At 40.0% G+C, this 72,089-nt stretch overlaps 3 protein-coding genes across 5 annotated transcripts in view; all 3 read left to right on the top strand.

Annotated features, from left to right (window-relative positions):
* The window catches only part of LOC147606037 (isocitrate dehydrogenase [NADP]), a 7,633-nt gene extending 7,532 nt beyond the window's left edge, over positions 1–101 (top strand). For all 3 annotated transcript variants that reach the window (XM_086792463.1, XM_086792464.1, XM_086792465.1), the window contains exon 17: positions 1–101. This exon is cut by the window's left edge and continues 282 nt beyond it. The gene's annotated coding sequence lies outside the window, so the exon portion shown is untranslated.
* A 19,860-nt stretch (positions 102–19,961) lies between these two features.
* LOC147606036 (isocitrate dehydrogenase [NADP]-like) lies at positions 19,962–26,796 on the top strand. The gene is made up of 16 exons (XM_086792462.1): positions 19,962–20,213; positions 21,265–21,308; positions 21,413–21,522; positions 23,151–23,188; positions 23,326–23,403; positions 23,503–23,556; positions 23,635–23,736; positions 23,868–23,959; positions 24,034–24,137; positions 24,603–24,671; positions 24,956–25,071; positions 25,157–25,191; positions 25,414–25,556; positions 25,932–26,054; positions 26,253–26,336; positions 26,537–26,796. Exons 1-16 carry the CDS (start codon positions 20,162–20,164, stop codon positions 26,538–26,540), a joined length of 1,248 nt encoding a protein of 415 aa, XP_086648588.1. The 5' UTR covers positions 19,962–20,161; the 3' UTR covers positions 26,541–26,796.
* Positions 26,797–53,467: 26,671 nt separating this feature from the next.
* LOC147606035 (ACT domain-containing protein ACR9-like) lies at positions 53,468–56,450 on the top strand. Its single transcript, XM_086792384.1, has 6 exons — positions 53,468–54,017; positions 54,122–54,343; positions 54,573–54,678; positions 54,966–55,317; positions 55,405–55,689; positions 55,789–56,450. The coding sequence occupies exons 1-6, from the start codon at positions 53,795–53,797 to the stop codon at positions 55,930–55,932; spliced, it is 1,332 nt and encodes a 443-aa protein (XP_086648510.1). The 5' UTR covers positions 53,468–53,794; the 3' UTR covers positions 55,933–56,450.
* The last annotated feature ends 15,639 nt before the right edge of the window (positions 56,451–72,089 follow it).

The raw sequence follows: 72,089 nt of genomic DNA, 5'->3' as shown, positions 1-72,089 counted from the left end.
ACCTTTGCATTACCGAAGCATTCTAAATTTGCATTTTAAAACTGTACTTATTTTCTTTATTTTATGGCCCATTGTTTTGTTAAAGCTTAATCTTCTTGACATGGATGAAGGAAATGTGTCCAAAGGCACACTGCCATTTTTGTGTTACGTAGTCTAGAAAGGGTGGTATTGTAGGAGATTGATAGGCAAAAGACTCAAAAACAGAGTTAAATTTTGATTAACAAGGTATCCTTAAATGCTTAATACAAAGCTGATAATTCCAAAATGACAAGAAATTCTATCATCATTCAGATGAGTTTGTGGTACCTTCTCCCTTGGAAGGGGCAGGGTAACCCTTTATAATTAAATAGGTTTCTAAGATTGTTCATGATTGGGGAGGAATCTCGTGGCCTTTTTCATGTTTGTATCCCTTGGTTGGAAGTGGTGTAGTAGCCCTTTTATGGAGGTCTTTAGCTCATGTTTCCATGCACGTTTGTGGCAAGAAGCAAAATGTACTCAAGACACGGTTATATATTTTTTGAGTCCATGCATTCTAATGGTGCTTAGAGCAATCAAACTCGAGAGAGAGAGAGATAGAGAGAGAGATAGAGAGAGGATCTTTTTCATCTTTCAATCTCCCAAATCCATCACTTGGAATTGTATGTATATATGTAAGTGTATGTGTGAGGTTAAGTAGTGTACATATTTGTATAGATGCACGTGCGCATTTGTTTTTTTTTGTGTGTTTCTTGTGTGCATGTGTGGTGCATTGTGTACATGCACATGCATGTGTTTATGTTGTCATACATATAGATCTATTTATATATACATATATACATATCTATAAATACATATATATATATATATGTGTGTTTTCTCTCTCTCTTTCTCTCTCTCTTGCACACATGTACATAATATAATATTATATATGTGTTTATATATATAAGAAACTCATTCAATGAGCAAATGACTTGATGGTAACAACTAGTTGTGAGCTTGAATGCATCTAGGCTTATGGAAAATAATCACTTTTTTTAAAAAGTTAAAAAATGTGAAACTCCCACACACACACATATATATATACTCATTCAATGAGCAAAGGACTTGATGACAACTAATTGTGAGCCTTAATGTATTTAGGCATGTGTGAAAAATATGTATAAAAATTTAAAAAAAAATTCTTTTTCTTTTATGTGAAAGATCTCTCTGACTCTTGCCAAGTGGGACTCTCCTTTTCTTGTCACATGGCAGGTTACAAGTGATATATATATATATATATATATATAGAAGAATGCTTTCTTCAAAATTTAGGCTTTTGAGTATATAAGTTTATTCCAAATTACTTGTATGAATTTAAGAGGAGTTTTATCTATCTCAAAACTTATATCCATTGTACGCCTAGTCCTCATCACCTCATCTCTAGTTTGTACTCTTTTTTTCTCATACTTATGGTTCTTACCATTACTTATGGGTGGGGTAGCCTCATAAATGCTTTTTTGTGTCCTTTTGTCATTGTCAATTTCCTTAAGTTTTAATTTGTAAGATGTTACCTAGCCCTATATGCAAAGTTTCTCATTTATCAAAAAGAAAGGATGAGAGATCTCAAGAAAATGAAAGTAACAACCATTAGATGGTTTAATTAACTTTTCTTTCAAATTGTCCATAAATGAATGGTACACGATTACTAGGATTTAGTCACTTGTTGGAGTAGTATGAATTCATGGTCTCTTGTAGGAAAAATTGCTTGATTTATTTAAAGTATTTGATAAACCATGTGCAAGGACATGCCACTATATCTTGTCTCTACTACTTATTACTTACCCATTCAAAGTACGTGTAAGGACATGTCACTTTGCCTTGTTCCTACTACCTATGACTTACTACACTAATGAATGCACATGTCACCATACCTACCTACTTGTTATTATATACTACTTGCTACTTCTCCCTTCTATTCTCTATTCACTACTCACTATTTCTTGCTACACTAATCATTACACCTTACTGCTCCACCCTTACTATTACTTGTGACCATATTTTGAGGTAATTTATTGAGCTTGAATTAGAGGTCTAGTAGAGTCCTCATGTGTATACATCTCTTAGGGGTCAATGTAAGAGTTCTATCTTCGCAATCAATCAACGCATGATTACCCACTAGCCAATCCATGCCAATGATTACGTCTCGCTCACCCATGTCTATAACATAAAAGTTTCCTTTGTGTTCAGTTTCAGCCAACGTAAAAGAAAGATTTTCAATGTACCCACTTGTATAATGTCTTCTCCCATTAGCCAACTCAACTGGGCATTTATATCTTGATGAACTTTGAGTTTCAATTTTTCAGACATTTGTCTGGTCATTCGCTTAAGGGAGGGGACATATGCTTTCATGGCATGTTATACATGAAAGTGGGTCTTTTTCCTTTAGCATAAGTGTGAGTGTGTGTGTGCATCTTCTTGGGGTTTTCATACTTATCTTAAAGCAAAGAGTAGAAGTCTTAGTATGGGTGAATTCTCAAAGGACCCTTATGCATAGGCCTTAGTGTAAATATTTGGTGTGGAAAATGATCAGTTCTTGAAAACATGATCTTTTGTGTGAGTGCCTATCCCTTATCACCTTAGGAGCATGCCGTGGGGTGGGGGATTAATTACATTAGTGTTAATTATAGGCATGTCTTTAACAAAGGTGTGGATGTAAGGCTGGAACCGTAGGAAGTAGCCTAAGTAGAGTCTAGAGGTCTCAATGTTTAGGATAAAAACGTGAAGATGTCATTATAAGTGGAGGAGCCTTGAGCATTTTCGGAATATATGAAAGGTGGCAATCTACATTCCACGGAAGAGCTTATATTTGTATGTAAATGGACATGCATGTGAATCTACATGTGAAAGGTGGCAATCTACATTCTACGGAAGAGCTTATATTTGTATGTAAATGGATATGCATGTGTAATTTGAGTGTCATGCTTAACAAAAGTGCTTGAAATCAAAGGTCAAAGCCATGATTGCCTTGGAACCTAAGCATAAGTATTTGCTCGGGGTTTTTTTTTGCGAGCACTTGGCAAGCCGTTTTCAAAAGTGGAGCGGTTTTCTAAAATCTCTGTCTTATAGTCTATTTCCAAGTTCCCTCTTACTTTCTCTCTTGGCTCTATCTCTCTCCACTCTCTACCTCTGTCTACTTGTCTCGACACATACATAAATACATGCATAGATATTATATACATACACATGCATGCATGCATGCATACAAACCCCTCTCCCTCTAAATCAAACAAGTATGCGTACATGCACACATATATAATGCATATATATCGCTCTCTCTAAATCCGTCTCCTCTCTTGGTTTCCCTCTCGTTTATACATGCTTGCATGCATAGATATTATATACATACACATACATACGTGTACAAACATACATACATGCCCCTCTCCCTCTAAATTATACATGCATGTGTGTATACATGTCCCTCTTTCTCTAAATCTACACACACACACACACACACACACACACACACACACACACACTCCCTTTGTGTGTGTGTGTGTGTGTGTGTGTGTGTGAGAGAGAGAGAGAGAGAGAGAGAGATGTTTTTTCTCTCTCTATCCGCTTGTTAATCACCTCATCCGCTAACATGGTTTAACCCTTGTAAGGCACTTTGCCATATTACCCACTTGTAGCGGAAGCCCATCTCCTGTAAGCTTGTACGATGATGATGGCGGCCTTACTTTGAGCTTAATGACAAATAGGCAGAAGCCACAAATAGGCAGAAGCCACAAACTTCATGTATAAACTTGATGTACTATTTTAACTTATGGCTTACATGTTCACACTGGCCATTTGTATATAAGTCAATTTTGAGATTCCCTTGCATTAGAATACTTGTGAGCTCTCCCTCTTCTCTACTCTCTTGCTTACTTGTATTGCCATTTTGGTAGCCCTGGTGGTAGGCAGCTTGTTAAGGTGGCATGAAAGGTATAGGTGATGAGAAGTTCTTTATATGTGAGGCCTCCTTCTGTTATGGAAATGGAAGGGATCCTTTAAAATGAGGTAGTTGGTAGAAGTGGTATGTGTCCTATGTGGTTTTGGTGGAATAAGCACTAGGACCACCGTGGAATGATTTGCATGGGTAGATGGTGGTCCGGATCTTCTTGGCACGACATAATATTATACCTTGAGCTCATAACGCGATGCTTAGAAATTGGGCTTCTTTGTGGCACCCATGAATATGTTGGCCAAGGCGAGGTTGTGTTGGTTTTGAATTGGATATGATGCAAAGGTACATTGAAGATCTTGCAAGGTCAAGGGTACTCTAGGTGATGGGTCATACCATGGGCCAGCCCACCATGGTCCCCCCATCCAAAGACGTACGTGGAGGGTTGGCATTGACTAGGTTAGTTGTAGGTGCATGTGTGTGTACATATCATGAGGTGTGAGAAATTGTGATGCCCACATAGTGATATATGTAAGTGACGTCGTACATGGGCAAAGGGCAATGGGTGTCTAATGCCCACATAGTGAAATATGTAGGCGATGTGCATGGGAAATGGGCGTGTATTGTGTGTGTACTCCCTCAAGATTTCTCCAACTACTTTCTTTGACTCTCTTTCATGCTTTTCATTGACACTTATTGAGGAGTCAAGATTCTTAGATTGTTGAGGAGCATGGCAGACTTTGTCTATAGTTTCTTGGCGACCTCTTATGTGGGTCAAGGGATTTGGCATGTCAAGTACACTGGGGATAGAGATAGTGTGGATCAATGGGTGGTGGGGTTGAAGAAGAGGCTACAAAATGTTCACGCTGATTTGAGGAAGGTCCAAGAAACGATGGGTCACACCATGGGCTAGGCTTGCACAGGACATGGTCCCCCCATCCATAAACGTACTTGTGTATGATTGCAACGATGAGGCTTTTGGGAGATTGGTTCATCAAGGGGCTTCATCCAGGGTCTAAGTAGCAAGCTCAGGTAGTCACATTTCTTTGAGGAGCATGTTGATGCAGCTAAAATAGCAAAAAAGAAAATAGATGGTAGAAGGTGCTTTTTTAGATAGTGAGGTAGAGGACATAGATGTAGGCAATTTCAGTGATTATTTTGATGATGATTTCGATTATGATAGTAAGGTAAGGAAGAGCAAGAAAAGGGGGCATATTGTGAGCGCAAGAAGAAGCAAGGCTTTGCTGAAGGAAATGAAGGACCTTATGATCACAAAGTCTAGTACATCAAGAAGAATGCCAAGGGATGACATGGATCAGTATAACATAGGAATGTGTTATGCGAAAGGTGCGAATAGGAAGGTCACCTCAGATCAAACATGGAATCACACCACCCAAAATTTTAGGTACAAATGGAAAAAACAAGTCCTAGAAGCTTGAAAGACAATGACTCCTATGAATTAGGATAGATGCAGTGACTAAGAAAAAGAAAAACAAAAGGAGTGTGAATTAGGTCTATAGTAGTAGACATACAAACATGAGGATGGGGCAGAGATCCTAGAAAATGAATCAGTATGAGACAATGAGGCACAACATAGTCTTGGACACAGAAGGAAGGGAAGGAGGAGTATGATGTATGGGATGATTTAAAAAACATGGAATTGAATATCACATTGGATAAGCTATTGACCTTGGTATCAAATTATAGGAAGAAGCTAGTGCTAAGTTATTAGAAAAGTTAAAGGATAACTTGGAGGTTGTAGAGCCGAAGAGCCAGCATAGTGGATTGCCATAATACAGCAATAGTAGAAAGGATACCAAAAGTGGACAATATAGTTCCACAATTGAACTGTCAACATGCCCTGAGGTTGATCCAATGTTGATAAAAACTAGGGTCAATGCCTTCCATGTTAGTATAGCCCCATGCAAAGACATCTTTGAATTTTGACAAAATTCAAAGACATCTTTGAATTTTATCAACAGACTTACTAGTTCTTCTCTAAATTTTTGATCCAGCTTTGCATTGATCCTAACATTCTTAGGGCCTTCTTGCGGACCTAGATTGACATTTATTAAATCATCTTCTTGCACTATGGCTGACTTTATGTTGAGCTTTTCTTTCAGCTTTTGATTTTCCATCCAATTCTTTATCTCTTCTACGGATTGTTGTCCTTATAAAGCTTCCATATTTTTTGATCATACCTTTATCTGTGTTAGCATATGTGGGCAGCTTACTTATGTGGCCACTTTAACTCTGTTATGCAGGTTAATTATCATCTATTGTATAGTTCGCATATTCACCATGAACAAAGACACAAGTTTTGGATTCTCTCTAAGGATCCTCTCCTTTTCCTCAACATTCATTAGATTTAGCCCTTCCACCTGAAGTGGTTGGATTGTGCTTTCGATTGTCTTGTCTTTCTTGACTGATAGTTTCAGGTTCTTCTTGCCTCTTCTAATGGTTACCTATTTTTCTCCTATTTATCATGTCTTTCTCCTAGTTCTTCTTGATCTTGCCATGTTGCAACGATGGCCTTCTGAGTAGGATCAAATATGATCCATCATGTACAGATTTGATCCACACCACGAGGAATGTTGCAGGGAAATTCCATCCTACAATCATCATTTGTCCGTTTCTCACTATGCATAATGGCTTATTTGTTCTTTGATCCGCCATGTGGATATTAACTGGTGTTGTCATCCATGTACTCCCAAGTGCTTATTAGTCGTGTTTTCAAACAGTATGTTCACTCCATAACCTCCTTCCAAAAGTACTTCGTGTATTACATTACCCCTAGACCTACCATGCTTAGTACAACTGGAGCCACCCCTTGTCCATCACACTGACTGTGTCAGAAGCATAGTGATGTCTGATTGTGTTAGAAGCATAGTGATGTCCGATCAAGATGGATCAAGGTCTTGGGTGACCATCTTTATGACGAGATTCACCACAGGTGATATATGCACAGTAATCCATGCACATGTGTGGTATCTTCATAGGTGTCACAAGAAATAATTCTCAATGAATAAAATGGCAAACAAGTAAAACATGATCAAGCAACCATGTGTCATTCATGCATCCAGTCTGGTAAAGCCATCCTAATTTGGCAAGACTTCCATAGTCCTCGAGTTGTGAGATCATCCAAATCCATTGAGAATTCTTTATTCTTCTTCGTGTATGAATAGCCTATACTAATCTCACTAAAGCCGAGACTAAGGTCAAGACTAAGAATAATGTGTTTTAACATAATCTTGGGTCTTTTATTATCTCGATTGGAGTAAAGCCATTTTCTTTTGCTACTTCTTTAATGGACCATAAAGGGGGTCTAATTCTTCAATCTAATGTGTGTAACCTCATCCATGTATATGTGTGTGAACACAGTGTATGCCATGTGTCATATGTTTATGTGATTAGTGTATGCCATGTGTCATGTTTATGTGATTTGTGTGAGTCTAAAGATAAGGTTTTAAACCTACGAAAAGCATGTACTTGATTCAAGTTTTACAACATAAAGGTAAGGTTCTAGACCTATAAAAAGCATGTACTTGATTGAAGTTTTACAACATTAATCTATGCTTATTTGAGTGGCGTATTTGTATGAATCTAAAGATAAGGTTCTAAACCTAGAGAAAGCATGTAAGTTTAATTCAAGTTTTAAAACATTAATCTATGTTTATTTGAGTGTGCTAACTCTGCTTGCTTCTTTTGCTCGTTTCTCTTGCACTGATATCATGCGCAGCCTATCCTTATCTTCGTTGTCCACGCCTTATCGCTGCCGCAATACCCCCAGTCGTCGCCCTGTGAATCCGTCACCTTTTTTTAGCCTGCTAGCATGGAGGCTTTATTAAGGCATAAAGGTTTAAGCCTTATTATTAAGGCTTATTAAAGCCACTCTCTTCATGCTTCCTTCTCCTTATTATTAAGGCTTATTATTAAGGCTTATTAAAGCCACTCTCTTCATGCTTCCTTCTCCTTATTATTAAGGCTTTATTAAGGCATAAAGGTTTAACCCTTATTATTAAGGCTTATTAAAGCCACTCTCCTCATGTTGCCTTCTCCCTATTATTAAGGCTTTTTTAAGGCATAGAGGTTTAAGCCTTATTATTAAGGCTTATTAAAGCCATTCTCCTCAGGCTACCTTCTCCTTGTCTCATCCCCAAAGTCAACACATCAATAAAGCGGTTGCTAGAGAAGAGCTGCCTTCACACTCTATTGGGCTGAGCAATAGCTCATAACACCACCTTTTTCCAATCATGTTTATGTCATAAACATAGATGAGTTGTAAAAGACATGTGACCTAAGAAAAGGTCTCCTTGATTATCTGTTTTAACTAAAAAGCTTTCACATAGCTTGTTTAAAAGATTAAAGTAACCAAATTTAACATGATCTACTATACATAAAGAATACTCTTCTTCACCTTAACCATTGTAACCAAAATCATGAAAATTATCTTGTTGCTTCTAACCCTATTCTCTGAAATTTTGTTGTTTCTAGTCCTATTCTAATCATGAAAATTATCTTGTTGCTTCTAATCCTATTCTATGAAATTTTCAAGCTTGTTTCTAAGTTTAATGATGCTCTTGTCTTGTTAAAGCATGATAAAAGATTAACCAAAATCCGGCAATTATCATGATCTATTATATATAAAGAATAATTTACCTATTAGAATCAACATCAATGAAGAATAATTTTATTCTCCTTACCCATTGGAATCAACATTAATGAAAAATATCCTGTTGCTTCCAATCCTATTCTATGAAATTTCCAAGCTTGTTTCCAACTCTAATGATGCTCTTCTCATGTTAAAGCATAGTAAAATGCAAATGCTCTTCAAAGTTTAATGTTACGTCATGGTAGATGCTAATATAGCGGGAGGAGGGTCTCGAGCTCTTGGTCACCACCCAACCATAGAAGAGTGTGGATAAGGGTCCACACTACCAGGCTTATATAGTGGCATGCCTGCCCACACTGGCATGGCCTCCCATGGTCCTTTGACCCGAACGCCTCACCCCTAACCCCGGACACACTTGCCACACGCGCTCCAACGTGTGGACTTTGCGTCCGGTCAAGTTTTTCCCCACTGCCGCCGCTACAGGCAACTGACGCATGCCGTTATTTTACAGGCTACATGACATTACTTCTCCATTCTAAAGTGTTTTCGTCCGCAAATGAAAACAAATTAGGAAAAGTTGTAACATATTTAGTTGTTCTCACTTGAGACCTTTTCTAGTTTATCCTTTCACTTAACAAGTGAATATCAATACACTATAAACCTCATGTTCCAATCTCTCGACCAGAACTTCAAGGCAAACTACCTGCCCTAGTTTTTGCCCATTTTCGAACAAAAATTGTTCTTAAAGGGAAGAGTAAATAGGTTGACAAAGTTTCTTTCAACTAAAAAGATGTGAAAACATCTGAGCTCTCTAGGCTCTTTATCAAACATCTCTACAAACTATATAGCCTGCTTGTTTGCAGATATAGTGGGGTAGAGATAGAAAGTTTGATAGTCATCTTTGAAGGAAAATATTTTAAGGTTAAATGTCACTCTTAAGTAAGAGTGAGGTCAACCATATGTAGATTGATGGTGGTCAAACTGAAAACCCAACGAGGTTCTAGAGCATATGCTTGTACATAGATAAATAATCTATGCACAAGTTTAAATGTCACTCTTAAGTAAGAGTGAGGTCAACTATATGTAGATTGATGGTGGTCAAACTGAAAACCCAACGAGGTTCTAGAGCATATGCTTGTGCATAGATAAATAATCTAGTGGAGAGGAGTACCTCTCACCTTTGGAATTTGTTTTTTGTTGTTCATATGGTCATCTACGCTTGCAACTTCCCTATGTACGATGACAAGGAAAGCAAGACACATAGCACATATTTTCCTTAAGTACTACGGCCAAGGAAACATGCAGCACTCATGTTTCATCTAGAACACTAAACAATAGTTGCCATTTGCAACTATGAAGGATGTCAATAAAACACAAATTGCTACTAAGGTATCGAATAACATCATGCTTTCAGTATACACCAGAATTTCTCAAATCCTCGAACCTCATAATAAATGTGCTCTAACATTCAAGGAATTCCTTTGCATGTTCTACGACATAAATATGTTTTTCTCTTGTGGTTAGAAACCACATGGACTTTAATTCAACAAATTTGCGCAATTGTTATTAGAAGTCATTAGAAAATCATTCTGTAATGTGGTAAAGTTCAATTGACCTTACACATAGTCTATGGAAAGCACTTTCCTCTCGTCAAAAGTTCTTGCGTTCTTTCAAGAATAGTTTACACATCTAGCAAAACGAAGATTTCATATAGACAGCATCTATGTGATGTATAGTGTCTATACACTACTAGAAAATCAAGGGTAATGTGCACCAATGAGAGTACCACTCCTAGCCCACGAGTAGATACATGCCTATCCACATGTCTACTCCTGCAACCATTTTGGTTAGAAATACATATCTATGTCTCTATGGACATGTTTATGGGCTATCGATGGTCATGTTCAAAATATAATAGCACCATCCAGACACACCTCTACAAGTGTGGTCTCAATGGACACCTCTACTAGGTGAAACAATATCGTAAACAATTTTAATTATGGGAAATGATTTACTATAAAAAGCAATAAATGAGAAATTCTTTGTGGCTTACCCAGTCTATATATACATATGCTACAATATGTGGATTAGATATGCCTCCAATACACCTTACACTCATAGACAAACAAAATCAATCTCTGTAGTTTGAGATTGCTTTGACATGAACATAGTGCTTACTTTGGTCTCGGTCACACTACGGTGAATCAATGCACATTATAAGTTGGTCTAAACTTTGTTTCAACAAACTAGTCAAAATAAGTAAACACATTGGAGTTACGGTATCCCTCCGTAAAATAATCTCCAAAGAAGGATCGTCAAACAACCATAATTTAGTGTGGCCAAGTAAGCACAGCTCCTCAGCCCAATAAATCAAAACCAACTAAAAGAGACCAAAATGTGCAACGGGTTGAAGACAATCTAACGTGCACACGGGAAAACTTGTAAAAGTTTACAAAAATTGAATTCAAATCCCACAAATCAATTAGTTTTATAGTGGCAAACTTTGTTATCTACCAAAGTCATCATTAAGGAGCTACTCGCCCCCACAGATGCTGCAAAATTTCTTGTATGTTAATGGATATGCACATAAGGGGTAAGAGCATGCAAATACTACGCTACTTTAGGAAGACAAAGCTGTCTTCCTCTAAGAAAATTTTATTCTTAACATTATGGTAATGATAAGTCTTTAGGAAAGAATGAACCCCTGAATCCATTGCATAAGGAAATGAGTTAGTAATCCCTTGAGTAATGAAGGGAAATAAACCTAAGTTTTTCTATTCTTATCATTATGGTAATGAAAAGTCTTAGAGGAAGGAAGACAAGGTTTTCTTCCTCTAAGCCTGTTCTGGATTACCTTTTGTTACTTGGATCATTTTGAAAATGTATCCATCACATACCATGCCTAGTTGGATGGTGTTAACCACTCGAGTTAACATAGTTTCGTCTGTTGGTCCTACCGTGAGGCGTTTTACCATCTTACTCACTCAAATGGGGGCACCTATCTTTTGTAAGTCATCCCTAGAACATACAAAGTGGCCTTTTCAAAAAATAGAGGAAGTTTAAGAACTTTGTGTACAAACTTGTTTAAGACTAGTACTAGTGGCCGGACGAACTTTAAGTTTTGGCATCCTAGTGTGAAAACTAGTCACTTGTATATAAGTCAATTTTGGCAATAAGTAATACACATTCATTCCCTTGCCAATAGGAGTACTTGTTGTAAGCTCTTCTCTTCTCTACTCTTGCTTACTTATAGGCCAAGTAAGCACACCCACATCAAGGAAGTTGCGTTCTAGTGTGTGACAACAAAATGAGGATGCAATAGATGAGAAAGCACACCCACATCAAGGAAGTTGCATTTGCGCCTTGAAGGCGAGATGCAACAACACTTGATTCGGGATTCGGGAAGGCTAAGATAAGCTCTTGACTTAAACATACTTGAGGCCAAGTTCCTAGAATTTACCCCTCATAGAAATTGCTCCTCAAGGCATAGTAAAGATAGAGACCCTAGACGGGGGCTGAGATAGAAGGATATCTCAATGGTAGGCAAGCTAAAACGCTACTATATGCACCTCTCACCTAGGATATGCTCTATCAAATCCAACAAAAATAAAAAGGCATGCCTCAGTATCTTGGACCATCCACACCTCTTCGAACCAGTAGAGTAGTAAGCTTCACCTAACCTTGTTAGACATATATTAATTTAGTCCGAGGCACTTAGGCCTAGACCGGACATTACTAGTGTGTGCGCGGGCAGGGGCCTAGTGGGCCAAGGTCCGTAGCTCGGGGGTTAGCCAAGGAGTGCGGGAATGGGAGCTAAGAGAGCACTTCTACCTTTTGCTTGATTGGGAGGTGAGAACATGCTCTAAGGGACTTTCATTTATAGAAACTCATGGGCTATATTGGCTGGGAGGGGAGAAGCACACACATGTCATTTTCTTCCTCTTACATTTGGTATCCGAGCTGGTTACGAGCAGGCTTTTTCTATTTTAAAAAAAAAGATTGGCTGCGCCATAGCTAACGCCGCGAACAGCTGATTACACGCGAAGGGACGCAAGGAATCCGCCAGCCGCGTGCGCATGTCAACCAAGCCCACACGCTAGAGAGCTCTCTCTCTCTCTTTTGCATTGAAATACAGAAGGCCACGCTTTACATCTTGAACCCTTAGCCTTCTGCTTTTGTTTTCTTATGTGGGATTTTGTTCAAAGATTTCAAGCTCTCTCAGCGCCTCTGGAAAGTCAAGGATGGTGCAGAAGTCTGGCAAAATTTGCACTTCCGCCGTGAACGCTCGAATTGGTGCCAGATATGCGTTTCTAACCCGTTTATGCTGAAATTGAATGTTCTGGCACATGTATGAGATGCATTGGAAATGCGTATGTGTGGATATGCGTGCATAGGGTAAATTGGATATCAATTTGTGCTCTTTTAATGCTCTGCAGTTTCTAGTTTTTCGCACCAAAGAGCAAAATTTGACTTGTTTTGCATCTACATCTTTGTGAAATAGATGTTTTGAGAAAAATGAAGCTATTGATGTATACTTTTTGGGGCTATTCTGCATTTTATGCTGTTATGCTGGTAAATTTCATTCAAAGACAATAAAGTGCAGAAGTTACAAGTGCATTTAGTGTTTGTATATACACTTGCGTACTTGGAAAATTCACTTTTTTCAGTGTTTGTGTGACAGTTTGCTAGCTGTAAATATTTGGGTGCTTTTCCTATACTCTTTTCATCAAGCCATTAAAAAAAAAAGAAGAGAAAACATGGAAGGAGAATCCTCACAGCAACATGTGCCTGATACGACCATGTATGACGAGGATGAAACACTTGATGTGACTACTATGGTTGCTCGTATTGACTCTATGGAAAACACTATGCAATTAGTTCTTAATCAAATGAAAGAATTGACTGAAATGCGGGGAAAAGAATTAAAAAAGTCTATATCCATCCCTCTTGATGAGGAAATCAATCAAGGCAGTCTTGGAGAGCCAGGAACCTCGGCTAGAGTGCCTACTTTGGGGCGAGCCAAGTGGCAACTTAAAGATCTCAAACCGCCTAAATATAATGGCAATACAGCAGCTCGCATAGCAGATGCAGTGGAACAATGGCTTTCCAAGTGGGAGCAATGTTTTAGGCTGTGCCATATAAATGATAATGTGGCTAAGATTCAGCAAGCCACGTATAACCTCCTCGATGTGGCTCATCGATGGTGGAGGAAGATAGAAAAGGACAAAGCAGAGCCTGTTACGTGGAATGCCTTTAAAGTTATATTTTATAATAACTTTGTGCCACCCGATGAGCGCAGTCGAGCGCTTGATTCTTGGTTCTTCATGTCACAGAAGAACTATTCTATTCAAGAGCATATTCCTGATTTCCTGCAAGTTCATAAATTTGTGTTGGGTCTTAAAGAAACTCTTCGGCCTCTAGTGCGCAAAGAGAAATGCTCTACGTTGAATGAGGCCATTGAATTAGCAATTGTGCTTGAGGATGGCAAGAAATTTCCTTCGGGAGGTGGAGGCCAGAAATCCTCTTGGACTCATGCCCCTAGATTTTTGGCCCCAGCTTCCTCTACTTTACCATCCACTAGTGAGGGTAGGGGTAAAGAGATTAGAGAGATTCATATGATCAAAACTGCAAAGGGGACCAAAAGAAAAGTTTCTGCTATGGCGGAAAGGGCTTTTAATAGATCTATGCTTACTTCGTAGCAAAGGGATAAAGCAATGAAGGAAGGGCTGTGTTATGGATGTATGGGCCAGCATAAATTTAAAGATTGCCCAAAGAAGTCAAAGATCACAGCTAGTATGGTGGTTAATCCAATGCAAGTGTCGGCGGAGGACAGTGAGGATGACTTGTTGGATGACACTCCACAAGATTATCCTAAAAGAATTTTAGCTATTTTGGTAACCAAGAAGGTGCCTACAGCTCCAAATGTAGTCTTGTCTCCTGGGGCACAGCAGGGTTACCAGTTTCCAGACACAGAGCTTATAGTATTGAAGGGGACTGTGCAAGGAACGCCAGTCAAGATCCTCTTTGATACTGGCTCTACTCATAATGTTATTAGCTCAAGGCTTGTCAAGAAGCTAAAGCTCCAAACGCAGCCTTCAGAGTACAGCTACACAGTGGAGCTAGCTGACGGCAAGGGCACAGAAGTGTGGGATCGTCAAGTCAGAGGACTCCCATTCCAGATCCAGTCCTACGAGGACGACTTTGAAATTACACAGCTTGCGAGATTCGATCTAGTTCTCGGCAAGCAATGACATGTATGGAAGAAGCCAACGATAGACTTTTCTTCCCATGTCATCCAGTTCGAGCATAGCGGGCAGACGCCTTTTGATTCGCGGGGAACCCGATTTCCCAGAAGCGAAAGTGTTAAAGGCTACCAAGATGCTCAAATTAGATTGTAAGTATATTTACTTTTGTTATATTGTAAATATTTCTAAATCAAATCCAAGGATGGATTCGACAGTTGGTGGCAGTTTTATCACCTCAGCTTTAGATCTTTCTAATAAGATAAAAGCTGAATTCGAGGATGTATTTAAAACTGAGTTACCTGTTGGTTTACCTCCTCGCAGGAATGTGGAGCATAGGATTGAGCTCGTTCTAGGAGCTAATCCAGTTGCTAGACCACCATATCGAATGAGTCTCAAGGAGGAGAACGAGGTTAGGAAGGTGGTGGACGAATACCTTAGTAAAGGCCTGATTCGTTCGAGTTTTTCACCTTTTGCCTCGCCTGTTTTACTTGTAAAGAAAAAGGATGGTTCTTTTAGGATGTGTGTAGATTACAGAGCACTCAATAAAATTACTGTCAAGCATCGTTATCCTATGCCTAGGATCGATGATCTCTTAGATGCTCTTGGTGGTGCTACTATTTTTAGTAAAATAGATTTAAAAAGTGGTTACCACCAGATAAGAGTAAGAGAAGAAGATGTATATAAAACAGCTTTTAGAACCAGGTTTGGTCAGTATGAGTATTTAGTAATGCCATTTGGTTTGACTAATGCTCCAGCTACTTTTATGATGTTAATGAATGATATTTTAAGACCATTCATGGATAAATTTGTGGTAGATTTCATTGATGATGTGCTAGTTTATAGCAAGAACATCATAGAACATGAATCACATTTAATTTCTGTTTTTCAAGCGTTGCGTGAAACAAGTTTGTTTGCCAACAAGGAAAAGACTTTTTTGTGTATGACTGAGATTGAATATCTAGGTCATATAGTTTCTGCAGATGGGATTAGAATGGATCCCAAGAAAGTTTTCGTGATATTGGCATGGCCAGTCCCAGAAAATATCACTGCACTTAGATCCTTCTTGGGATTAAGTGGTTTTTATCATAGATTTATAGAGCTCTATTCTCTAATAGCAGCTCCTATGACAGATTTGTTACAAGAACAGGTGCCCTATGTGTGGACATCTACGCAACAAGAAAGTTTTGATACAATGAAACAAGCAGTTTCAACAGCTCCAGTTTGGAAAGTGGTCGACCTAGAAAAGCCTTTTGTCTTAGAAACTGACGCCAGCGGTGTGGTTGTTGACGCAGTGTTAAGCCAAGATGGTAGGCCAGTGGCCTTTGAAAGCAAGAAGCTTTCGCCAACTCAACAGAATTGGCCAGTCTATGAGCAAGAATTGTATGCTATTATACATGCTCTCAAAATTTGGCGGCACTATCTTTATGGTGCTGAGTTTAAAGTGTATACAGATCATCATACACTTAAGTATTTTTGCAGTCAACCTGATCTACGAGGAAGACAAGGTAGATGGGCTGAGTTGATGCAAGAATTTCATATGGAAATTCTGTATCGTAAAGGTCGAGATAATGTAGTCGCTGACGCATTATCTAGAATTATGTATAATATGAGTTTTACAGTTTTAGAAAACTCATTGCTTCAAGAAATCAAGGAAGCACAGTTGGAGGACCTTTATGCACAGATAGTAAGGTCCAGACTCGAGTCTAGTATGGATACTAGTGAGGAGTTAGCTTCGTCTATTTCTTCACTAAGACCTTCATCAAGTCCGTATGCCAATTTCTCAGTTGAGAACGGATGGCTAAAGCGGAAAGGAAAGATATATGTTCCTTGTGCACGGGAACTAAGAACAAAAGTTTTGCAAGAGAACCATGATAGTCCCTGTGCTGGGCATCCTGGTCAAGATAAAACAGTTCAGCTTGTTAGACGGGCATTTTGGTGGCCACATCTATTTAGAGATGTCCACAAGTATGTCCAACAATGCTTTCAATGCCAAGCAATAAAGGCAGAAAGAGTAAAGAGCCTAGGGTTACTACATCCCTTACAAATTTCGGAATCTAACTGGCAAAGCATATCCATGGATTTTATCACGGGATTGCCACGACCTCAAAGACAAAAAGATACCATTTTGGTGGTAGTTGACCGCCTGAGCAAGATGGCTCATTTTATAGCAACCAAGGACACTGTGGAAGCTCCACAGGTTGCTGATTTGTTTATCCAGAATGTATTTAGATTACATGGATTACCTTTGTCTATTGTCTCAGACAGAGATGTGCATTTTTGTGGACATTTCTGGAGACATATTTTTGCAAAGTTGAATGTTACTCTCAATATGAGTAGTGGTGACCACCCCGAGACAGATGGTCAGACGGAAAGGGTCAACCAAGTACTCGAGGACATGTTACGTGCTTATGTATCTGATAGCCAGACAGATTGGGATTCATACTTACCCTTGTTAGAGTTTGCATATAATAATAGACCTCATAAGGTGACCGGTATATCTTCTTTTGAGATGAATTATGGTATGTCTCCCTTAACTCCTGGTACTATAGGCACACCACAGAAATGTCCTAGTGCGGCAGAATTCTTGGCAAGAATGCAAGATACTCTAGCATTGGCTAAAACTAAGCTTCAGCAAGCAACTGAAAGAGCTAAGTTTTATGCTGATAAGAAAAGATCTCCTCGATCTTTTGAAAAGGGAGAAAAAGTTTTTCTTCAAGTACCATTGAACTCTACATCTTTATTTACTGGAAAGTGTCCTAAGCTTTCGCCTAGATTTTGTGGACCCTGGACCATTATGGAGAAGCTTAGTGACGTAGCTTACCGGTTGGAACTTCCACCAGGCTGTCGTGTCCATCCGGTGTTTCATGTTAGTAAACTCAAGAGATATATATCTAAGGATGATAATCTAATTGATGGTCTTATTTCTTTGCAGGAAAATGACTCTGTAGACCATGGTCCAGACAAGATACTAGATCGCAGAGAGAAGCGGTTACGTAATCGCGTTCTCCGAGAGTTTCTAGTTGCCTGGAAAGGTCTTCCTTTAACCGATGCTACTTGGGAATCAGAAGCTCTGATTCGTAAACATTTCCCACAGCTGATCATTGAGGACGATGATCTTAGAAGAGGGAGAGAATGTTAGACATATATTAATTTAGTCTGAGGCACTTAGGCCCAGACCGGACATTACTAGTGTGTGCGCGGGCAGGGGCCTAGTGGGCCAAGGTCCGTAGCTCGGGGGTTAGCCAAGGAGTGCGGGAATGGGAGCTAAGAGAGCACTTCTACCTTTTGCTTGATTGGGAGGTGAGAACATGCTCTAAGGGACTTTCATTTATAGAAACTCATGGGCTATATTGGTTGGGAGGGGAGAAGCACACACATGTCATTTTCTTCCTCTTACAAACCTGGGTGACATGAGGACGCAGTCACCCTTAGAAAGGGGCTATGTTAACTGTTTCGATTAACATGGTGGCTACCCATCCTACAAATGCTTTACCATCGTACTTGCTCAAACGGGCACCTCTCTTTTGTAAGACGATGCTTTATCATCTTACCCGCTCAGGTGGGCACCTCTCTTTTGTAAGACGTTGCTTTACCATCTTCCCCACTTAAGTGGGCACCTCTCTTTTGTAAGATGATGTTGTAACACATAAAGGGAGCTTACCGTAAGCTTAATATCAAGTAGGGGTAGTCTCATGCACATACTTGCTGAAGACTAATAATAGTTCCTAGACCAACTTTAAGTTTTGGCTGGCCTAGTATGAAAACTAGTCACTTGTATATATAAGCTAGTTTTGACAATAAGCAATACACATTTATTTCCTTACATTAGAATACTTGTGAGCTCTTCTCTTCTCTACTCTTGCTCACTTATGTGCTATTGGATTCTAGCTTAAATAGGTTTACTTGTAGGTTGCTATTTGCCTTTTGTGAGAGAGAACCACCACAAAGGTGGTCCTCTTTTTGCCTCCATCTAGGCGTAGTGAGCTCTTCCTTCACCCCCATAGACATGGAGTATTAAGAAGTGAGGATGCAATGGACGAGCTAGTGCACCCACATCAAAAAGTTGTATTTTCATTGGAAGGCAAGACCCAATGACCCTTAATTCGATAAAGCTAAGGTAAGCTCTTGACTTGAACAAATGAGTATAAATCTTAGGAATTTCAAACTGTTTTGGAGGGGATAGCCACCACCACATAGTACACACCAGGGGCACAAAGAGTGCAATGTTGGGATGACTAAAGCTCATGAAGTTTGGACTAGTTTGGAGGGGATTGTTGCCACCACAAGGTACACACAACAACCAAGGACACTGTAATATTGGGATGAGTGTAAAGCTCACGAAGGACTATTTTAGAGGGGATAGCCATTACATGGTACACACCACCACATAGTACACACCAGGGGCACAAAGAGTGCAATGTTGGGATGACTAAAGCCTTACTAAAGCTCATGAAGTTTGGACTAGTTTGGAGGGGATTGTTGCCACCACAAGGTACACACAACAACCAAGGACACTGTAATATTGGGATGAGTGTAAAGCTCACGAAGGACTATTTTAGAGGGGATAGCCATTACATGGTACACACAACAACCACAGGTACTAAGAGGACAAATTCGATTATTTACAATCAAATATGTTTTGAACAATTGAATTAGAATGGTGATTAACTGAAAGAGTTGTCAATGCTTGATTTGTGTAGTTGACTTGAATCATCATACGATTCATGAGCGGGAGGAGCGCTCAGGCTCTGAGATTGTATGGCGGCATTAACTTCATCCATGGCATCGACCTGTTACCTCCTCCAATCAAGATGTGAATTTCCTAGTGACACTTGCCATCAACTGGGCAACCCTCTTCTATTAATGAACACACATTCAGATTTTAGCCTTGCCACGTGGAAGGAAACCACAGTTGGAAGATTAAACTCTAAAAGAACAAATTTTGTTTATACTAGTGGACAACCTGTCTTTTGAGACTCCAAATTCAAATTCTACCCAAATCACCTCCTCCCCTTCCCAAACCTCCAAATTTTTGCCACAAGTGGCAGCTTTGTGAAACTCTTGCTTAAGATAATATATAGAGGAAGAGGAAGAGAAGAGAAGAGAAGCTATGCTTACTACTTCAAGTTGCCACGTGGCAGTTCCTCAAATAGTGTGAATATGCCCCAGGTCTTATTCGGCCGGTCTTATCATAGAGCGCGCGGACACATTGAGGCAGTGTGTAACGACCAACTAACCCACACGGGGTCGCACGGCAACAGTGCAATGAGTGGAGGTCACGTGGGCTGACATAACGACGAGCAGGGTTTATGGCGACCTGGGTTCCCATCTTTACGGTGTTATCGTGTGCTTCAGCTAGGGAACACCAGCCCGCAGCAGAGAAACCCTAACTTCATCGCTATGGCTGCCTTTCAGAAGATCAAGGTCGAGAACCCCATCGTTGAAATGGACGGTAAGCTCGCTCTTTCTCGTCGGCGTCTGCAGCGCCGGTAATCGTTGAAAGGATCCGCTCTTTTCATCTGTTTTTCTGACGTAACCTTAGATCTGTACTGGTTGCAAGCTTTTGGCCGCTGCTCTGTGTTGCCGGTGCTGAGAATCGGCACTGCCGGAAGTTACAAATGAATCAATATACTGCTTCATAAACCGAGCGTTTTATGCGGCACTGTGACTTGCCGGATGCTCATACTTAAGATTTTGTCTGCTAATCTTATAAAGTTTATGCAACTCCGATGCTAGAAGTGAGCGATATCTGAGGTTACCATGCAGACTCTCGTTTTCTGTCTGCACAGCTAAGAGATCTGCTTCTGATCTTGCTCTGTGTCTGGATTTGCTCTGATTGTAACCCTTGACCTGGTTTTGTAATCTGTTGCTGCATTCGGCACTCTCACATCTGTAATGGGTATGCATTAGTTTCCTTAGATGGATGTCAAAAGCTTGTAAATCCTGCACCTTTCATGCCCAGTGTAGTCTTCGTGTACTCAGGGTATAATCTAGTTTCCTTAGATGGACGTCTCGAGCTTCTAGACCTTTCATCTTACATGCCCGGTAGAGTTTCTGTGAGCTCAATTGCAATGGGTGTTCGCTAGTTTCCTTAAATGGATGTCTGATCCTGCACCTTGCATGCCCAGTAGAGTTTGTGTGTGCTATTTGACTTAGATATCTGACCATTTCTCTCGAAACAGCTCTGAGGTGTACAAATTTCGCTTCACATCTTTATGTTAGCAAGTTAGTGTCTAGGTGCTTGGTTGGGATGGATGTTGCTGATAAATTCAGCCATGCAAGCTGACCACATTACATCATATCGCTACTAACACAAGAGGTATCAAGAACATGAGGCAAGGCTCTTGTGTTCACTTTGTTGTAGATGATAGCGTGCCTAATCATGGATACCTTGTCTGTCTAGAACTTTGCCAAAAAAAGGCACAAAGCTTGGAGTTTTTGCTAATAACCACTTTTTGTACATAGGGCTGGCTCATATTTTTTTTGCTTTGTGCTTGATTCAGGTGATGAAATGACAAGGGTAATCTGGAAAATGATCAAGGACAAGGTATTCAAGCCTCTTTGCAGGATGTTTGTTGATGTTTATGTTTACCAGTGTTTGCTGCCATTTATGGAAGGTGCATACTGCTAATCATGGAGTATTTTGTGCAGCTGATTCTACCGTTCTTGGATTTGGACATAAAATATTATGATCTGGGCTTAGAGTACAGAGATGCCACTGATGATCACGTGACAACAGAGTCAGCCTTGGCCACTTTGAAGTAATTACTTTCTGGCATTCTATGATGATTTGAGTCTAAACTTGATGTCCGTCTGTGTGTATGTGCACGCGTTTAGCTTCTGGTTTTGTTGTGTTTTGTGGTTTATGATTTATCTCTTTTGGTTAGGGACTTGGCGACTGGTGTGGGTTATAAGAGTGCCAATGTGTATGCACCAGATGTTCTGAGCACCAAATTTGAGTCAGAGAGCACTAAATTAAATACCTCTTTGAACACACCAAAAATCTATCCCCCTATGGGACTCCTAATGACCCAATCCCTAGAGGATTGAATGATTAAAACAATGAGCAAGGGGGCCTATTTATAGCCCTTGGAATACATGGGGAACTGGCCGGTCGGCCAGTCATAAATTCATTAATGTCCTTTTAATGCAGCCCGACTGGATCTACTCCTTGTTCTTGATGCGCCTGCTGCTGCCCCTATTTGCTGGTTCAGCCGACCACGTCTATGGGCAGCCGACACCACCTGTCCTGCAGCCGACACATCTCTGGCACTGCTGATGTCAGCCGACAGTCCTTTCTGGCAGCCAGCCGACTGCATCACCCCTCCATGATTCCAATTTGTCCTGCTCCAAGTCCCCCACAGATGCTACACCTGAGGTTCCTAAATTCTGGTTCTTCCTATCTTTTACTGGCTCATACTCTTTATCTGGCTGCCTCTTCTGGATTTAGCCCTGAAGATGTCCATGGCATCTATGATGCACATGACATTCTTGCTAAAGGAACTCCCAAACAACGAAAGGCCTGCAACAGAACTGAGAGACTCCATACATTTGATAGCATATGCCATGCACTCGGCTCTAAGATTTATGTTGATGTTGAGCTTGTAGTGTGCTCACGTTGAAATCCTTTTCCTCCTAGTTCGAATAATGAGAGATCATGCTAAAGCAACTCCAAAACAAGGAAAGGCCTGCAACGGATTTGAGAACAGATGCAGAAGAAGAAAATCAGCATCTTATGCCTCAACTTTAGACCTGAAAAGTCAGCACTTTCTTGAAGCAAAGGTGAACCACATTCTCCAAGACGGATCATCTTGTATTTTGTGGTAGATGTTGGTATGAACCTCCCAAGTATAGCCTGCAGATTTTCAGATGAAAGTTAAAGAGTAACCTTCATGTTTGTGAAGCAGATTTGAAATGAGGTTTTAGAGCAGCAAGTTAGTTCATTGTTCCTTTGGTTGAGAAGTTAAGGTGGAGAAACTTATGGAAAGTGTGGAAGATGTAAGAGAAAGGGTTGTGCAGAATGACGATGGGTATCCATGGCCACTGGGCCTTGGCAAGATTTAGAAACACTTTCTAGATCGTCTGAATGCCTACAATCTTAAATCACCTTTGGGGTATGGCAAGAAAGTTTTTTTTCTTTACACTGTAAATTTCATCTACTATTGCTAGATATATTGAGGCTAAACAATACGCATTGAATTCAGGGCTGTTGTAATGTCAGCAATGGTCCCTTGGACCACAATGTTTTTTGTTGACAAAATGGTTTGCTGCTTGTGTCGGTGTAGGAATCTTTTAGAATTGTGTTGTTATGCTGTGGTTCTGTGCATGTTCATTCTGTTCTATTGTTATGGACTACAACTTAAAGCTGTTTATTTATGCCATGGGACAGGTACAACGTTGCCATCAAATGTGCCACCATTACTCCTGGTGTGTATGAAACAATCTTTGCATGAGTTCTTTCTTTTAATTTCATGTATCTGTTACTCCTCCATTGCATTTTGTTCTAAGCAAAATAGTGATTGATTTTTTAGATCTAAGAAATCTTTTTCTGATGGTCACTCTAGATGAAGCACGTGTCAAGGAGTTTGGTCTTAAGTTTATGTGGAAAAGCCCGAATGGCACCATCCGAAATATTTTGAATGGTAAGATGAACCATCAATCTGCTTTTACATAAGTTACACATGAATGACTTAATGAAGTTTCTAAACCATGCTCATGTCCTATTGCTGCTGCTGTGGTAGGTACTGTGTTTCGAGAGCCTATCATTTGCAAGAACATTCCAAGACTGGTTCCAGGTTGGTAACATGAGGTTTTGGCTCTGCAGAGTTTCTAGTACTTTGGTGCTTGAATCACTGTGTGTCCATTGTGTGTAGGATGGACGAAGCCTATTTGCATAGGAAGGCATGCCTTTGGCGATCAGTACAGAGCAACTGATACGGTTATCAAAGGGCCTGGGAAGCTGAAGCTAGTTTTTGGTAAGTTTGATTAGTTTTCAACTTGCTGTTCTGCTTTGACCAGACAGCCAATGCTTTTAACTCGAATAGAGTCAATTAGTGAACTAGGAACTATGTGTCTTTCTTTATTGACCAGTGGCATGTGCCCGCAGTTCCTTCAAAGGAAGGCCAAACCGAGGAGTTGGAGGTGTTTGATTTTCAAGGAGCTGGTGGAGTAGCTCTGAGTATGTACAACACAGAAGAGGTAACCCTTTACTCTCTTTGAGCTTAAGCTTTGTTGACCATGAACACCTTTGATGACCATGCATTGTTTTGCAGTCAATTCGCAGTTTTGCTGAGGCTTCCATGGCTATGGCGTTTGAAAAGAAGTGGCCTCTATATTTGAGCACGAAAAATACAATTTTGAAAAGATATGATGGAAGGTGAAGTTCAACCTTTTGACCTTTCTTTCACTGATGTGCTGGCTCTATGAGATGTGTCATTGTATTTCTTAGAAGCTCTTTTGACCTTGCATCGAGCAGCATTTGAAGAGTCGAGTTATCTTCCTTTCAAGACTTTTTTTATCACATATTCTCACAACTTTGAAAATTTCAAAATTACAAATACCAAATGTTTTAAAAGGGTGAAATATGTGTTCTTATTAGAAAAAGTATACAAGGATGAGTGCAACTTGAAGCGTTCTTAGAAGTGACAGACTATAAAGAGACCTGATACGAAAAAAGAGAGTTATTAAGGGTAACTTTTCAAGTTATGGCCTTGGACCATACTTTATGTGCCCACAAGCAGGGGCAGTTTTTCTAGAGTTGAAAATTCCAGCATTATTCAGCTGATGACTTCTCACATCATGCTCCAATGCTTTTTTCTAACATGGTTTCCTACTTTCACAGGTTCAAAGATATTTTCCAGGATGTATATGAAGCTGGCTGGAAGTCCAAATACGAGGAAGCTGGTATCTGGTGAGTCCTCCGTGTAACCCTGGGAAGCAGCCCCCGTAACCCCTGTTCGCCCACCATCATTTCCTGGTTGATGACACCGGAGAGAGAAACCAAACCACCATTATCTGTTGCGGGAAGGGAAAAATCAACGAAGGGAGGTCCGTCAGCACGTGAACCGCGTTGAATTTCGACACGATTCTAGCCGGTCTGAGCTGTCAGACTGTTGTTTTGGTCCTGGGAACTGTTTACATTGAACTGCTAGCTGTGATATTTGTGGCTTATTTCTTTGATGCTTATTTGTGCAGGTATGAACATAGACTTATTGATGATATGGTTGCTTATGCCTTGAAAAGTGAAGGTGGATATGTGTGGGCGTGCAAAAATTATGATGGTGATGTGCAGAGTGATTTTCTTGCTCAAGGTGAAGATCACTTTTACAAGGCTGTAGTTGAGGTTATTGGCCCATTGTGTTGTTTCACTCAAGGGCAATCTTTTTGTATGGATAGGTTTTGGATCCCTTGGACTGATGACATCAGTTCTTGTAAGTCTCCTTTTTCTGAGTTTAGCTTGCTACAACGATTTTTTTTGTATAGCTCTAAAGAGCAAGGTTTGAACAAGTTCCAATTATGGAAAGATTTGTGTACAGATCTGACTAATATGATTTTTCATCGCATACTTGTTGTTTCTAGTCTTAGTAGGAATGTTTTAGCCTTTCTACACTTTTTGCCTTTCTTAACTTTTGAACATCAATACTCTGGAGTAGGTTGCACCTGATGGCAAGACGATTGAGGCAGAGGCTGCTCATGGGACAGTCACTCGACACTACAGGGTCCACCAAAAGGGTGGAGAAACAAGCACCAATAGTATAGCTTCCATTTTTGCATGGACCTGTGGTCTTGCTCACAGGTAGCTTATCGAATCCCCTCCTTTTTTTTTGGGATCTTATTAACCTACAGGAGATCACGTCTTGTGCTAGAGCATGGGCTAGAGTGTGTTTTGGCTAGAGAGCAGGGCTTATTTGTAATAATTGCCAGCCCCACTTATCATCTGGCTCTGCTCAACCTGGTTCTCTATTTATAATAGGGTAAGCACTTACTCTTGGGTATTGAAGATGGGTTGTCATAGCACTTCATAAGGAGAGATGAAATAAACTTTAGATTGCATGCTAAGCACCAGGAAAACACATGATTATTCTTTTACCCTGTCAAGCAGTAAGTCTACAAATTTTTTATGGTTTCTACGTTTTCATCTTACATTTGAAGGCCTGTTGTTAATTTGCAGGGCAAAGCTGGATGGACATGCAGAGTTGAAGGAGTTTTGTGAGAAGTTAGAAGCTGCATGTATTGGGACTGTGGAGGCTGGAAAAATGACCAAGGACCTGGCTCTTCTGATTCATGGCTCTAAGTAAGGAATTAATTTGAAGACTTTTCAATTTTCAGCTCCCCCAACAGCACCCCCACCCCCACCCAGCTCCCTTCCCCCTGCTCCAAACACACACCCACCCACACCCCTCTTCTTTCTCCTTCCTCCTGCTTTTTATGTTTTCAAACAAAGATCAATTTGAATGGGTTTACAATTGTGACCCCTCTACTTGCTCTGCAGGTTGTCTAGGGAACAGTACCTGAGTACGGAAGAGTTTATTGATGCTGTTGCCAAAGACTTGGCTCAAAGGCTCTGTGCAATACGGTATGATATTGTCTTGAAATGCTTAGCTTTGGTTTGAAATATAGACTCTTTTCTTGGGAGGTTTTCAACGAGCTGCTTTCACAAGGTGTGAGCATGCAATATGGGGGAGAGGTTTGCGTGAGTTTTTTGAAGCTTTTAAGCAATTGTTTTGTGAGGTGGAACTTGGAAGGCCTCACTTCCTTTAAGTGCATGCTTGGCAGGTGATGGCTGCAAGTGCTTTTGAAAAGCACCCACAATTTTGTTGAGGCAAAGCTTGCAGCAGAAGTTTGAAGTATAAGTAGAGGCATCCGAAGGTTTCAGTTTGCCTTGTGAGCTCTTTCTAGATGATGTGTGAGGTCATGGCGAGGTCTCAGATTTATGTGAGTGTAGACGTCACTGATTGGAACATCTAAACATTCTAACTTTACATTCTTACGGATCGCTGTACTTCTTTTCCTTATTTGATGGCCTATTGTTTTGATATTGCTGTAATGCTTGATCTTCTGGCATTGATGAAGGAAATGTTGAATCAAGAGTTGGGCCAAGTTGATGTGTCCCAAGGTGCAGCCCAGCCTGCACACCCCCCCCCCCTCCCACACACACACACACACCAAAGCAGGTACAGACCTTAAAAATATGAAACACGTAGTAGCAGGAAACATGTTTTTTTCTTTCTGGTCTCATCTATTCTTACGTACTCCTCACTCCTTTCTCTAATTTAGCTCCCTATAGGAGATAGCCTTCTCTCCTTGGGTTCTGATATATCCAAAGACTTTCAGCTTTTCCAATACTAATGAACTTTTTAAGTTGTGTATAGCTGTTTGATTGGAGTCTCAAGCTGTTTTGTCTCTTGGAATAGGAAGTATGCTTATGCAGGTGAAATATAAAATATTTCCCTCTTCTGTACAGGCAGTTTGTTGCTAAACACTGTAAATTCACTTCAAGATATTCAGGTCTTTTGAGGCCTGTCCATTTAAATTGGCTTTGCATAGCCTTTCATTACTGTATGCTGCCTTTCTGATCCTTAAGCTACTCATGGGTAGCATTGTTAAGTTGAAGTATCTTAGAAAAAGTCTTCAAAAATCTCAGCACAACGAAAGCTATTACTGCACCAGGGGAGAGAAGAAAGCGCTAAACTATTAAGGACATGGACTGGGGGCACTTGATGCATTCAACCTTGGTCACTCCAATGTGGATGCCCTTCAAGTATGCACCCCACTTTTTTTTGGAGAAAAATGACCTCTCCTTTCCCAATAAAATCCCATGACCTCCTATCAAGCTAACCCTCTTTACCCCCCTATTGCTATGTTCGCCCCTTATCACAACTGGGTACCATTAATCTCTTGCTTCAGACATTCTCTAGGGCTTGATAGTGAAGAATGAGCATGTATCACATGAACTAAAGAAGGTTTGAGGAATGATTTAATAAACATGTGTTTGTATGTATTAACTTTATGATGAAAGAAGGGACTATATGAGGGAGATACATTTCAACCACCAGCCAAGTGGGAGAAATATATAGTAGGTATGCTTTGTATGTAAACCTAATCAAAAGATCGATCTCAGGTGGTTGCATCAAGGTCCAGTTCAGATGATGGTGGGGAAAATCGTAGAGCCTTGGGAACCAAGCATTCAAATGGGTGAGGTTCACACGTGCATGCGAGGGTATTTCAAGCACAAGGCTTCTATGCATGTGGATTAAAACATGTCTTGCCTCTATTACATATATGAAGCATCCAACAACTTGTTTATAAGTTGATGCATAAAATGGTTCACCTATATCTTGGAGACTAAGCTTTGCACACGTCCCTATTTGGTGTGTAGCAACAAGATTGTAGTCTTCAAGACCAAACCATGTAAGCAATTGTCTTTGTATGTACTTTGGTTGCAACATCGTAACACTATCATCATGTTGTATAAATTGTATGTTCAAATAATAATGTAATGAGCCTACATTTGTCATCATAAATGACATTGTAATTCAGTCTTGAGGGTTAAAATCTTGGTCTCATTAGAAGGGCATAGATTATGTTGAGACCTTTGTATCCACATCTCATATGATTATGATCACATGTATTATTGTATTGGTAGTGCATCATGGTTAGAATGTACATCAGTTAGATATCAAGAATGCCTTCTTAAATGGTGACTTGTATGAGAAGGTTTATGTATCTCAGTCTCGTGGTTTTGTTAAGAAGAGACAAGAATCTAAAGTGTGTAGGTTATGAAAAGCTTTATATGGCCGTAAGCAAATTCCCAGAGCAAGATATGAGAAAAATGCATACTCGGTTGTAAATGGTTTTTGCAACAATCTAACTAAGAGTATCCTCTATATCAAGGGATGTAAAGATTGTTTTTTGGTCATTGTTCTATACATTGATGCCATGGCTAAGGAGTACATATGCACTAGATTTTCGTAGTCCTTTTAAACAAATATTCTCACCATTGAATTCAAAAGACAAAAGAATAAGATGCATGATGAGAACTTGCACATGTCTTGCTACGTAGGACAGTACCTAATTTTTTGTCTCACAAAGTCTGCACCAGTCATTTTGACATACTTTTAGACACCTATATAGTTATCCTTTCCTCATCCACTTCATTAATAGGTTGATTTGTGGATTGAAATTCAAGATGATTTTTAGCTAGTATGGATTGATTTGTAATATCTTTTTGAGCATTCATTTTCTCCATGGTTGCTTGGTATTCTACAAAGGTAGGAGTATATTAAAGATGTCATGTGAGCGTACATTTTGTTGTTTTTTGCATTAAAACATGGGTTGAACTGATTTCTCAACAAAGACAATCTCTACTCATCAAAATTTGCTTTTTGTCAGATGGTAAGAATTTATATCTTTTACTTTTTAAGCTGTATTCTATAAAAATACATTTTACTGTCTTATTATCTACTTTATTGCATTATTGTTCACGAACAACAAAAATTATGCAAATAAGCCACGAAGGGCTGCCATTTCAAGCTTCATAAGGGGTAATTGTTTGCAAGGCCTTAGTGGGGCATTTGTTTAGCATATAAGTCGTACACATAACTACCTGTAACTAAAAAACATGAGGTAAATCTTGGCATTTAACCATGTAACGTGTTATCTCTATGATAAATTTGTTTTTCCTTTCAATCACACCATTTTGTTGAGATATGTAAGATACTATGCATTGATATTTTATGCCTTTTTTAGCCATATACACATGAAACTTCTTTGACATATACTCTCTCTCTTGAACTATACGATGGGTGCTAACTTTACATGCATACACATTTTCAATCATAGAAACAAAGTGTCTAAAGCATGCAAAAACCTTTGACTTTACCTTCAACGGATACACCCAGGGGTTTGCCTGGAGTAGTCATTAATAAAAGTCACAAAGTAGAGATATCCTTCTATCGAAGGTGTTCTCATGATGGGACCATATACATCACTATGTATATGCTGTAATTTTTGGACAACCTTAACTGATCCATCTTTCGTAAATGATGCCTGTTGCATCTTGCCTAAAATGCATCCCTCACATACATGTTTGATAGGGGTCTCAAACATAGGAAACTCTGAATACCATCTCTTGCCTTTTAAGACACACCAAACTGTCAAAATTGAAGTGACCAAAGTAGGCATGCTATTGCTCTACATCACTCATAGCACACGTGGTAGTAGAATTATACAAGCATTTTATGCCAATCTCTAATATTTGTCCAACCTCTAAAGCCCATGGCTTAGAGTGCTAGATATTACTGTGATGTCTCCATTACTCTAGTCATGAACTGTATACTTGTCATCATCAACAAATCTAACCACTATGTCTATCTTAGCAATGGCAAAGATTGACTCTAAGTTCTTTTTAATACCTACTGGCGCAGCTCCTTTTACTGGATATGAGGAGTTATTTGCACATGTAACTGTGCCTCCTTGAGAAGAAGGCTAAAGTGAGGAAAATAATCATGTTGAGACATAATGTGCTTCATAACAATATTATCAAAATAATAGACATGCTAATCTATCACACTGACATGCATACATCAAAGGATTATAATTGCAGTGCATAATCATCCTATGCATAGTTTGCTGACTTCTTCTTTTCGCCTCGACACTTGATGCTGATGCATTAGTCATAGCCATGCCTGACTCTTTCTTCTTCTTCTCCAACCTTTTTTTGCACATTGATATAATGGCTTGACTTCTGATAGTAGTTGCATTTTCTTTTATTTTTAGGCTTATCGCCCCCCTTCTCGACATCCTTTCCAGAAGATTGGGTTGATTTTGCCTTTTGTTTATAGCCTTTACCTTTTTGAGTGGTAGAAAATGTATGATCTCCTATATGCATATTGGTTCGTTTTTGCCAAGATTTTACTACAACCAACTCATCAAAAGTAAGGACTTTAGGGTTACCTTTCATTATGAGTCAAAGTGTAGATGCAAAACCTTGGTATGAATCCAATAGAGCTATGATGAGAATAGTAGACACCAAAGAACTGTCTGGACATGCCTCATCAATACATGCTAGCTGCTCCTTGAGATCTTTAATCCTTGTGATTCATCAATACATGCTAGCTGCTCCTTGAGATCTTTAATCTTTGTGAGAAACTCATTCATCAAATCTCCCTCATTTATATGCTCGGACTCTAACTGCTTGTGCAAGTAGGCCACTCTTGCCTCGCTATGCGCTTGGTAAAGCGTAGCAAGCACATCCCAAGCATGCTTTGTCGTCAGAATGTATCACCCTCTAAGTACCTATACTATACTATTGTGTGGCAAGATTGGGCGTGCCTAAATTCCAATAACAACATTCCAAAGCCCGTTGATGGCCATACATGGTGTAAGGACCATAACTGGTTAGTCATGTCAAGCTTATCCTCAGGAAAGCATAGCAAATACATCACTAACTGTCATTCTGCCTGCAAATAACGTACCTCGGCCCATTATTAGCCTCCTACGTCCATACATCAATACCATATAAATGGAGTTCCGCTTAGTTGATTGCATGATTCATGAGCTAGTGATTTGGCAAGCCATTGTAGATGCATAGTCAAGAGCTAATGTGTTAAGCTACAATGTGTTTATTCAATTTGAGGACTCACATTTAATGGGGCATCAGAAACTTAAATGGGAGACCATTAAACTATAAAGCCAAAAGGGTATATACATGGTTTACCGATTACAGCAGTTGAGAGAAGACCATGTTAGTTGATTTTTATGTAATTAGGTTATGCCCAAAATCTAGTCAATACAAAGTACTACTTGGGAGACCTTCGATTAGAGAAAGTTCTTATATTGTTAATATCCCAAGGGAGTTTTTTCTCTTTGGTTAGGGAAGGGGGAGAGTCAAAGTGGATACATATCCTAGCTTACTAGAGACTCATAGAGAAGTCTACCCATATGAGGACTCAAGTGATGAAAAGTCTAGTCGTTCAGATAGTGCTGATGTTTATATGATATATCGTGATTTTATTGAAATAACCATCGATGGTGGGGCGAAGAAGAAAATGAACCACTTATAAGGGAAGCTAATTCTTGAAAGTGGCTATAGAAGGCCGGAGTACCGTGAAAGATTATTACCCTCTTCCATTAATTAATCAAATATTAGATTTTCTAGCTAGGAGGGAATTATATTCATTTGTGGATAGAAATGAATTAATTGACAAAATCTTAGATTTTCTAGCTAGGGGATTCTTATGGATCCACTAAAGGTCAGAGGCCCCTTTCCCTAGAAGTGTTAAAAGTGTTAGGCAAGCATTACTAGGACATGTTTAAGAGGATTTCTTGGGCTGCTAAGCATTACTCTAGGTTTAGTAAGGATATGTCCCACATCATCTACCCTTTGAACCCGTTGCTAAAAATAGAAGAAAGGTATGAGTGGTTACGAGAGAAACAAACTTCATTTGATTTCTTAAAACATGCTTTTATAATAACTCCTATTATGAAGCATCAAAGCCCTTTCACCTTTACTCAACTTGGTTTAGGAAAGGGATATCAACTTGTCTAGACCAATGATATGAGAAGAAAGGTCATCCTATTGCCTAATATAGTAAAAAAATAAAGGATGCCCAAACAAGGTACATGTGGGTAGAATAAGCCCCTCTAGCGATAACTGAGGCTGCTAGAAAATTTTGCTCATATTTAACCATGTAGCATACTATCATTTTTGTTTTTAAAGACTGGATAGTGGATCTTCAAGCTTTTGATTATGTGTTAAAGACTAAACCCCCTACCTTTTAAAATTTGGATTACTTACATGAGCTCCTAGAAGAAGAAATCGAGAAGCCAATTAGACCCATTGTTGATTTATTTTGTATCGGACTATCCTAAGAATGGTATGATAAAATTGCTATTTGCTTTCCACTTCACAATTTCCTCTTGATATGAGCAAAGCTACAATGAAGAGAATCCATGGCTCTGATGCCAATGCAAGAAGTAGGGCATGGAGTAGGCATGGGTGTAGGTCACTATCCTAAGGAAATAGGCAAGAAGGCCATGGAAGATTGGGCCATGAAAGCTTCAAGAAAGGTGTCATATGATAAAATAGTAAAGTGATAAAAGGTAAAATAGCCTAGACCAAGGTCACTTATATAATGTATAGCCATTTCACATTGGCTAATCAATATGTCCATGCCCAAAATCTATGCTCAAGGGACCCAAGGTCCATGTGCCTAGGCCCATACCTATACATGTGCATATGTAATTGCTTCATCTCACAAAAGCAAAAAAGAAAATACTGGCTACTTATGCACAAAATTTTCCATCATCAAGGGAAAATTTTATTGTAAGGGAATTGAGGGTTCTTATAGAAGATGTGTGCGAAAAGAAGAAACCTTGCACATCCTTAGGGAATGTCATGACTTGGTGTGAGGGGGACATTTTTTTTGAAAATTTGACAATACTTAAAGGTTTAAGAGCCGGTTTATTGGTGGCCATCTCTTTTTGAGGTCTCACATGAATGGTGTAATAGTTGGTGCAATTAGCAAAATTGGATGGAACATGGTTCTTATCAAAACAAAATTCGACAAGATTAAGCTATATTGGGTGTAATTTTTCCTTTTGTTTTCATATTTTTAAACTATTACCACTCTTGATACTGATGGGGATGATAGTTATGTCTTGTGTTATGCGGAAATAATGTGGCTAGTGTTAGAGGCGGATCGGATAGTTATTTTAGAAGTGTGAACTACTTAAGTGGCTATAAAGTTGGGATTATGGGTCATTTGTGAGTAGTCCTAGCTGTGGAGCTCTACCTTGGGATTGGGGCATCCCAAGGGTCCCACCTACTAGTGGTTAACCCATTGGTAGGTAGCATCACAATGAGACGATCGAGATGGCTAGGGGTGCATGGAATGGGACACACATACTTTGTGGGCAGGTGCTTGCTAGGGCTGTGCCAGTATCTAGATCAATGGGTGGCTTACTACCGCATATTGTTTGGAGCCTATGGCTGGGTGGCGAGTGCTAATCCTTATATTTCTCGTTTATTGTTTTGTGATTTATTGATGATTTGAAGCAATGCTGAGAGTAACAGGCGAGCTTCTAAGATGGTAAACATTGAGAGTTGATCTTGGGTAAGCACATATGTAAGTGGAAACTTATGTTGGTGTGTTTCAATGGACGATGTGGTTTGATGGAGCTAGTCGAGGAGGGGGAAGGTGCATGTGGAATCATGATACATTGTCCGGATGGTTTGGTTACCCTTCTTGGAGTGAAGATAGGGGAGAATTTTAGTAATAATATGGCTGAATATTAAGCTCTCCTCATTAGTTTTAGGGCATTGTGGCAGTTGAATGCTTTTAGGATTGATGTTACGAGGGATTCTCCAGTTGTGGTACACCAAATTTTAGGAACTTCCAAAACTATTCACCCCCTCATGTAGTATTAATGTTGTTTATCCCTTGTTCTGCCATTTTAAAGATATCATGTTGGGATACATCCCTAGATCTCAAAATACTATGGTCTCAATACCTTAGCAAACATGGCTCTTACTGGTTCTCCTAGAATGTTGGTAGCTCATTTTGTCTCATCATCCCGTATCCTTGGCTCCACCTTCAGAATTGTCGGAATCTATTTAATCTTTTAAATTTTTTGGGGTTGAGCGAGTTACAAAGGAATTGAATGCACTAAAAATTGAGAATTATCCGCACTTATGAGTGATGTATGATTTGACTTTGATCCTTAGAAGGTTGAGTAAAGTGAAACTTTGTCCTAGCTGATCCTCTACACTTAATCATGATACTATAAGAAAATTATAGCCTAGTGGATGTTGAAATTTGAGCAAAATGATGAGCTATGGTGGATTAAACACTAGAATCAACATAATTAACAAAGTGATTAGTAAGTGATTAAGACGTAATTAGTGAATAATTAGCACATAGATTAATGTAGGCATGGATACTCAAAAACCAGTAAATTCTCATTAGGGCTATGCCTCAATTTATAGAGTTTACATCAAGCATCAAATCCCATTGATTTCTCCATGATTCACTCCCAGAATATCTCCACCTTTTGCCTGATTCTCTCCACCTCTTCTCTTTTCCCTGAATATCTCCACCTTTTGCCTGATTCTCTCCACCTCTTCTCTTTTCCCTGAATATCTCCCAGAATATCTCCACACTCCTAAATTCCCTCATGCTACCCTTTATTCTCTCCCAGTAGATTCTTCTCACCTTTTCAGAGGTTCTTTCACAATTACATCTTCTCTTTTACAGCCTCTAACCAAGGGCTTGTTCCCACACACACCCTATTCACTTGTATATTTCAACACCTCCCCTCAAGTGAATAATCCTAGCACACCTAGACCCTATACCAAGTTTGCCTCCCCTTACTTGGTAGTCCGCGACCAGTGTCTACTCCTCCCCTCAAGTTATCTCAGCACACCTGGACCCTGTATCAAGTTTCTTTCTTACTTGACAGTCCGCGACCAGTGCCTCAAGTCCCTAAACTCCATAGTCCTTGACACTCTCTCTCTCTATGTGTCCAAGGCTACTATAAGTTCCCGCGACCTTGACTAAAGTGCTCACACATACATCTACCACGTGGCCTACATCATCGGTGGCTTAGAGGTGGTTTTACTTTGTTGGGGCAGGTTACATTGGGTTGTGGGTTCTCTCTCTCTCTCTCTCTCTCTCTCTCAGAAAAGATGATCCGACTCCACTTCCCTTGGAGCCTGCATGAAGTTTGCCGATGTCGTTCCTTCTTCACTAGGTTTGCTGTAGCAGTCTCTCGCCATGTGTCCTGGCTTTCCACATTTGTGGCAAGTGAAGGTCCTCCCTCCTACTCTGCCTCTTCCTCGTCCTCGTCCTCGAGAGAATCCTCCTCGGGTGAAGAATGCTTTTTCCTCTCCTGCTGTTGAGTCGAGCTCTTTCTTCTCTTTGCCTCTGCTCTCTTGCTCTAGTAGAGCTGCTTCTATCTCGTGTATCTTCAGTTCAGGTACATTCTTTAGTGTTGCTACAATGTTTTCATAATCTCCTTTGTCCACACTTTTCAAAAGTACAGCTAATGGTTCATCATCTTCTACCTTTTTGCCAATAGCAGCTGTTGCTTAATGCTTTTATATTTGTTCAAGTGTGTGATTAAAGGTTCAAGTGTGTAGAATTGCATTAATAGATTTATCTTGGAATTTTTCGCTTGTGTACCAAATAATTTATTGAGTTCATCCCATGCATCTTTTGCCCACTGTATCCCTGTGATATGATGAATGATCTCATCATTTAAACTGAGTGCAATAAGTCCCAATGCTTTTTCATTCCTACTCTTCCACTCATTTTTCCCTCTCTCTGGGCATTCATCTCTCCCTTCAACTAATCCCCACAGATTTTTCCTCATCAGCAAATACATGGTTTTTGTTTGTCATGTATAAAACTGTTCCCCATTAAATTTGGCTATTTCCTGTGCTGAATTCATGGTGATGTGAAGGGGGTCTTACCTCTTGATCCAAATTCAAGATTCAAGGGTAGTGTCTACCCTTTTACAACTCAATCTGGTGTTTAATAGATGATTACAACAATTTTATCAGCATAAAATCACCAGAAATTACATTAAATTAAGGGTAACCAATTTGTATGGGATGGTTGGAGTATCAAACCAACTCCGATTTGCAATCTGAAGCTTTAGGGATCTGTATCAGATACCTAATGGTTAATTTGAACCCTCAATTGTACCAAAATACAGTGATTAGCACTGATTAATCACTGATTAGTAAATTAATGCTCTGGTTTGTGTGCAAAAAACAGAGTATGCGGGGAGCCCAGATCTGGTGCCTTCCACTTCAAAAGAGCTCAAATGCTTTCAAAGGCATCAATAGCAATGAGTCTAGTAGAGGATTAAGCCAAGAAACATAAGATTTGACCAAATAATGAAAGCTTAATCTCTGTTTTACCAAAGTCACCTGCAGATTTGATGAAGAGCTTTGATCTCAATGTAGACTTGATGAAATTGAATTCTGTCTTCACCAGCTTGTAGAGCATGCTTGAAAACCCCCGGGGCTAAGAGGAATTAGACCCATTTGATTTGATGAAGTAGAAATCATTGATTTACTGTAGAAAAACGTAGCTCTTTAATCAGCAAAAATCGGGAGCTTCCGTGGGTGGTTTGCGCTTCTGATTTGATGGGCTGGAGCTCCTATGGGTTAGCTATCTTGGGCTAGAAGGGTTTGGGCAATGGTTGAGTGTGCAAGGAGAGGGAGCTCCTCCACTGGCTGGGGGTACAGAGGCTAATTGAAAAAAGAGGGAAAATTATAATTTTCTACTAATCTTGATTAATTAAATAATGGGCTCATAAATATGATGGATTCTAGGTATGGCTCTGATACCATGTTGAAATTTGAGCAAAATGATGAGCTATGGTGGATCAAACACTAGAATCAACATAATTAACAAAGTGATTAGTAAGTGATTAAGACGTAATTAGTGAATAATTAGCACATAGATTAATGTAGGCATGGATACTCAAAAACCAGCAAATTCTCATTAGGGCTATGCCTCAATTTATAGAGTTTACATCAAGCATCAAATCCCATTGATTTCTCTATGATTCACTCCCAGAATATCTCCACCTTTTGCCTGATTCTCTCCACCTCTTCTCTTTTCCCTGAATATCTCCACCTTTTGCCTGATTCTCTCCACCTCTTCTCTTTTTCCTGAATATCTCCCAGAATATCTCCACACTCCTAAATTCCCTCATGCTACCCTTTATTCTCTCCCAGTAGATTCTTCTCACCTTTTCACAGGTTCTTTCACAATTACATCTTCTCTTTTACAGCCTCTAACCAAGGGCTTGTTCCCACACACACCCTATTCACTTGTATATTTCAACAGTGGATAAGTCACCAATCTAACCATAGATCTAGGTTCTCATGCTAAGGGACTAGTTTTCCCCAAAAGACACACCACTATTAGATAATTTTTTAATCCACATTATTTCAAGGTTCTACGCTCATTCATTGTGTATGCCTTCTACACCTTGTATGTTCACATGTGAACATCATCATTTCACCCTCAATAAATGTTACTTACTTAAATTTTCTCTCATCAACCCTGCTTACACTCGATCTAGGAAAGGTTTAGATGAGCTTTTTGTAGGTCAATAAAATAACGCTTTCATCCTCGTCATAATTATCAACCAAAAATAATGGGATTGCCTACTAAGTTTATTGTGGCGGGGATCGTGCACATCTTAGAGAAGTCTTGCATGATGATGGAACATATCATTACCAATGTGCATTAAGGGATGCTAATTTAAAGAATATGACTTTGATGACCAAGAAGGACCAGGACAAAGACAAAGATAAGACAATGAGAATGGGGAATTTGCAACTTTCTAGATAAGTGCGGGTCATGGTTTGGCAAAGTGGCAATGATGTAATCATTCACGAGGTAACCATGCTATAAACTCAGCACATTAGAGTTTTTGAGGGCATGGTACCATTTTTCATTAAACAATAAAGATTGTAAAATAATTTATGGCTCTCATTGCCGTTATGTTATAGAGGGACACATGGGATATTGGGAAGGAGTCTATGCACAAGAGAAAGGAGAGAGATGCATACATGAAAGAGCCACTTGTGCGCATAGGGAGGGAAACACATAGAAAACAAAACAAGAAGGCTCTCGTGTTACTCTCCCATGTGCCCATCTCTCTTACAATTGATTGAATACACACAAAGAAGACCAAACAAAAAGAAGGTGTCGAGACTAATTGAAATACAACACGACCGGCCAACATTGCACAGGGAGGTTTTTTTTGGCGATCATTTTCGGGCGGGCGCTTTTTGGGAATCGGGCGAGTGGATTCCAAAAAGATGCCCCCCTCCCCTAGGACAGAGAGGGCCTAAAATTGAGGTTATTGGTGTGAACTGAGAATAAAACCTAGTTTTTTAATGTACATCTTCCAATTAAAGAAATTCCAAGTCCCTCTCCATGAAGAGAGAGGGGCGAAGCAAGTTAGAGAGAGCAACACGACATAATTACTTCAACGGAAGTGAACACATAAACACATGTCAACATCACATCCTCTACATTGGGGTTATTGGTTTAAACTGAAAATAAAACCAAGTTCATTCATGTACACTTTCTAAATATAGAAATGTGAAAAACATCACATCCTCTACATTGGGGTTATTGGTTCAAACTAAAAATAAAACCAAGTTCATTCACGTACACCTTTGAAATACAGAAATGCGAAAACCAACATCTTTACTACTATGGGCCTCGCTTATTCTTCGGGGTGTAGGCACAAAGTAAGCGAACGATGTTCGTACCCTTCCGTACTTCCTCTAGCAAGACATGCTCAGACGATTCATCAATAAAACCATGGAATCGCCAAATTACAATTAAGCCCACCACTTTGTCCTTAACTTGAGAAATTTTTTCATCATTTCTAGGAAGTGGAAAGGATGTGAGACCTTTCCATGCTTGTGCACCATCTATGGTCTTTTGCTTGATCACAACATTGGTGGCCTCCCTCTCGATTCATGCAGCAACAACTTCAATGCTAACATTCGATGAGGCCATCACAAACAAAAAGAAGGAGGGTTTAGGTTGTTTTACTCTTCTAACAAGGCTTGGTGGCAATGGTGTATAACAAATTGCTTTGGAGCTTTCCTCTATATTTATAGTAGTGGGAGAGGTTCAACACTCAAAATAAAAAACTATATTTGTTTTTTTAATGTTATTTATAAAGGTTTCTTTCCTCGAATTTCGGCACCACAATAAAAAATGCATATTTTAAACTTGTATGGGAAAGAGTGAGTATGTATTTGAAGGAGATATACATTGCACAGTAGAACCCTCTACAATGAGATGACATCCACAAAGGTTAAGCTCAATTGATTATCCTTGCATTCAAATGTCTAAATTAGGGTATGTTCTCCTACGAGATAAGGCATTGTAAAGCTCAAGGTCAAATAGGATACATTGGTGGATGAACATATTCTTGCTCTGGCTTAAGCATAGCACATGTAAATAAATGAAGTACAAGTGCTTGCATGTATGATACGGCTTCTTCTTGGCATCTCTATCTCTGCAAAATTTGGACATGTACAAGACGGTTTGTCTTTCACATGCACAACATATTTTTCAATTTTTGCATCATCCCTATGCGATTCGATCTTGAAAACTTTATACTTGTTCTCCACTCTCTGCACTTCTTCTACCACCATAGCTTTCATTTTCAAAGCGGCCTTTATTTTCTTGGCTACTTTCGCTGATATTGACATGCGGTACTTTACTGTTATGCCATTTCACATGCTTGACCCACTAGCCTCTACGTTAGTAGTGGACCCATATGGCAGATCTTTTGAAGTTATAGTTGTAAAGAACCTTGAAGCCTCATTGCTATGCGATGGGGTGGGCACAACACCTTCTGTATTCTTGCAATCCACATGGTATCCACCTTCCCACAATAAATATACCTCCTTGTTTGTGAGGTTTGTTCCTATAGCAACTGGCCATATCTTGGGTGTGGTGGATTGGGCTTTGGGTCTATGTTGTTGTCCACTATATAGCAATGAAGCACGTGGTGAAGAAAGAACCACATTCATTGTCTAATGAGACCATTAGGGTGCTTGCGATAGCCTTTAAAGGAAGGTGCAGGCACACCCTTGGCAGATCTGACTATGTGTTGCCCACACCTCTCACCCCCACGAGGCGTTCCAGTGCATGTGACCTTGCTGCCAATGCATGTCCTTCGGATTGCCCACATTGCTTTATTCACCTTGTGCTCAATGACATTTCCCTTTGCGACTTCTGCAGTTCTTTCTGGAGTTATGCTTGTATCATGTTCTATGAAATTGATCTTATGTGACCTCCCAGAATACTTATAGTCTCTTACATGTGTGTTGTACTTTGGTCAATGCGTGGCCTCATCATCAATATCAATTACCACCCTTGACGGTCTCTTGTGATGTGCACTCTCTTTGACACCAATGAGAGGGGTAGGCGCTTTGTACATGGGTGTTCCTTCAGTTGCCTGATTAACTGTTTCGGACCACTTGGGTAGGGGCTTGTAGAGTACCGTTCTTTTAGTTTCTCCAAGCTTGGGCCTCTCCCTATGTACTTTCCTTGAGTGTAAGAGATTTCCTTTGTGCTTTGCCAAATTGCATTCGCCATATCGGTAGTACATGCATTGTAAAGAGAAATTTTGCATCTATATCCTTCCCCTACCAACCAACTTCCATGCTTGCTTTCTACTAGGTTTGTTCTTGGGGTATTTGGACCATCATTACTTCTCTCTATCGTTGTCGCATGACTGATCCCCAATGTGCTATGCGCACTTCCCACCATCTCAACCAAGAGTCCATTGCTGACAAATTCCTATCCATCACATGATCACTGTGCGACCATTGACGTATCAATCGAGCCTCCACTGATGTAGCTTCACTGGTAGGAGCCATGCACCAGTTCTCACACATTGCTTTGTGCTCTCCTTGAGACGTAACACACACATACTTTGTTGTGTGGGAAATCATATATTTTGAGTGCAAACATTCGTTGCCAGGTCATTCTCCTTTCCTTAGATTATTTGCTTCAATTCCAATAAAAAACTCTTCGAAATCTCTCTAGCTTGGTACAAGTTGGATTGATTGAGTCATTCTTGTACATCTCATCAAGTGCCATGTATCCTTTCAAGATGATACACTCCATGGTAAGCTCCTCTAATGATGGCGTGGTCATGACGCGTAAATAAACACAGAAGTGGGCGCTTGAGAGGAGCTGTGAGGAGGCGCTTGAGGAGGAAGGCGTGGGATGAGGAGGTGCTTGAGGAAGGGGTGCTTCATAGAGGTTCAGGGTGGAGGGGATGCTTAAGGAGGGCAAGAGAGGAGGTGGAGTGGGCGCTTGAGGAGGGCGTGAGAGGAGGGCCGAGAGAGTCGAGAGAGCCGAGAGAGGAGGGCCGAGAAGGCTTGAGAGGAGGGATGAGAGGGCTCGAGAGGGTCGAGAGGGCTTGAAAAATAGCCATGCGTGGCTACATGGCTGCTATGTGTAGTGCGCCATGCACATGGCACCACGTGCACGGTGCACTACACGTGGCGTCTACGTGGACTGCATAGTGGTCTAGTTGATGTGGACGCCATGCTTGGCACACGTGCACTAATTAGATGGTGCCACGTGTGCTTTGCAGGCCACATGGCACACCGTAGTGTGCCATGTGGTCTGGATAGTCCATGTGGCGAGCCAATAGCTCGCCACGTGGACACGCTACTACACGTGGAAATGCCACATGTAATGCTTGAGGTCGGGCATCACATGTGGCATTGCCATGTGGACAAAACACCCACGTGGCATCGCCACATGGACGTATGCGTCTACGTAGCGAACAACGTGGAGTCTTTAGTACATGTGGCTCAACTACATATAGTTCCCGAGCGCAGGCATTACACGAGTGTAATGACCACGCTTGGGCATTACACCTGGCCAGTCCACGTGGACGCATGCGTCTACGTAGCGAACCACGTGGAGTCTTTAGTACATGTGGCTCAACTACATATAATTCCCGAGCGCAGGCATTACACGAGTGTAATGACCACGCTTGGGCATTACACCTGGCTAGTCCATGTGGACTAAACAGTCCATGTGGCGACACTCCGTGTAATGCCCGGGCATTACACGGCATGTTCTTCACGTGGCCTTTACCGCGTGCATGGCAAAGGCCACGAGGCGTGTGGCCTTTGTTGTTAGTATACACTCAATGCCCGCCTCTCAGCATGTATGTATAATGCACATTTGTTAGGCCCCCATTATGAGGAGTAGCCATGGTGTATACGCCCTGAGTGGGAACCCCGGCTTAGACCCGGACCCCACCTAACGCTCGTACCCCTGACCATCTCCTGCTGACCATCATCAATGGTCATAATAATGACCCCATCGGTGGCATTGCCTCGGCTGGGGGATCCCAGGTGGGCTAGCAGCCCCCCTGGCGGGGGTTCGGGGGGAGGGAGCCCCCGAGGTGACGGTATGAGGAATATTCCCTAGAATATTCTCTCGGATACCAGGTCCATCATTAGTGGGTGGTGGTTGGTGGGCCATGTTCTTGATACGCGGGTAGTGATTGTGTCTATGCAGTGTAACCGCCTTCGTTGTATACACGTCTACCACACTGCGTACAATACTATATATGGACATGGTTGCCATGAGCTAAGGCATCCAATGCTTGTGAGTATCTGCCCCCTTCTACACTTTGTACATACTCCATCCAGAGTATGTTTAGATCACCATCTAAGCTCTACTTGAGAGCGCACGGGTGGACAACACCATCACTTGCGCACGGGTGGACAACACCATCTAAGCTCTACTTGAGAGCGCACGGGTGGACAACACCATCACTTGTACCTCTTTGGTATAATCATAATTTAAAATTCTCTCCATTGTGTATCTATTGCATTGTCTATTGTGCTTTGTCTTGCTATCCCTTTCTGCTATGCCATATTTTTATATCCTTTGTCGCATGCATGGCACACGGCAAAGGCCACATAGGCCATGTAGGCCAGTCGCTTGGCCTGCGTGGCATATGACAAAGGCGACATAGGCCACGACGCAGGCCAATCGCGTGGCCACACAACATGGGCCACGCAGGCCACGTTGCGTGGCCACGTGTAGGCGGCTCTGTAACGGCTATTAAGCCATTGCATAGCAACTGTTGAGGGCTCACAAAAGAGCCCTCAATAGCCTCTCTCTCTCGCTTCCCCTCTTCCCCACACAACAATCTCTCTCTCTCTCTCGCCCTCTCTCTCTCCCTGGCTCCCCCTCTTCTCCCCCTTGCTTGCCCTCTCCCTCTCCCTCGCTCCCCCTGTTGTCCCCCTCTCTCGCTCGCCCTCTCTACCCCTCACTCCCCCTGTCTCTCTTAACTCCTCAACAGCCATCTCTCTCTCTCTCTCTCTCTCTCTCAACTCGTCCCCCCATAGAGTCGAGATCTCTCTCTCCCACCACAAAGAGACGTCTTTTCTCTCTCAACAAGCGCACCTCAACAGTTGGAAGCGGTCTTAACGATCCTCACTTGCCCTCAACATCGAAGGAAGAGTTCTTAATCATCAAACTTCTGCAGGTAGACTTCATATGGAAGCATAACAATTCCAATAGCATCACATGTAATTGGAATAAAAAATTAGTGTAGTTTAAATACTAATTTAAGATAATTACATCACATGTTGAATGACAAAAGACTAATTTAAGAAGTATTGATGGTAATATGGATGCGTATTCAAGACAAAATGCCTCCACGGACTTGTCTTTCTGCAATCTCTATGAATTGGGTGGAGGACCACTTGGTTGACAACCAAAACTGCATTCCTAGAGTGCCGCTTTGTCGTCGCCTCCTTGCAAACCTAGCAATCTGCATGAACAAGGATTCCGTCGAGGGTCTGATTAGAAGCATCGAGGAGAGCAAGTACCAATCGACAATGGCGGCATTCATTGTCTCAGAGGGATTCCCGGGTAAATCCCCCATTCCATTCGACCGTCGAAGTGTAGCCGGCCAAGATCTATCATTGTCAGGTGAATTTGACACAATATTAGAGGAGACTAAAGGATGGAAGCACATGGTTGGCAAGATGTTCGTTGCTTGGGATGGCAACCATCAACTCAAAGCTTGGCAAGAATGGGTGAATACCAACAATCGAGTCAAAAAAGAGAGGATTCCCAAGGTGAATTGCAGAGTGGTCCGGTTCCTTGAGGAAGAGGAGGCGGAGTTCTTGTTGGTGATGTGCATGATCAACAAGTAAGTGCATTGTACAATGTGTATATGAAATGAAGAAACATTGTGTATGTCATCTAGCCGAGATTGCTTGAGAAAATGTTTCAAATGAAGAGTAAGATCTTCAGCTCTCTTGATGCATTACATTTTTTTAAAAGTTATTAGAAACTTAATGCTTGTTTACAATGCAAGAAATGTAGGTTGCTTGACATATTGGCTGGTGGCGAGTTTGCTATATGGAGGGATGCATAGATTCTTCCATCTGACAGAGCCTTCTTCATGTGGATGCATTGTCATGTGTATTGGTTCCAATTGATCGAGTACACGCTCAAATTGTACGCGAAGCTGGAGGCAGGCTCACTTGCAGTAGCTGGCATGCACGAAAGAGTCACAAAAGACTCTAGAGTAGGTATCACAAATGCCCTGAAATCTTACACAGGAAGTATCATTTTGAGAAGGCATTTGTTAGGTGGAAAGGACAAATGTGTGCTACCTTGGATCCTGACGAGCAACCACACCTACCATGCACGTCACGACGCCTCTTGTATAAGTACCACAACTTTTTTTTTTCCCTTGCATGGTGGAGCTCTCCTACTTCTTGTATTTGTTTCTTATACCTTTCTAATGGTAGGTGGTGGTGGAGAAGTAGTGTACGTGATTGGGTCTACATTTGCGAGCACCCTTCTTCAGATGCATGGGTGCTATCTGAGGTGGAGGAGACAGGATTGTACCCCGAAGAGTGGATCGAAGAGCTTTGGGACAATGACACATGGATACTTTGTCCATGGTGGTTAGACTACCCAGAGGGGGAGTTTCCTCTAGAGGAGGCATAGCAATTTCAGGGTACGTTTCCTTGTGCTGCACAATATTTAATTTGTACGAGGTATAAAGCTTGTTTTTTTGGGAGTGTACAATTCTGATGTTGGTTTAATGCAGTGGCCAGAAAGGGCAAGAAGCTTGCCATCGAGTAAGAATTGACCCCTGCCGTGAAGAAAAAGGGTAAGAAATCCACACCTCCATCGTCCCAAAAAAGGTCACGACGGCGAGACTAGGAAGGGGATGAATCAGACGAGGAATCTGAGGATAGCTATTCCAAGGATGATGAGCATGAAGGTGAGCGGAAGTCCCATGCACAGAGCAGGTGACCCCTACGCATGGCGCGACTTAAGAGCAGGGTCGGAGAGTTCTAAAGATGACGAGGTAGACCTCTTGGGATCTAGTAAGTAAACTTAACATGTTAAAGCATTCATTAGATCATTTATTCATCAACACTCATAACAGGTATTTGGTGTTGTGTAAACGTAGACTACCGTTCCATTGTGGTGAACCCCCTGCACTTTTAGTTTTGAGCTCGAACATTGATCATCTCCATATCGTGCTTATGGGAAAGTGAAAACACAGATACGATCTCTCAGACATGCGAATGACTCTCTCCATTCATCGTCATTATAGCTTTTGCACTCCCCTTACATGCTTTGTTGTTCCATGAATCTTGCAGTATTGCAACATGATTCATGGGATCTCTAACAAGGTGGGGAAGCATGGACGCCTTTGATAGCCTTGGAGGCGTGCGCTTGGTGTGGGCTGATTTTCCTACAGATACGTGTCTCCACAAGTGCACTTTAGAGGTTCCTCGGTGGAATTTTTTTCGGGAGATACTTGTGGAGTTGGCTTTTGTGCTTGCTGCAGAGTTCCTACATGCCGATGGCACTATGGTGTGCACTCAACGTGCGGAGCACCTGGGGATTGCCATGTGGGAGGCAGGAACTTGGAACTTCACATTGCGAAGGACTTTGTTCTTCTACGTCCCGCGATATCTCTATGTTATTTCAGAAGATGGCCAAGAAGAGGTGAGTGTAGGATTATTTGGTTTTTGTGAAAGTCAAGCTCAATGTTTTCCCTCCCTAAAGTACTTACTAGTGTGTGCAAGTAGGTCTCTGTTTTGGTCATCGCTATCTTCATGCACCCCTATGAGAGTATGTCCACTCGTCCAAAGTATGATAGGCGGGAGGCAAGGTAGCTGCAGACTGTGGAGGTTTTGAGGTTGGTGATGATATCTTCTTGGAGCCGAAAGTCTCCCCATACTAATTGGATGTAGATGGGGATCCCATCCGATATATTGTTGAGCGTAGCGAGCCTTTTGTAAGGTAATCATGTGCACGATTCAAGTACTGAAATCGTTATATAATCAATGTCTTAGACATTGTCATCCATTTGTACATATGATAATTGTGGGCTTCTACTATGGCAGGTGGTTGCTTTGTTGGTACTGGGTCCATGGCTAGAGCATGCAGAACACTGCAAGACATTGCATCAGTGTGGAGAGCGACGAGGTGTGCCTTAGTTCATGTCTGCGACCACTTGCCGTTGTGCACGATGATTTGGGTAACCAGTTGTTTAGGGGTGAGATCAGTGAGATTGTTCGATGAGAATAACAGATGGATGTGGGGGCACCATATCACCAGTCCCCCTGGTACCCATGAGCCCAACATAGTCTAGGGCTTCGTCATGGCCACCTAGTGTTCCAATGGAGCCCCAATATCGACATGTCTTGCCACATACATCCCCCCGTAGCTTCATTTACAGTTCCCTCATGGGCACCACGACTTGATTTTGCAAGGCCACTTTTTCCACCCGCATTTGCACCATTTAGTAGAGGTCCATACCTCATACCACCTCCCTTCTTCCACTGGGGAGTTCGACGTCCATACTGATGTATTTCAGTAGCTTGTAATGTTTAAAATATATTGGTTTTAGACATTATTGTTGTTCACTCATATTATGACAGTGGCCATGTTTTTTGCTTCTTTCATGGCTTAGTTTTTTGAGAGAGATGATGCAATTGGAGTGAGATCTTAACAACACGAGAGAGAGAGAGAGAGAGAGAGAGAGAGAGAGAGAGAGAGAGAGAGAGAGAGAGAGAGAGAGAGAGAGAGAGAGAGAGAGAGAGAGAGAGAGAGAGTATGATGGAGACATTAAAACGATAACAATTGTGATTAAAGCATTTTTTCTTATGCTTAAAATAAGAATTCTAGTGCTCGAAAAAGCAAATTATTATTCCTTTTGAAGTTATAAAAACAGTAGAGATTGCCATGTTCTTCTAGACACTCTTGTTTCTAGACACATCCCATACCACTCTCCCCTTATATCTTCATATTGCAAGAGTCCTTGTGAACTCTATGGTTATGGCTTCATCTAGTAATCCCTCTAATACTACAACGTTTGCAACCATCTTAAGTAAAGCTCTTTAATCTTTCATGCAACTCAGAGAAAAGGAACCCAGATCGGATGTCGTTTTGGAGGCATGGACAACAACGTCTGAAGTAAATGAGCTCTACAAGAAGCTGAAGACCTTGCAGACAAGAACATGCTAGAGGTGAAAGCAGCCTCAGCCATTGCGATATGGAGAGCTTTCGACATCATTGAAGAAGTTAAGAAGGATCCTCTAAGAGTTGAAGTTTCCACCTTCGTTCGCAAGTTAAGGTAGATAGAAAAGGCAAAGATAATAGTTGAGGCCCAAAATGCTTTCATATGGTATCTTTGTAAAGAAGTACAAATGATTATGTTCATGTTGTAGGTGTTTGCCATGTAATGCTATGGCCTTGTAAGTTTGCTAGGGAATAAAAAATGGAAGTTTAAGATCATAATATGGTGACTTTGTAAATGAGTTGCAATGGTAGTTATAACTTGATATGCATTGATAGTTGTAAATGAGTTGCAATGTGTATAGTGCTCTTGTATCCATCCACTCCTCTCCTCTACTATCACCATGAGTCATAATGTGCGAGACCATAGAGAGTTGATAGAGGGAAGGAAGTGTGGAGAGAGAAACCACTCGCCTAAACACCAAAAAGCACTCGCTCAAAAATGCTTGCCAAAAAAATATACCCCATTGCACACGTAGACAAAGTAGAGTAGGCACCATCTATCTTCTACATATAGACAAAGCAAGAGATAGCACATGGCTTTCTGCAACATGAGATAAAGAAAAAAAAGAGGTTGAAAAATACTCCAGCATTGTGTATAGCATGTGGCGGGCTCAAAAAGAAATATAATGTTAATATGCCATTAATGTAAAGATAGGGCCGTTGACAACACATCACATTTAAGCCCATCCACAATCATTAAACCTCTCATGCACACACTGTTCTCATGTGCACACATGCTTCTCTCACATATTACATGATCACCTTAGCTCTTAAATCTTATAATATCCTCCACCTCACCACAAAAGAAATAACACAAGCTTTTGTACCTTTCACAACCTCTTCACAAGTTTTCCCTTGTACTCTTGAACTCTCAACAACAAGAAGAAATCAAGTTTTCCCTTGTACTCTTGAACTCTCAACAACAAGAAGAAATCCATCATAAGGCTCTTCTTCACAACAAAAAGAGAAATCAAGTACAAGGTCAAAATCAAACGAAGAATCACATTATACACACACTAATGATCAAAAACAAAGATCTATAATGAAGAAAGAGGAGTTGACAAAGAGTTTAGGCATAAAGCACCAAGCACCTTCATCCTAAAAGAGAAATAAAGCTAAAGGGAAGAGATATTAACTCAAGTGTAATTCAAAATCTTGAGACACTTGTCATTATGAACATACAATACACATTATCCAACCCTACCCTCCCATGATTTTTGCACTAGCATACGAAATTCTTTGGGACATGACGTGTAAAGGCCCTAAAACTTTGTACACTTACACATTTTTTTATGTGTGTGTGTGACAAACATAATATAGACAATACATTAATTGACACGGCTCTTAAAACATCATAAGTGTAAATTTGAACTCTTTTCCTTTGATATAAATGATTTATCACCCAATTTATGAATAATTTGGGAGGAGGCAAGACACATTATTCCAATACAAAGATGTTAAAAATGATTTCCCTTGTATGAACTACAAAGAAGTAAAATCATCATACAACTCTGTGTGTATGCGTGTGTGGGCATGTATACACACATCATGTGCTTATGATTAGGGATTCAAAATATAGAGTCTCTTGCTATAATTATCTCATGCTGATTACTAAGGGGTATTCACTCCAATGCTCAAAAAATACTTTTTCCATAGCCAATAAGGATAATATCAAGGTTAAAGTGTTATTGATTTTCTTTACTTAAATTCTTATGATTTTTGATTTTATAATAAAAAATGTAAAAAATCACGTGTTTCCTCAAGAACAAGGTTAAATTCTTGTTGATTGTTTTTAGTTTCAACCAATGTAAAAAACATTCAGGGCCACTTTCTTTAAAGCACAATTTCACTTTTTGGATTGCATTTGCAACACACCAATGCTTGGGCCCAACAAGCCACCACCACTAGGGTGAGTTATCACCACCTTTAATAGGGGAGCATTTTTTAATAAACACTTACTTCCCATTTTTTTGGGCAAATCATGTGTAAAAGGATATATCTTAATGTTAATGCACACACTTGGCATTGCATATGTTTGAAATCAGATTTCTTGAGATGAATATAATAGTATTAATGCTTGCCTTTTGGTAAAAACACATATTGCACTCATGAAGCAATTTCAATAAAATATGGATCTTTGTAAACTTGTGCCAATGTTACATCCGATTAAATGCATTATTTCTAGTTGTGTTGTAAAGATTGAGTTGGTTTGCTAGTCGAAGTATCCATATATGATGTTTCTTTAGGTACTTGCCATCTTTACATTTCTTTAGGTAAAGATTGAGTTGGTTGCTAGTCAAAGTATCCTATGATGTTTCTTTAGGTACTTGCCATCTTTGCATTTTTTGATAATGACCGTTTGTTTGAAGGGATTTATTTCAAGTTGAGTTGATTTTGAATTCTAAAGGCAAAAAAGTTTCTTATTACAACATGAGTGAGGTATACACAACATAGCTACCGGTGCACATGCTAAGAGAGTCTTTTTGGCGATGTCGGAGGTCATGTGGAAAATCTAAACGAGGACAATCAAGTAGATAAGAATTAAAACAAAGAGGGATGTAAGTGGATAGGAACTAAAGCATCCACATAAGAGGGATGTAAGTGGATAGGAACTAAAGCATCCACATAAGAGGACATGGAAGAAAAAGTCATCATATTAATAAGATTTCGTGGGTGATATATAGAAAGCATGAAGTGAAAAAGTCATCATATTAATAAGATTACATGGGTGATATATAGAAAGAATGAAGTGACAAGAAAAAATACAAGGTACCTAAATCATTGATGATGTGAAAGGGGGTAAAGTCAAAATGATTTGCAAATAATAACAAGATTTTGTTAACAATAGGTGATAAGAAAATGTGTAAAGTCAAAACGATTTGCAAATAATAACAAAATTTTGTTAACAATAGGTGATAAGAAAATGTAGTAACTAGCGTAGTTCCCTTTAGGTACTTGTTGACTCTGCATTCTTTGATAATGATTGTTTTTTTTTGAAGCGAGATTTAATTCAAGTTGATTTTGCATTCTAAAGGTAAAAAACTTTCTTATTACAACATAAGTGAGGTATACATGATGATAGATACTAGGGCACACTCTGAGATTGTCCGTGTGGGAAATCTAAAAGAGGACAATCAGGGTGTAAGTGGATAGGAATTAAAAAATATATGAAAGAGCACATGGAAGAAAAAAAACATCATATTAATAAAATTACATGGGTGATATGTAGAAAGTATGAAGTGGCAAGAAAAAACACAAGATACCTAAATTTTTGATATGTAAAAGTATGAAGTATGAACTATGAAATGACAAGATAAAATACAAGATACCTAAATTGTTGATGATGTGAAAAGGGATAAAGTGAAAAAGATTTCAAGTAATAACAAGATTTAGTTAAACTAGTGCTAAGAAAGCCTAGTAATTACTATGTCTAGCCCAACTAGAATTGAGAAATCTCGAATAACTTCTTTATTTTGGAGGGATATATTTTTTTTAAAAAGAGAGAAAAAAGGGAGCTTTAAAGAGTACACACATACAACTATATGTATGTATGTAAAGTTCCCTTTATATATATATATATATATATATATATATATATCCCTTCAAAATAAAGATGCTAACTAGGATTTTTCATTTCCACTGAAGTGGAGTACACTGCTTCAGTAAGTTTTTGACTTAGTCTTGTTGATATTTGGAAAGCCTTTTTACCTTTTCACATCATCAATAATTGAGGTACCTTGTATTATATATATATGTATGTATGTATACATATACCTATATATGTGTGTGTGTGTGTATTATATAAACATATATTTGTGTGTGTGTGTGTGTGTGTGTGTATTATATAAACATATATTTGTGTGTATATATATATATTACATTGCTTCACTAAAATTTTTTAGCACTACATTTGACTAAGTCTTGATGATATTTGGAAAGCTTTTTTACCTTTTCACATTATCAACAATTGAGGTACCTTGTATGTTATATATATATATATAAACACACATATGCATATATATAATCCACAACATCTTTATTTTGGAGGGATATATTTTTGTGTAATATAAATATCATTTTGGTAGTTTCTTCATTTTTAGATGTATAAATATGATATATGTATGTGTTGTCTTTATGTTCGTTAGTTAGAGAATTAAGATTTTTGTTAAGCACTTTATCAAAGGGCATTAAAAAATTTAAAACTCCTCAATTTTAACTTGGTGTGGTGTTACACATAAGATGAGATAAAAATGAAAGGCTAATAATTGGGGGTTTCAAAGCCTAATTAGGAGTGAGCATGCCTACCTCACCTTTGCTATGCAATAAGAACAAGAGTTCGTAATATTGCGTATTGGGTTGGAATATATATTGACTTCTCAAGTGTTTGCATGCTACTTTAGTCTTCAAAAAGAGAGGGGCTTTGTTGTGAAGACTTGCTAAGTCAAGAACAAATTTGAAAGTCACAAGTAACAACAAATGCAAGTTAGGATGAAACGTTAGAGGACGAAACCATTTTCTTGGACTTGTCATGCTTTTGTAAACTTGTATAACCTCACAATTTAGATGTGCCTTGTTGAAGTTAGGAAGTTGAAAAATTCGTATCCTTGTAAGATTTGGAAAATGATCCCTCACGTAGATATCCAAATCCCCCTTCAAAAGGTAAGCGAAGAAGCTCAATAACCAACCTAATGATCCCTCACGTAGATATCCTAGGGTTTTCTCGCACGTGCTTTTACATCTTGCGTTTTGACACATTTTTGAGCCATAGTGGTGGTTTGAATAGTTCATTGAATATATGACTAGAGTAGCCTTGCATTAATGAGGGATAATGCATTTCTTAATTCTTCTTGGAGGGGCATTTGGTAGTATGCATGATAGCACCCAAGATGAGTTCAATGTGTGTGGGTGCACACTCTCTCTTTGTCAAGCGATTCCTGGGGCTTACAAAAACATGCATGAGATTTTGTCACGTGTGGATTATGCATCATCAAAGTCTGAGACAACATGCCTTGGATGATGGGTCGATGGTGGCACCAACAAGCGAGTGCTCAAAAAAGTTCTGTAGGGTATTTATTTTTTAATTTTTTTGCAAAGAGGTTTGTTTCTTTCATCGTGCCATATCGACCTAGAACTAGGGCGTGCCACACGTTGCGAAAAGTTCAATTGTAAGATGGTTGAGTGGGTTAGCTTAAAACTCTAACACGGAAACAAAAAGTCAAAACGTTTCTCACAATTTTTTGTAGTGTATTTGTCCGGATTGAAAATCTGGCATGTTGCCATGAGGCTTCCTTTGAGGCTTTCTTATCAAGGGACAGAAATTGTCGTGGTTGCAACTTGCCTTTGTAAAAATAACTTTTCTCGAGTTTGCAATAACCGAATGGGAAAGGGACACGTCACCCCAATGCGCGGCAATTATGAAGTTTGACGCCGCCGCGTGGCTCGCGTGGATTTCAAAAGCCCTCCGAGTCGCCGACCGCGAGCAGCGACACGTGGACAAACAGAGTCCAGGCCGCCCTTTTTTAGGTCGCCAAACCCCTGCTTTTCTTTCACAACACACACACAAACAACAGTCTCGTGTGTTAACCAGCCATTCTAAGCGTGCCCAAAGCTCAATCAGGCCCTGTGTAGACCTCATCAATCGCCCACAAAGGAAACCGCGTCATTGTTTACTGCGGAATTGGCCCTTAATCGCACGGGGAATACCCTAATCAACGAGAGAATCACAAACCACAGGGGTGACCAAATCTATCGCCCATCAGACTTAAAAAGCACAGAGAGTAATTTGGGCTCGAAAAGCACAGGGAGGACCAGAAAGCAACAGCTTTTGATCTGAAAAGCGCCCAATTCAGGACTTTAGTTGGAACCTGTTGTGTAGATGATCTTTGGAGCACTCTTGCAAAAGCAGCCCGCAAAATCCCTGCATGGTTGCAGCAGAGTAGCAGATATGGGCGCCCTTAACGAGGACATTGTGATTATCCGGCTCGGTAAGAAGGCAGGGGACCCCAGCATCATCACTGTCAACTGCCCAGATCAACTTGGGCTTGCCTGTGATTTGGCTAGATCAATCTTTGAGTTTGGCCTCGATGTTGTCCGTGCAGGTACGCATGCTTTCTCATGTATAGTCTCTTTTCAGATTTTCTCTTGACATTTCTCTTGACAATCCTTTCTCAGAAGACTCATGTGAATTCATACCCTTTTTCAGATTTCTCTACAGATGGAAGATGGTGTCTCATGCTCTTTTGGGTCACCCCAAGACTAGGACCTGTGCGAGCAATCAAATGGGCTCTGTTGAAGAAACGCCTCATCTCAGCGTGTCCATCACCCTCACCTGCTTTGTTTACACCACCTATATCCGAAGCGGACAAGAAAACGGAGGTCTATCTACTGCAGACCTGCTCAGCGGACCGTGTTGGGCTCTTAAATGGTATATGTGAAAAATTCACCATACAGTACTGTGAAGTTCATTATATTCTATGATGCATGTATGTATGTATGCATGCATAACAAGGTCTTCAATGGTCTATCAGCTTGATGTGACGAACATGCTTACATGCTTTTATTCATAAACTGCCAAGCGAGCCTATTCGAACAGTGTTAAGCCTAAAACTGCTAGGGCTGTGAGTTCTTAACATGATATTTCTTTGTATATGCAGATATGACCCAAATGCTCTGGGAGCTGGAGGTTGATGTTCATAAAATTAATGCATTGGCAACTCCCGACGGAAGTGCTGTCAACGTGTTTTATCTCAGCGACAGCAGGTTCTTGCTGATCCCTTCGACATTATTTTTACTGTCATGTTTTCTTCTTGACCATAATGCAAGGTCAGTTTCCATCAGTTGCAATGTGTTGCTAGTCTGACCATTGGACGCTTATCCATATGTTTGGCATATGCACCAGTCTCAAAAGGTTCTAAAGGGACTGGTTTCCACTGGGTTTGATGGCTTGTCCAACCATTGGCACTGGGTGATAGGCAGATATGCAGTTTTGATGGCTGTAATATGATTTGAGGGGTTTTATCAGCATCTGACCTTGCCCATCTTTTCAGGAATGCCTTACAAAACAACAGGAGGCAGGAGGTTGTATGCGATCGTGTCAAGTCTGTCTTAGGGGCTTCCCACACTTTTTGTCAGCTTAGCCCGGCAAGTGACGATGATGATCTCAATGAAACTTCCGATCTTGAGACGTTCCCTACTATTCCTGATGTCTTGTTTAACGAGAGATGGACATCAACGGAAGCGGATGTGGCATTGAGCAAATCTGGTCCTAACACTCCAAAGTTCTCTCTCAACATTGATAATTCTCTCAGTCCTGGTCACACGCTCCTCCAGATTACGTTTCGGGATCGGAGAGGCCTTCTTTACGACTGCATGAGGGCACTGAGGGATCTCAACCTTCAGGTAGACATTATTTGAAGTTCAAAAGTTTGGCGGTGGTGGTTGCTTGCTGTGTGCTTTTACTAATGCGCAGTGTCGTTTTGTTGTCAGGTTGCCTATGGCCGTCTCTCCATGACACCGAAGGGTAGTGGAGATCTTGATTTGTTTATATTACAAGCAAATGGGAGTAAGTTATTTGATCCTGACAAGCAGAAGTCTTTACTGGATCGCCTGAGGTTGGACATGTGTGATCCAATCAGGGTAATGATGGTCAATAGTGGCCCAGACACAGAGCTTTTGATTGCAACAACGGTGGAGAAAAGCGGGAGGGGCCGCCCATGGATCTTGTATGATGTCACTTTGGTCTTGAAGATGCTGGAGATTTGCATTTTCAAGGTAAAGAAACTTGATTCAAGGGCACTTTTTGTAGATTATAACATTATATGTTCATGCTTGTGCTGCTTCAGTTGGCCTGATTGTGCTTTTTCTGTGCAGGCTGACATCGAGAAGCTCTCCTATGGTGATAGGCTGTGGGAAGTCTACAGGTTTTTACTCATAGAGCAACCTAACACAACATTCAGAAGTAGTCGAACAAGGAGTCATATTGTAGAAAGGGTTCAGAGTGTATTGATGGGTTGAGGAGTTCTTTGCAAATGCTCTACCCAACATATGCAAAGGATGCCCTCCATGAAAGTCTCTGGAGTTGATTCCAATTCACAAATCAGACAATTTATATTACTTGTGTGGGAGCTCCCTATCCTTGGGATCGTATGCGCCACCATTGCATTGGCAGGGGATGATCTACAATGCCCCAATGCCCCATACACATGCGAAACCAATGGGCTTTGATGGGTCCCTAATTTGGTTCACTTATAGTTAAAGGCCTTTTTATGCAAGGGTTGCATGTTCAGGCAAGGTGTGTACATACACTATGAAAATTACTACTAAGAATTCTTTTGTAGCAACTGCCTTAAACAACAAGGAAGGTCTCTCTTTGATGCCCAAGTGAGGCTATCATATAGGCCAATATTCTCAACATCCATGATGTAAAATGCAAAAAATACCAACATTTGATTTCTAGAAACACTTTCCATCTGTAAAATATTTGCTTACATGGTATATGGAGAAAGGCAACAATAAAATCATTGTCAAGAATCTGAGAGATTGTCACACATTGCTTAAGAAATGCTCAAATGAACCTCCCAAGGCTCATAATTCATAGCCTCCAATATTTGAAAAGGGGAAAAAAATCTTGGAGCACTTTCATGTGTTACTGTTTTCATAGAGAGTAATTTATGTGTGTAGCCTTGATTCTATAGCACCTGCCTGGAATGCCAAACCCCTTACCAAGCGACTTGGGTCTTTCACATTGGGAAGTTAACTAGGGCGTGTAGATGGATCTTCACAGAGATGCGAGCCCACAGTTTTAGTCTAGCTTTTGAAGATAGATATGTAGTTAGTTTACTTCAATATTGGCTGGCCTTCAGACAAGTCCCTTAGACAAATAGCTCTAGTTCCCTTAGAGGAGAAGCTTTGGTAGCCTTTGGTCTGGAACCCCCTGATCTGTTTATCTAGTGGCCACATGTTGGTAGCCTTTGGTCTGGAACCCCCTGATATGTTTATCTAGTGGCCACATGTTGGGGGCTTGACTGCATGTATCTTAGGGTGCCTTGAGCATGGGACCAGCTAGGTCTCTTTGAGATTGGATCGCACACAAGCAGTTGCCCCCCCGGAGATGTATGAGAGAGGCTTGATAGGGATCTGGGGTAGAGATAGGCTCAACATTGACATTGACTTAGCTATCCCTCAAGAGGGGCTTACTCCTATCGAAGACCCCAACCCCTCGAGTGTGACTAGGCATGTTTACTAGATGGAGATCATGGAGTAGATGAGGGCAATGGTCTGCTCACTTTTTTTATTGGATCCCATGTCAAAATAGAGAGATTTGAGCTTCCCTTGGAGGATTTGAGTGGTTGCCCCCTTGTAGATTGGTTTTTGGGCATGGGAGTGGCACATAGACCTAACATCGGCCAAGGTGACTAGGGAGAGATTCTGGCAACTATGGATATGGGAGTGCAAACCTCTCACGTGCATACAATGGGACTCGAGAGAGTGGACTTGGCATGATCCTACGGATTGGGAGGAGACTTTGGATGCCCCCTTCTTTGCATATACAATGTGGCTAGGCTGTAGGATCCTGATGCTAGGGATAGATGGCACACCGGCAACAGCACATTGGTAGTCGCAAGGCCTATCTAACAGCATTTCCTTTCAGATTTCTAGAAGAGGCTTTGGGATAACTTTTGGACTAGAAGGATCGCCCTCTTTTTGTGGTTAATGGCACAGAGGAGTTTGGCGCTAGGTACTTGGTTGGCAGTTGGAGGTCAGCCAGTAGCTTGGTTGCCCAAGGTGCGGCCACCCTCACGAGTCTCAACGACATTGTCTTCGGGATTGCCTTAAGGCTGAGTAGATTTGGTAGAAGATTCTTTGCATCTTCACTATGGATAGGGCATCAACCCCCCAGATCATTACATGGGGCACTGTTGCTTGGGCCACAGAGGCTGGAGTGGTGAGGGCTTACAAAGAGGATGGGGGAGGGATAGCCCTTTAGGTCTCTCACCATCGTATTGCAATAGTACATCTACAGGCGAGGCTCATGCCAGAGAGATGGGAGATTTGCAGTAGCATAGCAACTTTGCACATTAGGCATGTTAGATGGAGTGAGGGCATCAAGGGTACCCACACTCCGCTGGTTGAGTCCATCAGGAGCATATGGCTCGATATCATTCACACCCTCTACATCAGTGGGGGAAGTTACAGGGAGGTTCTGATCGCATGAAAAAGAGGCAGGAAGCTTTCTTGAGGATTTAGAGGTCTGGCCCATTTCTTGAGGATTTGGAGGTCTAGATCATTTTCGAGGAAAAAAAAGATTCATCATAAGAAATTTGTCGTGCCACATAATCAAATACTATACATCCCTAAGTGGAATGTGATACACCCAAAGATGAATATCTTGACTCCAAAGAACATAGGATCGTGTCAACAACCATGGAAGCCAAAGGAATATAACTCATGGTAGACATCATGCAAGATCAAATGTGAAAACCAATGCTGTCATTCCATGTAACATCACTTGAAAAATCAAAGGCATGATCCACTACATCAATATGTGTATGAGCGTGATCCATACCATGCACCATATCCTCATTTGAAAAGCCCTCTATATGTGTGTGATCCTCTAAGACATAATCTGATCAATACAATCACCATAAGCATCATCATCATTGAATATCAAAATTCCCATGAAACAACCATCCCTACTGATTTGAAGAGAGATTTGACCAGAGAACACGACAACCCATTCACCTGAAGTAGAAAAAACAGCTCTTCATATTTTGATAAGAATTTTTTGACCATTATAAGAGTCTCTAATTAGCACTAGTTTGGTACAAGACATAAAAGTGTCCTACTTAGTGGCAATATTTGAGGAATTTTCACGTATAACCTATAATGAATCTCTATATGCTATCTTTTTCCTCTCTTTTGTTATAAATAAAACTTTTATGAAAAAATTCTATGGTAGTACAGCTTTAAGTCTTAGGACACAGAATTATCATAATATCTATAGTCTATATTCTTGGTGAGAAAAATAGGCTACTAAAAACAATAAAAATAGTTTTAGAAACAATGTCATTTAGAGAGTCTATTATGTTTTGGTCCATAAGCTCAAAATCATTAGTATATGATCTTAATACTACTCCGTACATTAAAGTTTTTGAAATTTGGGGATGTGATAATGTGCATAGCCTTTTCTCCCAATTTTGTTTTCCAACAAGGAAAAAGTGAGATGCATTCTAAGGATTGTTTCTTAACACTACCATCTTCATCATGCTATATGAATAGATTTGTCTTTACTTGGCAGAGATGGTAGTCCTTTGTTTTTAGCCTTAAGTAGACCAAATATCATTATTTTTCTAGCATTTTTTGGATATATTCAAACATCACATTATGTGTGCGTTTTGATGTGTGTATGATATATCTATCTATATATTTAAAAGTGACCACAGCTTATCACCCATCTCCGCACATTATAATTTAATCAAAATTAATTAAAGTATGTCAAAGTTTGTATTTATATTTTTAAATACATGTATATATGTATAAGTATATGTGTCTATGTATAGGTATATGTATCTAAAACATAATATTGTATATACTATATATTTACATATGTGTGTGTGTGTGTGTGTGAGAGAGAGAGAGAGAGAGAGAGAGAGAGAGAGAGAGAGAGAGAGAGAGAGAGAGAGAGAGTGTATGTGTTCATACACATGTGTGTGTGTGTGAGTGAGAGAGAGAGAGAGAGCAAGAGAGAGTGCTTCTATGTGTGGGAGAGTGTAAGAGGAGAGAGGGAGTGTGTGCATGTGTGTGTGTGTGTGTGTGTGTGTTTGTTTTAAACATAATACAATACCCTACAACTGAATACCAAATTCAAAACACTCTATACTCAAGATATGAATGGAAACATGAAATATTTTATCATTTGTGTAATACATCATCTTTTTGGAGCACTAAGTCTCAAGTAAAACTTCAAGATGAAATTTAGATCTAGTGAGAGAGAAAACACAACAAGCCGAGGCAGATCCTCAACAGAGAAACCCTTTTTCACATATGAAATCCAGAGAAGGTGAGTCTTGCATCCATACAAATAGACAAACAAATGTGTTAGTCTAGATGTGTCTTGCAGAGCAGGTGTCAGGGGACTCATCCACTTGTCATCGCTCGATGTCACTCATAATTACACATGTCATAGGTCTCTAAGAAATTCCCTAAAACAAGTTATATCAAAACAGCAAGCTATACCTAATCAAGGCAGCCAATAATCAATCAAGGAGTGTTGAGAGAATACCATATCCAAAAAATTTCAATCTTCCTTATTATCAATCTAAGCCAAGCTTAAATATGCTGACTTATCTGTAGTTTCAATTTCTCTATATAAATGTATTACCTTAATGTATGGACAAAATACACCAAAGATGTACCTGTAGAGTATACAAATGCTTCATATTTTCTAATAAAAAAAGAATTTTTATGGTTTGTATAAAAATCTGCCAATTGAGGCAAAGTTACTGTAGATTTTACAAAGTTACCCTCTATGTTCCATTATAAGTTTCCAAATCTGAGTATGCAATCCTGTCCTAAAAATGTTTTATTGTTTAACTTTAACTCATTCATATAAAAAAATATTTTTTTGTAAATCTGTCCAAAACAGAGAATCAAACTCTGAAAAATAAAGGCTGGGTGAGCTTACACCATGTGAAAGAGTGTAAACATTGTCTGCATACATATGGAGAACCAGCTCAACAGAGCCAAGTAAGTGCCATTATGCTCTACACCAGGCTAGTCTCAATATTATAAAAGATGAGCACTAGGCTATTTTATTCTATTTACCCTCTGGAACAGGAGCACTTGGCTAGAAAGGATGAGTTCCAATCCAAATAAAAACCATTTGTAGAGAAACAAAATTCTCCAGTAAAATCAACCAGCCAGCATAATCAAGTTACCATCATATTTAGGAACCATACTAGCTAGCCCAAAAAGCAACAGCAACTGTTAGAGGTAATATTTACCCTATTCTGAAAGTACACAATCTATAAGAAAAAATTCTTTGCAAATATGAGCCTGCAATTTAGAAAAAGCCATGCTACAACTTCAAATCTGACCTTCAACAGCCATAGTAAGAAATTGCACTATTAGTAGTATAGCATTATCTAGAGACATGTTCCAAACCAAAGATAAAAAACCAACAAAAGATATTAATAGGTATACGGAAAATGGTCTCCCAAATTTTGGGGAAACCCATAACCCACATTAGTGAGTTATGCCAGAGATTATTCCCTAAAATTGAAATTGCGCCATCCAAATGAGTGTTCATAGCTATTCAAATATAAACAGTTCGAACCAATGCCCATGTGAGCAAAAACATACCATCCACTTAGGATTACTATCAAAAGGAAACCTGTATTTAAACTATTTTAACTAGAAAGCCCTGTATGCTATAGAAAAAACTTACTCACACCATCAGTAATTCTTTACCAATAAAAGTAGTTATGCAGCAGAAATGGCAGCACAGCTACATAGCACAAACCATATGAAAGGTATTCACTCACTTTCAGAATTTCAAGGTTATGGTTGAAAAGAAAATAGGGAAATATTGATAGCCATTTTTTTCGGCTATCCACATTATCACAAGGAGCTACCTCGGCCAAGGAAAATCACATAAACTCTTTGTCATAAATACCTTTTCACTGTAAATAGGCGTGTGTGCGTTAGGGACTTTACCCATATCTTCTATATATTTTTTGCTAACTCATCATCAAAAATAAATAAAATTATTACGGCCTATTTTGTGTAAATACTTAATTTCATATAAGGGCCTAAATATGGGGGTCTCTATTTTCTCAAATATGTAAATACTTCATTAGGTGTGTGTATTACAAAACCTAAGTATATTTTATTTATTATTATTATTATTATTATTTCTTCATAATACTTTTGGACCATCATTGTACATATGCTTCAACTTCACTATGCATAAGTAACTCCTATGCTCTCACATTTCCACCGACACCATGTACAAAGCCTACTACCCAAATCACTTTTTTCCTTAGACTATTTCATCTTTTATTCTCTCATCTACCCTAAAATAATGAGGGTCTCCCTCCCTTTTGACTTCCATAGTTTAGTTATTTTGTATATTTTTTTATTTTATATATTTTCATTAAATACTTTTTCATATATCAATTATTTTTGTATATTTTATTCACAATTAGATCTCTTTATTTATTTTATTTTCCTATCATAATAACCATATTATCATGATATGTTGACTAGTTAAATACTAGCTTGTTTTTTCTTATTATGTAAATCCTTTATAAAATAGAAAAAATCTCCTCCATGCAAGTGTCCACATACACTTGAGTCTCTAAGGTCAGGGTATGATGTATTGGGGGGCTCACTCTTGGAGCTATCAAGAAATTCCACCAATGGGGACTCACACAAAGATTTTCAAAATTCAGAAAATACATGATTCTGCTGAATTTATTGCGCCCGCCTCCACTCCATATTTGGATCAAAAGACAAAAGTTAGCTCGGGAGCTCAAGAATATGCTCAATTTTTTTGAGAATTTTTGGAGCTAATGGCGGTGAGATATGAATTTTTTATTGGACCCCAGTCTGCCCACTTTTTGGTAAGGTACACCTAGTCTCTTCTCACCTCCCTTACACATTCATCACCTACACACTTACTCATTTCTTTCTCACTCCATCAAACCTGCAAACTTCATGTCCTCTCTCACCCTCTCCACCTTTTCCCTCTCCTTCCATCTCCATTTGCTCTCATATCTACTCTACACCCATACCTCATCTCCATTTCTCTCCCTACTACTTCCATATTACTAAATTATTTTCCCAATCTCAAAAATACATAAAAATTCAGCATGAATGTATCATATTAACCTCTGCAAATATGGGGTTTCCATCTACAAAAACTCCCATGTTCTTTACCTCAATCAACTTTTGTGGCGTCAAATGCAAGAAGGAGACCGGCGGCGGTTAACTTAAAGATCTACACATGGGAGAATCCAAGCTTCTTCGAGCTTTCAACCACACAAAGGATATTTCCAAATCTTTACTCCTCTCACTCATTTTGTACATTGTATTACTAACCTTTTATAGTGATTACTAATTACTAACCACTAACATTTGTAAATAAGCACCCACTCTACTACTTTTGGAGTAGGCATTACTACAAGTTATTTGCTCAAACCTCTACATCACACTCTCCTCTCATCTTCAATAATTCTCTCACCTTGAGCCCACATCCATGTGACTCAAGGGGATAAGAAGAGGCCCACTCTCATTTCAAAATAAAAAATCCATAATCTATGATTTTCCATAATAAGATTGATTAGGCTTAATCCTAATTAGGGCTTCTCAAACCTATAAATAGAGCCCCCTCCATTCCTTGTAAAGGGAGAGATTACACACATTGTACACCACTCCCAACTCTAGTGTGTAAGGAGATAGTGAACTTGTGAGCTCTCTCTATACATCAATACATTTGATTGCATAGAGAAGCTTGAAGCTTGAAGCTAGTTATGTCATTGTGAGAGCTTGAGTGAGGCCATACTCCCTATCATAATTGTATCTTGCCTTTGTGCATAAATAAGATTAGTAGTTTGGGTGCAATTGTGTACAAAATCTTGGACTCCTCCAACTCCAAAGTTATTTTACCAAAGTGGTACGATGTTTGATTTAAGGTAAACTCGATCCTTGTATTTTGTGGTATGATTTTATGCTTGGAGGCTTGAGGGCTTGTTTTTTATTTGTTGCCTTTCAATTCATGGTAAGAGGGTTATATGGTGAGAGGGCTCCCGTAACCTTAAGACCAAGTGCATAGCGACAACAAAATCAAGCTTTTATTGTCTCTCTAAGTTCTTCTCCAAGTTTGGTATTCATCCATTTGTGTTATGCTAGTCTCCTCCACACACAATATCATATGTTATGAGTGTTGTTGAGAGTGTGTGTGCCTTTTTTGATTGATGTATATGGTTAGCTTGTATTGATTTGCTACAAGGAAAGATTTTTGGTGTCCTAGTTCACACACATAACTAGGTGGTGTCCCTTTTCTTGTTGGGTGTGTGGTTTTGGGGTTCTTATGTTTGTGTGGCGTTGTGCCCCAAGCCCATTGAGCAACACGAGAGCCTTGAGGAGTGCTTAGAGGCCGCTCTTCTTGTTGCCCGCCCCGGACCGCCTCAATTTTGGTGCCTCCACAGAGGATCGAGCAGTTTTTGAATGGGTATTTAAGGTACATCGATCTCTCTAACACCTAAATTTCCTTGTTTGCTTGTTGGGTATCATATTTTAAGAAGGAAAGTGGTACTTTTGTGTGATCTTTCATGAACAATCCACCTCCTCCTAATCCTCTTGGGATTCAATTCAGCCAGTTTCATTGGTGCACTCCATTAGAGTGAATGTTTGCATTGATAGAAAGATTTTCTACCAACAACGCATGGTTCTTCTTTTTGGTCCAGAAAGACTAAGTGAGATTTTAGCATCACCTAATCCTATCATACTTCCCATTTTAGATTACACCATTTCCTTTGATGTGCATATTTTCATCTTGTTTTAGCTTAGTTTTATGAATCAAGAAGACTTATACCGTAGGCCAATCTCTTATGCTAGGCAAGAAATACACATAGTTGTTGGTAGTAAGTTACAATTTCAGCGTGTCATTCGTCGTATGTTTGGACCTAGGCAAGTAGCAGCCATTAATGCCTCAGTTAATCCATTTATTTTGCCTTTGATTCGTTATGACATAAGCTTTGACGTCTACATTTTCATTCTACTTTGAAAAAGAAAAAAAAAAGAAAAAAAGAAAAAAGAAAAAAAGGAGTGAGAGAGAAAGAGAGTGAAGGAAGACCTTTGTGTAATCATATTTGTGCTTCCTTCTTCTCAAGCATGGATACCACTAGGCAAATGAGTGGCTATCCCTTATTCTTTGGAGAGCCCGGTGAGGATGCCGAGTTATTCTTATCAAACTTTAGAATGGCACTCCACATAAAGAGAGTGGTAGGAGACCAAGAATGCTTAGACATGTTTGAGTTGGTCCTACGAAGAGATGCTTCCACTTGGTTTCAATCTCTACCTGCACCCGCACAAGTAGATTACAAGGGGGTCATGCAACTTTTTAGAGACAATTACTTCACTCCTTTGAACACACAAAAGCTATGGCAAGAAATAGTTGCTCATAAGCAAAAGGATCTAGAGGACTACTTGAGATATAAGCAAGAATTCTTACGTCTTTGGACTCTTTGGTTGCGTAGTCTTCCTAACCCTGGAGATGGTGCTGAATTCTTGAAGAAGGAGAGATTTATTACAAGGATGTACCCATCACTAAAATTGCAAGTAGAGTCAGGAGAGCCCACAACATTTGATGCTGCTGAGGCTAGGGCTACCAAGAAACTCCGAAAGATGAGGTGTATGCTTGGGGGGGGGTTTATCTTTGATGACTCAAAGCCTAGGGAAGAGGTACAATCTTGCACTCGTAGAGAATTACCTGAGGTCACAGTCGAGGTGATAGAAAAGTTAAATGAGTCTTTAAATAACTTGTCTATCCACTTTGCACAAGCTGTGGAACAGAAGGGCCAAGCTAAAAGGGTTGAAGAACGAGAGCAACGACCTAGGCGACTCTTGCAATGTTGGAATTACGGAGAGTCAGGGCATGGGATGTATAATTGCCCTTGGCCTCGTGGGAAGCCAGGGAAGCCTAACATGAACTATCCAGTGATGAATGCAGGTGAAGGCACTAGTCAACAACAACTGATGATTTTGCAGAGGCCCAATGCAACAAGACCACCTCCACGAGGAGTGGAAGGAATGCCACCCTTGCCGGACCCAAATGTACATGTGGTAGAGGTAACAAAGGCCAAGGAGGTAGACATTGAAGCAAATGGTGTCAAACAAGGGCGTGGAAAAGAGAAGGAAAAGGAGGGTGTGGCATCACAAAGTGACCATGGACGAGGAAAGAAAGTGAAGGAAAACAAGGAAGTCAAGAGGAGACGACGTCGTATAAACCTCCAAGATTTTCCCCTTGGACATGGTGTGGCTCCATACAACCTTTTGGAAGATATGAGAGGTAAGGGTCTTGATATCTCGTGGCCTCAATTTCTAGCCTTATGTCCACAAGTTAGGAGGGAATTAACAAAGGCCGTGAGCACTAGGAGAAAAACAAAAGAGAATGTGCCTGTTGTAAAAATTTCACAAGCCGAGATGGATGAGGACATTACACCTATATTAGATTGCTACATCAAGGGAAGGCTAGTTAAGAAGGGTCTAGTAGATGGGGGTGCACAAATTTGCATCATGACAGAGGACCTTATGCAAAAACTAGGCATGCATATTCATGAAACACCTGAAATTAAGGTGAAAATGGCAAACAATAGCAAAGCAAAGTGTCTTGGGATTTGTAAGAATGTTTCTGTGGAAGTTTTTGGCATTAAGAAGGTTGTTGATTTTTATGTTATGTCTACCAAGGGAAGTGGTTATCCATTTATCCTAGGTAGACCATGGCTAATGAGAATGCGAGCTTTGCAGGATTGGGAAAATGGAAAGTTAATTTGCAGGAATGAAAATCGTAAGAAGATTATCTTTGACATGAAGGAGCAACGACAAGAGGAGATAAATGAAGAATCTTCTCAAGGCGAAACAGAGGAGGATTGGACTGATGATGCCTCGGAGGAAGAAAGCAGCAGTAGCACTATGGAAGAGGAGTCTTCCATTGAAGTCATGGGGGTAAGATTCAGAGCAAAAAACAAAGAGACACCCTGTCAAGGTTTGGAGGAGGTAGGCTCTCAAGAAGACCAAATTGTGCATGATGAAGAAATGTTTGATGCTATGCTCTCAAAAACGCTTACATTGGAGGAAGGAGAGGAGTTTAAATGTGTACTAAGGAAATTTCCTAGGTTTTTTGCTAAAGATTACACAGATGTGCGTGGCGTAGAGGCCATTCAACACAAGATTGAGCTAAAGCCAGAAGCCAAACCTAAGGCACAAAAGCTACGAAGACTAGGAGTCATCAAGGAGCAAGCACTACTCAAAGAGGTGAGGAAGCTTCTAGGAGCAGGATTCATATATCCTGTAGAAAATTCAGAGTGGGTCTCTCCCGTCATTCTACGACATGGGGGGCCAACTCAATCCCAACAAATGTCATATTGGTGAGGATGAAGTAATCTTGCTGGGTCATAAGGTTTCTTCCAAAGGCATTGAGGTGGATCCTACAAAGGCAAAGGCTCTTATCGACCTACCATCTCCAAAGAGTCTCAAGGAGGCCATCTCATTCATTCAAAAGGTGAAGTACATGTCACACTTCATTCACTTAGCCTCAGAGTTACTTCACCCCTTGCAAAAATTGACTCAACAAGTAGAGTTTGCATGGTCTGATGAGCTTGAGGAGTACTTTTGTAACATTAAAGTCATTTTGTCAGAGCTACCAACACTCATGCCTCCTTGTTGGGAGTACACTTTCTTTGTTAGCTCTAGTGTTGGAAAGGAAATAGTGGGTGCAGTTCTGTTACAGCAAGATCTCCACAGTACTAGGATGCGGCCCATCTAATTTGTTAGTAGGGTCATGAATGTCATGGAGAAAGGCTACACGGAAGCGGAACTCATGATGCTTGCTCTCATCTTTGCGGTGAGAAAATTTAGATCCTACTTGTTACCAAAACCTTTTGTAATTCTCACTACAGAAAATTTGTTTCCTTGGGTGTCTTCTCAAATGACTATCAGTGCTAGAATCACAAAGTGGGTTATGGAATTGCAAGAATTCCAATACTCTTTCAAGGTAGAAGATAGTGTGCGTGCACAATTGGCAGGGATTCTCACTTATAGAGTGCATGAAAAGGAGATTAAGGTGCCTGAAGTAAAGACCCTACCATGCCACCACCCAAAACTATACCTAATGCATTCACCTTGTTCTTTGATGGAGCTTTTAGAAAAGCCACAGGTAAAGCAGGGGGAGGGCTAGTGCTGCTCAACCCAAATGGAGAGGTGGTTATGAAGGAGAAGGTCAACTTGCCAAGTTCTACTAGCAACAATGAAGCAGAGTACGGCATACTACTTCATGGTTTGAAGGTGTGCATCAATCAAGGGATACAACTTCTCCTGGTAAAAGGGGATGCACTTCTTATTGTAAGGCAAATTTTAGGCATTTGGGCATGCAAGAATGAAAGATTAAGGCAAAAGGTTCATGCTATCCGAAGGTTGTTTAATCAATTTGAGGAGGTGCAATTGTATCATATTCCTAGGAAACAAAATGAGGATGCTGATCTACTTGCACAACAAGCTGTTGCATGTGTTGAGAAGGAAATGCAAGTAGTAGTCTTGGCTGCAGCAGCTATTAAGCAACCACGGTACCAAGGAATGGAGGCACTGGCTCCCATAGTGAGCTACATCTTGGAAGGTGAATTCCCACAAGACTTCACAAGGGCACAAAAAAGGAGGCTCATGAAGAGGGCAAGTTCTTTCTTGTTCTTAGAAGGTGCCCTCTACCAAAAAGGAAAAGATCAAGTGTGCAGAAGAGTACCAACAACCAAGGAGATTCCAGCCATTTTAGAGGGTTTGCATGAAGAAGCATGTGGTGGCCATTTTGCTCAAGAACTAACTGTGAAAAAGATTTTGCTTGCTGGGTATGTTTGGCCAAGCTTACATGTGGATGTCCAACATTGGTGTAGGAGCTGTCATAACTGCCAAGTCAATGGTAATAAGAGGTTGCTACATGGTCCACGCCAATTAGTCATTGCAAGTGGTCCATTTGAAAAATGGGGCATTGATGCTATGGGTCCACTACCTAGAACTAAAAATGGAAAATTGTACATCTTAGTGGCCATAGACTACATGACTAGGTGGGTGGAGGCTCAAAGTGTGGCAAGGGTGAATGGAAAGACTGTAAGCAAATTTGTTTACACTCATATATGTTGCAGATTTGGCACCCCCTTGGAGATTGTTTCTGACAATGGTCCAGGTTTTAGAAAAGGTTTACTCACCGAAGTTTGTGAAGAGCTTCATATTTCACATCATCATAGCACACCCTACTATCCCCAATCAAATGGGTTAGTAGAGAAGGCTAATGGTGTTATTGCAGGAATCATAAGGAAGATGGTGGAGAACAAGGCGAAGCTTTGGGATGAGTTCCTTGATGGAGCACTATGGGCATACCGGACTACCTACCGAGAAGCAATGGGGTTTACGCCCTTTCACTTGGTTTATGGTCAAGAAGCATTGCAGCCTATTGAGCTCAACATTCCAACAATGCGGCTACATGGAAAAGGTGGACTAGGAGATCAAGATGCATGGGTAGATCAACTTCTCACTTTAGTTGAGCTAGAGTGGAAAAGAGAAGCTGCATACGAGTGTTATAGAAGAAAAGCCATGCAAGCAGCAGAGAAGTTCAATGCAACTTTGAAAGACAAGGGCATCAAAGAAGGAAATCTTGTGCTAAGGTATGACAATCGACTTGATAGTCGGTTTGATGCCAAGTTTGAAACTAGATGGCAGGGACCATACATTGTCAAGAAGGTTTTCAACTCTAGCTATTATCAGCTCATGGATTTGGATGGCAAAGAACATTCTAAGAAGGTTAATGGCTACAGACTCAAGCCATACTTGAGTCGCATTCTACCGACAGACTTACAGAAGCAACCACAAAAAGGAGATAAAAGGGCATGTAAGTTATGTGGTTTGAGTGATGGATGTGGTGCAAAACACAAGGAACAGAAGAAAGATGGACAAGAGAATCACATTACACCACTTGCTTTAGAAGGCCTACATTATGATGGTACATGAATATACCATCATCTAGGGGGAGGGCTAAATGATAGCCATTTTTTTTCGGCTATCCACATTATCACAAGGAGCTACCTCGGCCAAGGAAAATCACATAAACTCTTTGTCATAAATACCTTTTCACTGTAAATAGGCGTGTGTGCGTTAGGGACTTTACCCATATCTTCTATATATTTTTTGCTAACTAATAAATAAAATTATTACGGCCTATTTTGTGTAAATACTTCATTTCATATAAGGGCCTGAATATGGGGGTCTCTATTTTCTCAAATATGTAAATACTTCATTAGGTGTGTGTATTACAAAACCTAAGTATATTTTATTTATTATTATTATTATTATTATTATTTTTTCATAATACTTTTGGACCATCATTGTACATATGCTTCAACTTCACTATGCATAAGTAACTCCTATGCTCTCACATTTCCACCGACACCATGTACAAAGCCTACTACCCAAATCACTTTTTTCCTTAGACTATTTCATCTTTTATTCTCTCATCTACCCTAAAATAATGAGGGTCTCCCTCCCTTTTGACTTCCATAGTTTAGTTATTTTGTATATATTTTTATTTTATATATTTTCATTAAATACTTTTTCATATATCAATTATTTTTGTATATTTTATTCACAATTAGATCTCTTTATTTATTTTATTTTCCTATCATAATAACCATATTGTCATGATATGTTGACTAGTTAAATACTAGCTTGTTTTTTCTTATTATGTAAATCCTTTATAAAATAGAAAAAATCTCCTCCATGCAAGTGTCCACATACACTTGAGTCTCTAAGGTCAGGGTATGATGTATTGGGGGGCTCACTCTTAGAGCTATCAAGAAATTCCACCAATGGGGACCCACACAAAGATTTTAAAAATTCAGAAAATACATGATTCTGCTGAATTTATTGCGCCCGCCTCCACTCCATATTTGGATCAAAAGACAAAAGTTAGCTCGGGAGCTCAAGAATATGCTCAATTTTTTTGAGAATTTTTGGAGCTAATGGCGGTGAGATATGAATTTTTTATTGGACCCCAGTCTGCCCACTTTTTGGCAAGGTACACCTAGTCTCTTCTCACCTCCCTTACACATTCATCACCTACACACTTACTCATTTCTTTCTCACTCCATCAAACCTGCAAACTTCATATCCTCTCTCACCCTCTCCACCTTTTCCCTCTCCTTCCATCTCCATTTGCTCTCATATCTACTCTACACCCATACCTCATCTCCATTTCTCTCCCTACTACTCCCATATTACTAAATTATTTTCCCAATCTCAAAAATACATAAAAATTCAGCATGAATGTATCATATTAACCTCTGCAAATATGGGGTTTCCATCTACAAAAACTCCCATGTTCTTTACCTCAATCAACTTTTGTGGCGTCAAATGCAAGAAGGAGACCGGCGGCGGTTAACTTAAAGATCTACACATGGGAGAATCCAAGCTTCTTCGAGCTTTCAACCACACAAAGGATCTTTCCAAATCTTTACTCCTCTCACTCATTTTGTACATTGTATTACTAACCTTTTATAGTGATTACTAACTACTAACCACTAACATTTGTAAATAAGCACCCACTCTACTACTTTTGGAGTAGGCATTACTACAAGTTATTTGCTCAAACCTCTACATCACACTCTCCTCTCATCTTCAATAATTCTCTCACCTTGAGCCCACATCCATGTGACTCAAGGGGATAAGAAGAGGCCCACTCTCATTTCAAAATAAAAAATCCATAATCTATGATTTTCCATAATAAGATTGATTAGGCTTAATCCTAATTAGGGCTTCTCAAACCTATAAATAGAGCCCCCTCCATTCCTTGTAAAGGGAGAGATTACACACATTTTACACCACTCCCAACTCTAGTGTGTAAGGATATAGTGAACTTGTGAGCTCTCTCTATACATCAATACCTTTGATTGCATAGAGAAGCTTGAAGCTTGAAGCTAGTTATGTCATTGTGAGAGCTTGAGTGAGGCCATACTCCCTATCATAATTGTATCTTACCTTTGTGCATAAATAAGATTAGTAGTTTGGGTGCAATTGTGTACAAAATCTTGGACTCCTCCAACTCCAAAGTTATTTTACCAAAGTGGTACGATGTTTGATTTAAGGTAAACTCGATCCTTGTATTTTGTGGTATGATTTTATGCTTGGAGGCTTGAGGGCTTGTTTTTTATTTGTTGCCTTTCAATTCATGGTAAGAGGGTTATATGGTGAGAGGGCTCCCGTAACCTTAAGACCAAGTGCATAGCGACAACAAAATCAAGCTTTTATTGTCTCTCTAAGTTCTTCTTCAAGTTTGGTTTGCATCCATTTGTGTTATGCTAGTCTCCTACACACACAATATCATATGTTATGAGTGTTGTTGAGAGTGTGTG

The sequence above is a fragment of the Cibotium barometz genome, chromosome 58 (genome assembly GCF_041138505.1).
Source record: "Cibotium barometz isolate CiBa-2024 chromosome 58, ASM4113850v1, whole genome shotgun sequence".
NCBI lineage: Eukaryota > Viridiplantae > Streptophyta > Polypodiopsida > Cyatheales > Cibotiaceae > Cibotium > Cibotium barometz.
This window is presented reverse-complemented; position numbering and strand designations above follow the sequence as displayed.

Excerpts from the sequence above, each read along its gene's own strand:
- LOC147606036 (XM_086792462.1), top strand. The coding sequence starts at position 20,162 with ATGGCTGCCTTTCAGAAGATCAAGGTCGAGAACCCCATCGTTGAAATG. Across the intron at positions 23,189-23,325 it reads ATGTGCCACCATTACTCCTG|ATGAAGCACGTGTCAAGGAG; the intron begins GTGTGTATGAAA and ends TGGTCACTCTAG. Across the intron at positions 25,072-25,156 it reads GAGTGATTTTCTTGCTCAAG|GTTTTGGATCCCTTGGACTG; the intron begins GTGAAGATCACT and ends TTGTATGGATAG.
- LOC147606035 (XM_086792384.1), top strand. The coding sequence starts at position 53,795 with ATGATCTTTGGAGCACTCTTGCAAAAGCAGCCCGCAAAATCCCTGCAT. Across the intron at positions 54,018-54,121 it reads CCTCGATGTTGTCCGTGCAG|ATTTCTCTACAGATGGAAGA; the intron begins GTACGCATGCTT and ends ACCCTTTTTCAG. Across the intron at positions 55,318-55,404 it reads TGAGGGATCTCAACCTTCAG|GTTGCCTATGGCCGTCTCTC; the intron begins GTAGACATTATT and ends TTTTGTTGTCAG.